General features: G+C 36.3%; 1 protein-coding gene across 1 annotated transcript; it reads right to left on the bottom strand.

Moving 5' to 3' along the window:
• Positions 1-2,405: 2,405 nt before the first annotated feature.
• Positions 2,406-42,433, bottom strand: LOC131426906 (ubiquitin-conjugating enzyme E2 R2). The gene is made up of 6 exons (XM_058589667.1): positions 42,066-42,433; positions 36,899-37,147; positions 29,964-30,050; positions 29,668-29,900; positions 29,491-29,605; positions 2,406-3,665 (listed from the first exon to the last, which is right to left on the bottom strand). The coding sequence occupies exons 2-6, from the start codon at positions 37,073-37,075 to the stop codon at positions 3,552-3,554; spliced, it is 726 nt and encodes a 241-aa protein (XP_058445650.1). The 5' UTR covers positions 37,076-37,147; positions 42,066-42,433; the 3' UTR covers positions 2,406-3,551.
• Between the last annotated feature and the right edge of the window lie 17,651 nt (positions 42,434-60,084).

Genomic DNA, 60,084 nt, shown 5'->3' with positions numbered 1-60,084 from the left:
TCCATCTGGAAAGTATTTCTACCACGAAAAAACTAAAACTTTTTCAACATTTAAAGAAAAAGTTTTTTGAGGGTGCAGTTTGTTCCATTGTTATCATGCGTTTACCCCGTTGTTTTGATGAATGTTGACCGGTGTTGAAGATCATCCTGCTTTTATGTTCAGATACCTATAACTTCGTAATTTTAAATGTACAGTCCATGTCCCCCATGTAACTTTTTTTTAAACATGCACGGATAAAAATCTACTGCCGGTACCACGATTAAGAAATTATGAAAATCACAAACCGTGTCTTTTCATCACATCATATCTATTATTAATGATATTATGAGCAAAATGATTTAAATCATGGAAATGTTTATGGGTTTTACTCATAAAATCATCAGTAATAGGCATGATCTCACGAGAAGTAGTGTTTCATGATTTTCATGATAACTTAATCATGGTACCGGCAATAGATTTTTATCCGTGTGAAATAAAATACAAACGGTTCATCCGATTTCAATTGTGATTAATTGTGGAATATAATTTCATTCAAAAGACTGCCTCGGCTGACCTTGCAGTACGCCATACGGTTGGTCCAGTTTTTTAGTACATTTTAGATTGTATGCAGCTTCATTTCAGCTATGGCTGCACGAATGTTGTCCTTCAAGGCTTGAATTGTCTCTGCCTTGTCCACATAACACTTATCTTTGACAGCCCCCCAAAGATAATAGCATAACGGCGTCAAATCACAGCTCCGAGGAGCCAAACGACATCCGAACTTCGACTGATAATTCGATCTTCGAAGACTGTGCGCAGATGATCGATCGTAGCGTTGGCTGTGTGGCCCGGTGCGCCGTCTTGTTGGAACCAAATGGTGTCCAAGTCTTCCTCTTCAAGTAACGGGAAGAACCAATCGCTGATCATGGCGCGGTAGCGCTCGCCATTGACTGTGGCGGCGGCTCCTGCCTCATTTTCGAAGAAAATGGCTCAATGATGCGCCAGACCAAAATCCGCACCAAACCGTCACTCTCTGAGGATGCATCGGCTTCTCCATGATAACGAGCGGGTTTTCCGTCCCCCAGATGCGACAATTTTGCTTATTAACATACCCGCCGAGATGAAAATGTGCCTCATCCGAGATGATTTTTTGGCAAAAAATCGGCGTCTCCTTCAAGCTGATCAACAGCCCAGTTGGCGAAGCGATAACGCATATTTTCACGCGTTCCTCAAGCGTATACACAACCATTTTCGTTCAGCGGAAGGATAAAACTAAGTTTCTGTCAAATCAGAAGTGACATTAAGGTTACCAATGTCGAAATAACCGCTAGTTAAAAAAAAAGTTAGATGGCGGACCCTGTATATTTTTCATGTCTTTCACGATCGGGGTATATTGTGTCCCACATATATCTCAATAGGAAACTTTTAAGGGGTTTGAAAAATGAAATATTTCATGTATTTTTCAGTGCATACAGTTAGTATTTGTTTGTAATTATGAGAAATAATGATGCCTGAAGATAGGGACGGGTAGCGTTTGAACACTTTTGAAAAATCACTTGTATTAGTAAAATTTGTAATTTCTTTGTAAAATTTTCAAACCAATCGGAACATAACTCTGAAAGTTTTGGGCTTTAATCCTTTTTTATCTCATACTGCGAAGAAGCAAGAGCTCGGCGAATTGGCGCAAGAGTTCTGCTTCGATTGACTTGAAAATTTGACAAATCATTCTTGAAATGTTTTATTATAACAAAATAAAAAGAAAAAATAAGATTTTTCAAAAGTGTTATGTTAGGCCATACTCGACCCCCCCCCCCCCTTGAAAAAAATGTTTCCTTTGATTTTATAGATAATAAACATTGAACGTATTTTGGTCGTCAAATGGTGAGATAACTAAGTCCTCACAAGTTCCTATCTCATGCCTCCCCGGTGTCGACTGAGTGCTATCGCCTTCTGCGTTAGTAGCAGAATGAGAGGGTGCGAAATGGCTTATAAGTTGAAGCCCATCCTAAAGTGCAATGCTTATCATAGTATATCACAACATATAATACTTTACATATTACTATATACTTTATATTTATATATTACATATAATTACTTTGTTGTATCATACCATATTAGTTCATATATTATCGACTTACATGATTTTATGTTATGTTATATTATGTTGTATGGTATTATACTGCATTGCATTATATCATATTATATATTATATTATATTTCATTCTGTTATAGCATTCTGCTGTATTAAGATGAAGGCAGTAACGTTTGAGCATATTTTAGAAGTTTTAAACGTATTGGATGGACCTAAATAAGTAACACTTCCCCATAAGTTATTTTCGATTTTTTACAATTAGAATCGATGCCGGACGTCTTTAGCATTCTTGTTTCAGAGGGAATGTTCGGATTTTTTGGTAACTACGAAACTGTTTCTATGTAAAAATAAAATAAATTCCTTGTATTTTCTGTTTTATGTAAAATCAATAGATCTACGCTACAATGTTCACATAAAATAATAATAAAAAAATGTGACGAAAAGTTAAAGTACCGCCTGAACATAATTTTCCTTTAATTGGCTTTACGCGATCTTATCTTAATACTACTCGCTATGAGAGAAGAGATTGAGATAGTTAGCAGGACTTATTGGTTGAAACTTTGTTGTAATGTAATGTCTGACACTGTTTTAAATATTTCCATGGATGAACTACTACTACTATATTGCTTCGAAACTTCGCTGCACTTACCATGAAGACGAACAAAAAATAGTAAGGAAAATGATTCGTGATATATTGCAGAGAGGAAATGTATATTACAAAACTCAGGTGTTTGTTAATAAAAACATAGCAAAACAATGATTCGAACAAGTACGTTTTTCGAAGTGTTAGTTTTCATAACAAGGATGGGTATTTATACCGCAATTGCGTGCTGCGGGCTTCACCTATCGTCAATTATTATTGTATAATTCGTCTTTTATTACTACTTTTACTATTGGTGTGTGTGTATGCATATATTCTTGTGAGCACTATTTCTTCATTTACATCGACTACTGAACAGTAATCAATCGCAAATTTTCTTGCAAAACCATAACCGTACTCAAACTAACATTACATATAATGGGCATGCTTATAAATGAATGGATCGTTGCATTCCTTTTATGTTGCCCAATCTCTATATTAGTTTATTTACAGCAAGCTAGTGTTTTTGGAACGCAACACTGAAGATAGAGAAACGCATTTAGGAAGAATAGAACGAATATTCAGAACGCTCGTCTGATTTTATCTTCATTTTCAATCTCTGTATCCACACAATATATGTATTCGGTTCTAAATTGTAGCACACAATGACGACTGCTTATCTGTTTGACGATGTACTCAATAAGCTGAATATGGATAGTCGTATCAAATGTAACCATGCCAATATGAAATTAAAACATATGCCATTTACCGGCTTCCAATGTAACGTCTTTAATTTTTTTTATTTCTATGTATAGCATTCTCTTGTTTGCATTCACCATTTTTTTTCAATTACAGATGTTTAGTAAATTAAACAGAACTAACACTACATCCGTTGGTCTGTTATGACTCACCATTTCCGCTATCGTCACCATCGGCGAACGATTCAACCGACACTTGATCATCATCCTCGGTGTCTAGGTCGTAATCGTCGTCATAGAAGTCTGTCATATCGAGCTGAAATAGTAAAAAAAACTTGGTTAAATATTGTAAGATTAAATGGAAATAGCTTCTATGATTGATAATTTAACAAGGGCAAACAAAATTATTCCTTTATAATTAAATATTTCAGATGAATGCTCTTTTAGGTTCTCTCTGTTTGAGTTATGGTAGCTTCTATCAACAACAGCAAGCAGCTTGCGTTCATTCAGTAGTAGTTTAATTATTTGACCCTCGAAACCGATACTTAAATACTAATTCTTAATCTAGACAGACATTACAATCGAATTTGTCATAAACTTTGATAAAAGATAGCGACATACATTTAATGGGTTGTTTTGTCCATATTGAGTGTGGTGGATTGGCAATCGAAAGAACTGCACACGTCGAATTCGTCCTAACGGAGCAAAAAACTGCAACTTTCAGCATAATGCTATTGTTAACTTTTCTACTTAAAATTGGGAGCCGCTGCAATACCTGTTTCCTTTTTTCCAGCAGCGTAGTTTGTGATACGAATAGAAAGAAGATACCTTTTTACGGTGACCCGTTCAATACTTCTTAAGGCCATCGTCCAAGTACGATGCGCGCGGGTGATTTTAGCAAATTTTCGATGGAAAATTTGAAAAATTTACCAAAACCAAAAACATACAGACCTTAGAAAAACTTTTATCTAACTGCAGGGTAAAAATGGCTGGAAAATTCAGATGTTTTTGGTTTTGGCAAATTTTTCAAATTTTCCATCGAAAATTTCCTAAAACCACACCCGCGCACGGTACTTGGACGATGGCCTTAATAATACTTTTTTAATTGTCAAGATCAGTTGAATAACGTAAACGAGCAAATGCTGTATCATTGCATTTACGAATGTTGATTTCTATGCTCTTGATATTGAAACCAGTCAATAAGTGTAGCAATATCTGATTAAAGTGTAATCCAGAATTTATTGTATACTGCGAAAAAACTCAAATATAGTTATTCCACAGATTTTTACAATTCTGGTTCCAGTATCGTATCATTTCTCAGCTTGATACGCTCAACTCTAGAGTATGCATCCTTTTTACCTTCGAGACATTCAACACCTTGAATCAATCACACGCAAATTCGTCCGTTTTGAACTTCGTCGTCTTTCGTGGACCTTCCGAGCTACGAAGATCGTTGCTAGCTGATTGACCTAGATTTGCTCTGTGTTCGACGTGACGTCTGTAAGGTAATTTTTGTCACTGATTTACTACAAGTTCGTATAGACTGTTCAGATCTACTACAATTGTTACACTTAGATAGTCATCGCCGTACTCTTCGTTTTCAACCACTTCTTAGAACACTCTCATCTAAAACTAACTACGGTTATTACGAACCTTTGACTAGTATGTGTCGCCTATTTAATAATTGCTCCAATGTTTTTGACCTTCATCATCCTCGTAATGTTCTAAAAAAGCTGTTTCTCAGTTATCTGTCTCGATAGGTTCTTGTAACTAGAATACTATATTTAGTATTAGTTTTCTCTCATCATTGTATAATTTCTAAGTTTTAGTTTTAAGTTATTATGTATTATGTATTATTTGGATCATTCTAATCTGTTGATGCAAATGATGAGGAGGTTTTATGCCTGTTGGAGAGAAAGTTTTAGCTCCACTGGGCTTCTCTCTGCTCAACAATTACAGAATGAATAATTTTTAAAATTCAAACGGATATAGAAGATGACAATCCCAAAAAGCTTTAAAGTTAGACTCAAAACTATTGTAATTTATTCGTCATATGGCCATACGAATTGGTTTGGGTTATACTGGTTCCTGAATACCGGCTCTGGAAGTACCTTAAATAATCGTAAACTCATTGTACCGTAAACCGATTGTCACACTTTTAGATTCAAATTCGATCCGATTTGCAGTTTCGCCATTACAGAGCAATGAGTGAATCAAATCTCAAATTGCCGCTTAGAACGACGGTCATTGAAATAATGTCATGAGAACTAAAACACCGAAGAATATTCATGCAAAAACACATGCGGATTGATAAAAAAGGTATCATCTCACTGCTAAGTGGATTAAGTACTTTTTTTCATAAATACGTTTATTTCATTAGGCATAAGTTTTTCTAAGATAGCTGGCTATTGGTTGAACTCATGGAAGAGGAAGGAGTCTAACATAAAAAAAATTAAATTTGAACCCCAATGGTCTTAATTTAAGTTTCATGTAACGAAGGTCATGACAAGCAAGAATGTCGCGAACTGGGACTTTGGATAGTCTATCTTGAGTACGCAAGGAATTCATTAGTTGAGATCTGACATCACGATACTCCACGCATGTCCAAACGACATAACGGCGGGTGGTGTCTCAGGATGAAGATGCAATAGTTACGTCATCCCGCTTTTGAACCTTGAATACTTGAGTGAATTATGTTGCCATCTCAACAAGCCTTGCCAAAAAGTACGGGTAAGTAATGTCAGAGACATAACTGGATGTCGTGAATACGAATAAAACTGACACGATTTCTTTACACTTTCGAATTCGAATTGATAGTTGATCGATTGTGTGAATCGCGAAAGTTTCCCCCTTTTCACTACTAAAATTTTAAACGATTTTTAACGTCGATTATCTCATTTCGGATTTGCACATTTCATTGAAAGAAACTATCAAGATGCTGTACAGGATTCATTTCTGCCTTTTAGAAGGACCAAATTGTGGAATTCTCTACGATATTTAGTACAGTTCGGAATATTTATCTCGAACGATTTTCGCACAGCAAAAAGTGCACGAAGCAAATCAAATTATTTTGGATTTTCACTAAACTGATGATTTCTACCTTCGATTTGCAAAAAAGTAATCTTAATAGTTCTTTAGATAACATTTAGAGCCATTAGAACGACTGATTTTATATAATGCTGTCCACTTTCGTTTCTTGTTTTCTTTCTCTTCAATGCAAACCATCAGCAGCTGATGCAATCGTTCTTGCTTGAATTGAAACTAGCTTTGCGAACAAACCGACACATCCGCCAAATGATGCGAAACTGGTTTAATGCGTCTTCTTGCCTTGACGATCGGAAAGCAAATGAGAACTACGACCTAAGCGTTTGAGGTTTTTAACCACGCTGTAGGTGCGCTTTCCGATGCCGCTGTTTGAATGCGTCTTCTCGCCCTGACGTCTGCCTTCATCCAACACACAAGAAGAAATGATCGATTTTCGACCACGGTTCCCCTTTTATAACGTTCAGTTGAAGATATGTGGTTCACTATCTCAAAATCGTCGTCCTTGCGCGAAAAATCCAAGCAAAAGTAAAGAATTTTCCGCGTTGTTTTGAAATTTTCAGAAAACTTAATTTTTGAGTTGCTTGTGGTTATCTCACACTGTTCAAAATATTATCCTAAATTCCTGATCATATTTTTGATGAAATAGTGAAAGAATTATGTTGCTGCCATTAATACAAGTCGAGATAATCACGATTAAGTTCTGCCCATTCTTCCATATGGCTAATTTTGAAAAGGCGCCCCTTAGTAAAGTAAGTCGTATTCACGACAAAAGCTATTTGCTTCGCAGAACCAAAAAACGACCCGTAATCGTCAGTGCTCAAGAAAGATAATAAATGTTAGATGTCGGATATCACACTACGCTTGGAAGCATGATGAACTAACACTATCAACAACTAGGAATTGTATGAGAGCAAATAAATAGAAATGAATTTACTAGTAACGACTTTAGCTCCACTGGAATTCATATAATACGAAGTAATCGCTTGGCGAAGACCGATTATTCGGCAAATATGGCAAACAATAGTCATCCTTTCTGTCTTAGCCTTCAATTTGTCAGTCTAATTGTGACACAGAGTTGTGAGCTCCGCATGGGCAAATCCCATAAACGTTCCGTTTGCGATTGCATTATTTAAGGAAATACACTTTCACTTGCGAGCTCTCGTTTTTTTTGGCCTTTTACGACATGGAACAGGAGACAGGATCAATTCTTGGTTGAAATATTTTCGCCGGATGCCACACGGCTTACCTGTTACCGGGACAGGTGGACCGTAGTGTTATTCTACAAAGTGAAAAATATGCCCAATCACTATGACAAACAAAATTCCATAGCAAAAAGACGTGCTAAGGAGCTTACAATTTTTTGCATTTTTTTTAACAGTAATGGACGACAAAACACACATGCTCGAGCACTTTAGAGTTTTCGGGTCTGGCTTTTTATACTGCAATGCGAATTTCCGATTAAAGCTGTCCGAGATCCCGGAGAAGTATTGGATTTGGCAGGCCATTTGTAGTTGTGGTCGGGAATCTTAAAGTTTCGTTTGTGTTGGCCACATAATTGTTCGAATATGACATAGTATGATATTAGAAAGATTGCAGTATTTTCGAATTCAAAACATTTTTAAAATTAGATCGATTTGAACTGCCCACAGCAACAGAATTCATTAAGAAAAATCAAATTTCTCTAGAATGCAGACCTAGATAGTCGATGATGAAATAAACTTATTTCAATTCTACCGATACTCCGTTTTCGGTTCCGGAAGTACAAGAAGTATTGATCGAAAACTTTAAACTGAAGCGCTCTCCGATTTCTCAAAAGTGGCTACACCACAATTTGTTATTCTACAAAGTGAAAAATATGCCCAATCACTATGACAAACAAAATTCCATAGCAAAAAGACGTGCTAAGGAGCTTACAATTTTTTGCATTTTTTTAACAGTAATGGACGACAAAACACACATGCTCGAGCACTTTAGAGTTTTCGGGTCTGGCTTTTTATACTGCAATGCGAATTTCCGATTAAAGCTGTCCGAGATCCCGGAGAAGTATTGGATTTGGCAGGCCATTTGTAGTTGTGGTCGGGAATCTTAAAGTTTCGTTTGTGTTGGCAACATAATTGTTCGAATATGACATAGTATGATATTAGAAAGATTGCAGTATTTTCGAATTCAAAACATTTTTAAAATTAGATCGATTTGAACTGCCCACAGCAACAGAATTCATTAAGGAAAATCAAATTTCTCTAGAATGCAGACCTAGATAGTCGATGATGAAATAAACTTATTTCAATTCTACCGATACTCCGTTTTCGGTTCCGGAAGTACAAGAAGTATTGATCGAAAACTTTAAACTGAAGCGCTCTCCGATTTCTCAAAAGTGGCTACACCACAATTTGCAAAAAATTAGAAGCAAAGGAAAGGTGTTACAATTCTTCGAAGAATGTTCATGCAAAAAAAACACATGAAGATTGATAAAAAAAAGGTATCATCTCTCTACTAGGTGAATTAACCACGTTTTTAATATTTTTTTCACCTTTCTAGGCATCAATTGTCAAACACAATTTTTTGCGTTCGCCGATATAGTTTCAAAGCTATGTTCATTAACCTTTATATTTCAATCTTCCAGGGTGGCAAGTGAATTAGCGATTTCAATTTCCCGGTTTTCCCGGTGCGCGAGATAAAAATTTCCGGTTTTTAGAACTGGCCCAAATAGCTTATGTTCAGTATTTCCTAAAATATTTCTCTCATTCAAGCTTTAAGTAGAGATCCCATGTCCAAGAGAACATCGAGAGTTGAGAAATTAAATATTTTCCGGGTATCTCCTTGGAACTACGTTTAAAAATCTCATCCATATTCCATCTTTATTTTGTCTGTTACTTTGCCAGTAACCTCGATGTAACAATAGGGTTGAAACAAGAAACATATCCGGCCAATGGTGATAAAAGTGATTAGTCTTGCATTTCACGAAGGAATGAAGCACCAAAATTATTGCAATTTTCTCGAAAAATCAACACATTTTGTTTAGACTTCATGTTATTTCCAATAATGGTCTTAAGCGCAGCTTTCCTATCAAATTCGATTATTGTTGGTGTTTTGTAGGTTGCTAGAAATACAATCAGGCATTTCAAAGCCAAATAATGAAAAATTAAATTTAAAATCTCACAATTAAAATATAAACAATTATTTTTCGAACTATTCAATCTTTTGCAAGTCTACCACAGAATCAGTCTTTTTAAGGTTATCTAGAGATAGGTAAAGCCGTTCATTTCAAGGAACCATTGAAAACTGAATAGTTGTACCGGAAGAATTAGTTTTATTAAACCGTCTATTCGTTTCTCTGAAACTTTGTATGTTTCTACGAAAATATTATGAGAGCTACGAATTGTATTTTATAGTGAACAGATTCAATAATAGTGAGTTCTTTTTGCATGTGTTCTACCAATAATCATTCTCTTTTGTATACATTTTCAAAGTTCGCGAACTGCCAGATTCCTCAAACCAGCAAACGTTCCGAAAGACGCAACTTATTTGTATATATATTCAAAAACATTCGATTACTTTCATTCCTATTTAGAAGAATAGAAAAGTATCATTCATCAATGAAGAACTCCAGTTCACTCACTCTTCGAGGAGAACTAGTTCTTTTGGACCGTTCGATGACCATTTTTAGTGTATTCCAATACAATTTAGGCTAGTATAGTCTAGGAAAAAGTATACGATTAAAAATTAAACGAACTAAGGAACAACACTCCTCCCGTAGAACCGATTCCTTCTAACAACACGACGATATTCTTTAAAAGTTGGATTTTAGCCAGATAGAACAAAATCCTTCTAGAATTTTTGAAATGTACGCTTGTCTCTTTTGAAAAACAACAGCAATCTATGCCTTAAGTGACTGAGATGATCTAAATTTGATTCTCCTATCAGACAATCTTCGACTGCTTCTTCGTCGATAACAATATCCTCGTCGTAGCTGATAACCTTAAAAAATTAAACATAGATTAACTGCACATATTAAACCATCTTCTAAGCCTTTCTAAGGATCTTACAAACTCTGAAAATTCAATTTCAGCTGTCCAAGAAGGAAATCAAGTACTGCTTGCAAACGGTTGATAAGGTGAAAGTCCTATTGAATCCTATTGAAATCAATACCAAAATTACAACACAAGTATTGTCACAATTTGACATTACTGAGACAAATTTTGCTGAAATTAGGAGAATCATTGATTGGCACTTAAAGACATGAGGGCTCCTAAGAATTCTTAATAAAGTTATTAAACATGTTATCTGTTGTTACTTTTACCATTATGTAAAGACTGTCCAAAAAAGTATGGAAGCACTTTGATTTCGCTGTAAATAATTTACAAGTGTTAGATATTCAAATTTTATTCGATATGCTGAATATTAGACTACAACAGAATATTATTCTCAACATTTTCGCTCAAGCTCAAAGTCAAGTATTGTAAACTTATGAAATAGTCTAATAATAGCTTTCAAATGCATCTAAGATTTCCAAAATTGGTTCGAGCTTCCCTGTGAACATTTAGCCGGTTACGTCACTCGACTATTATATCTCCGGACCACAAGTGACAGCCTTTTGATCTTCGAAGTTGATCAATGAGTAGCTTTTAAATGAACCTAATGTGTTGAACTTACTTTAAACAATAATAAAAATGTGTTTCATAATTATGTTATATAAATATATCCCGAAAAAAAAACAATAATATTCAGTGACTGTCGACAATTAAATTAATTTCACTGCCAACGGATTCTGTTACCTTATAGCCAAACCTAAAACCACCTGGCAAAAAGATAATTGGTAGCATCGTAAAATACAACTAATATATATGTAGGCTGTAAGTTAAATAAAACACCATATTGACATAGTCGTACAGTTCATAAAAAAAAAACTTGGAAAGAGCCCCTCTGGGCATCGGCATTTCCAAAGCGTTGCGTTGAGGTCGTAAAACTTGGCCAAGTTTTTTCATTACTCTCCATTAGTTCACCCGTACCAAACGCAAATCCACAGCTCATAAACAAACCGATTACCGGCAGTGACATATGATGCGTGAAAATGCAATTTGTACAACTTGTTTCATTCGCCCGGTTTTGTGGCATGACTCCTCTTCTGTTCGGGATAACAAATCGGGTCTTTTCCTCTTTCTTCGCCGTTGGTAAATTCATTTCAGTACGATTGTGTCTTCATGTTCACCAGCCAACAATCCGTCGCGGCTTGCCTTTGTAACATTTTTGCCGACAGAAAAACCCTCGGGAGTCATTAGTCCCTGTTTCTTGCAATAATCGGAACGGCGAACGGTCAGAGTGAAAATTTTTCTTCGTTAGCACACGATTCCATCAAAAGCGCTGTGTGGCAATCGCTCAGAAGCGTGTGTCACATCGTTACTAGAATTGCATTTAGGATTCGTTTCGTTCGTCAGACTCGGCCTCTAAACAACTCCAATTGTGGTACAGTGATGAGAAAATCCGAGAATGAATACGCTTGTGAGGCACTCAGGGGTCATTCATAAACTACGTAGACTCACGGGGAGGCGTTTCTAAATCAATTCATCTTGTAAAGTCTTGTATACCCCAGAGACAGAGCACGAATCTGCAAACATTCGTGAAATAGATCAACTAAAACAACTTCGCTATACGCGTAGATTTTTAACTTTCGATTGGTTTTATGCTTAGGTTGACGATGCGGCATACATCGCGAGTGAACATCTGCAAACCTGATTTAAAGTGATTTATTTATGATCAGTTCAACGTTTCATCAGTACCCAACAAGAAACACACTGGAAAACGACTGATGGAGAAGAATAACGAACTTGCGAAAATAATCGCTAGAGAAAGGACGTGCAATCTTTTTTTTTAATTTTCTGTGGATTTTCTTGGAGTTGAACTACTCTGGATGTGATAAAACACAGCTATGAAGACAAATTATGTAAATTAATGAACTAGTGGCACAGACTAACAGACAGGACACTCAAATTAGATTCTTCAATCATTTTAACTGTCATTTCGAATATTCCTTTATTTGGGACAGTACTCACATGTGTCATGATGGCGCCACGTTACCCTATCAAAAACATCCTGTCTGTCATCTAGACTGTGTTTATTTTTTTTATTTACCAACAGAGTTGCCATTTATACAGAATTACCTGTAATGTATTGATATGTATTTGCATTTGTATGCGAATTTCATGCAGGATACAGATTTAATACATATTGCCAAAACTATATACAAAATTGTGCCTACCTCTCATCCTTCAACGTAATACAAAATCGAACCTGTTTAGTGGCAATATTTACTTGCTTCTGATCTGCCGCCACTTAATTTCGGGTGAAAATTACCAACACAATAAAAAATAGTCTAGATGAACAATGTTGAGAAAAATAAATGGTTACCTTCCAACATCGCTAAAAAGTTTAATATATTATTAACGTAATATAATAATTTACTGTGACGATTCATTTCCAAATATTATGATGAAATCAGGCATCCCTGCAAGCAGCTGATCGGTGTTGACAAACGAGGGGGAACCAACTAGTAAATTAACTTTTACATAACACAAGGGGTGTACCGATAGTAAATAGTTCGCGCAGTATAATATAGGTGGAACTAGTGCATCACGAAAAATTATTTTTTATAAGAATTTACTCATACTGTCATGTCTGTTAGTCTGTGCTAGTGGTACTACGTTAAATTTCCATAGAGGGAGCTTCTCTAATTCATCGCTTCTTAATTTCGAGCCTGGTTTAGAAAAACTATGGGTTATGTAATTGTGAAACTTTATATTGTTAATATTCTTTAATAGCAACTGCTACAGTATTAATTTTATGTGAAAATATAGAGGCATTCCTTAGATATGATTGCTCAAAGTGCTATTTTCGCAGAGATAGATGGCGTGAATTGTACAGGATGGCAAGTGGGCGGTTGATTTCATTTTCTCGGTTTTCCCGGTTTGCGAGATAACAATTCTCGGTTTTTGGAATGGGTTCAAATCAACAGATTTTTTTAAATTTTCTTTAGTTCAAGCTTCAAACAGAAATCCCATGTCAAAAAACCTGTTTTAATCCACCTAGTAGTGTAATGATGATTTCTCGTATGACTCGTTTTCTCTTATATATTACAGCATAAATTCACCAAAATACTACAATTTAAAAAAGTTCAGAAAAGAGTTTGGAAGGTTTCTGTTGCATAATCCTACTACATTTCAATTTAGGTTAGTGAAAGTCTATTCAATCATATGTGAGAAAGTGAAGTGAGCTACATTTTATCACATTAGATTACTTTCGTCGGTACTTCTGGAAACGAAAGCTGAATATCATATTGGTTTATTGTTGGCACTATGCCACATTCGGTTCATTCAACCATAAACTAATATGACCTACAAAATTTTGTGATAATTTGAATTTTGGAAAAAATGTACCGCTAGTCGGTCTCAGATGAAATTCAGCAAATCATTTATGGGACTATCAATGGTTCATTTGGTTACAGACTATCATGATCAACAAACGAGAAAAATTTACTAGCCAATATTAAGATGTAGCTTATGAAAAAAGAAATTCTTGAAATTGAATTGTTTTCACTAAGCACCCTACCTCTGGAACCAGTGGTTTTATCCGAATAAAAATTGGAATATTCTTATGGCATCTTAAGACTATCTCCGAGAAAAGTGAGTGACATTATTTTCACATTTACGGTGCATATCGCCCTGTAATCCTGGAACCGGAAATCAGATCCAAATAAAATTCAGGAATTTTGTATGGAACCGCGAGACCTTTTATTTGAATCTAAGTTTGATGAAAATCTGATGAAAATGTGTGACAATATTTGTCACACACACATACACACATGCACACATTATTTTTTGGTTAAAAAAAGTCAATAAGGAACAACTCTTCTCCCGTAGAGCCGATTTTATCTATTAACATTTAGGATATTCTTTCAGAGTCGAATTTCGGCGACACAGCACAAAATTCTCCCAAAATTCCATAAATGGACGTGAAACCAACAATAATATATACCTAACTTTCTTCGTTTCTTGCTTAACTGAAATTTTTCCCGCATTTTTCACGACATCTTTAAAAGTTTTTTTTTAATTTAAAATCCTTAATAAAAACTTTTGATATATGTCAATCTCCTCTTTAGTTTTAGTGCACGCCAGTTATAATGAATGACTTAAGCTAGAAGTAATGACTTGATATTTTTTCATAAAATTAACACGGCAACAGTCTCTAATAAAGAATACGGTCCCATTTATCTGGTGAGAAAATTAAAGTTCGATTAAACAAAACAGAAATATTCGCAGGTGAATTATTTAGACTATCGTTTCTATATACTTCTTATCCTGAAGCAGAGATTTAATTTAAAAAAATGAACTGAGCACTCAACGCGCTTCTCGAAAATGGAAAAAAATCACATGTTTACTAAAGTCGACGTAGACTTTTAGCCATGCGCTAAATTTTTGTCTACGTGGTTTATGAACGGTCCCTTATGAAAGTGACGGGAAGCTGAAATCTGTGTCCAGTTTACTAAGTTTAGTCAGTTCCAACGACATTAAGCATTTTTATTGTCATGTTTTGGAAAAGGCTAGATTAATTCGTTTCTTACTTCATTGGTTTATATATTTTTTCTCGTGAATACGACTTACTTTACTATTGAGTGCTTTTCAAAAATTTACCCTCTGAGAGAGTGGTAAGTTTATGATCATGAATATCTCTTGTTGTATCTAACATATCAACATAATTTTTTGCTACATGTGTTTGGAAATATGATCATCAATTTATGATAATATTTTCAGTTGGAGGACATATTTACGAATAATTCAACATTAAAGTTTTCTTAAAGTTTTGGTATCAACGAGTACCAAAGAGGAAAAGTCATGTCGCGTTTCTCGTACCTGGGTTAATATATTTCGTTCATTCTAACCTGCGCAGTTAACTGAGCAGGAAGTAAAAAAAGTGCATCATTCCGATTGGTTCAGGTCCAGAGCTCAGTTCCAGTTTCAGTATCAAGAATTCAGTTCAGTTGAATTGTGGAACGTTCGCAGAGCCAGTTTTGCTTCAAACAAGAGCGATTGCGTCATCCTACTACTGGTCGTTTGCATTGGAGCAAAATACAACGAAAAGTGGACAACGACTGGGAATATTATGCAAAACCAGCCTTTCTAACGGCTCCAAATGTAATTGTAATTGTAATTTGTAATTTATCAGCCCACAACCTGGCAGACCGTGTCCGCCCATCTGCTTGAGTGAGGTTCACTTCAAGCTGGCTGTGAGCCTACTAAAGCCTGACCGTTGATATGCACTAGACCGTATAGCACACCGGCTTCCTCCACCAGCAGGCGCTGCTCTGAGTCCCACTGGTTTCAGATACATTAGGTTAGGGATAGTGGAGATAAATAGGGAAATATAGCATTTAGAAGTTTACTAACTACTACTAACTACTGTCTTTGTGGCTGAAAATAAAACGTACGGAACAATAATAATAATTACAATAATAACAATAATAATAATAATGGTAATAATAATAAAGTGACATTAAAAACAATAGTGCACTTACCCCTCTCTCCCCACCTTACCTCAGCTTAACAAAGGTCAAGTTATCACTCAGTTACCATCTTTTCGTCGTTCTCTGGAGACGCCCCAGGGTTCTTCTTCCTAAAATTTCCTTGCTCTTAGGCCTTCGATGACAGTTCCTTATTTCAACATTCTCGTTTCATTGCGCCCCCACCATGAAATGAAATAAGATAAAATAAAGTCAGGTGTTAGTAAGTCTGTTGGATCATATGATGCAAGGTAAGGATGCGCATTCAACACCAGATTGTCCAGGGAAGCCACAGTATGTACACAATGGCACGATTGCTTAAAATGTCTTCACACCTGCCCTGATCAGTTTCGCCGTCAATGCAACCTGTATAACATCAGTACCGATATCGAACCGGATCGGAAGGTTTGAAACTTCCCCAACGGTTCATAAGATGTCAATCCGCTCCTATTCCTGATCAGAGATGCCAGAACCGCAGATATGTCTGTAAATCTGCAAATTTTACAGACTTTTGAAATTGTCGCGACCTTTTTTCTAAGTTCGTTTAGTAATACATCATAGAGAAATTTCTGCAATATTTGCTAACAGCAGATTTGTTTTCAGATATACAGACTTTTGCAACGCTGTCTGAAGATATTTGAAATTTTTTTCTGGCATCTCTGATAATAATAAGTCCACTTTTTGAATTTAATTCACCTGTTCCGGACGAATGTGATATATTAATCACCCCCATTCTGCATCCCGATCGAGTCGGACCCCGTCAAACGAATGTAAAAACCTGAACTCGATCGAGCTACAGAACGCAAAACTTCACACCCGATCGAAACAATCCGACTCGAACAGAACACAGAGCCGGGGTGAATAAGCATCCCAATTGCATCAGTAATGCCTGAAACAACCCAATGGCCCATTGTCAATTTCAAGCAGTATCAGTCATGTCAACTCTGTGATAAATACAGATGATATAATAAATTCGTTTTACCGTTTTAAGCGAACGATCGATCTCGGTATGATCCGACTTGGTCAACACGAAGTGTAAATTGACTCCCACCCTCATCCGCCAAGCAGGGTACGCGCCCTGTAGTTTATCATCCTAAGCTCAGGGCAATAGGATAGTTACTATTAATAATATAAAATTTATAATTTTGTTAATAAAAGTTTACATGTTGCACACTTCCCACGTTAAGAATATTAGCAACAGTCACAAAGTGGGTTGATAATCGAGACATCTATAGTAAGATGTTAGTTCCTTATCAACAGTTGCACTCTGTCCCACCGCTTGCTAATACTCCGCACCTCCTCATTCTGCTAAAAACAGGAGTCACCAGTCATCATTTGACACCGTGTAGGCATGAGGTCGGGGCTTGTGACGACCAGAGCTAAGTCAATCAAACTGCCGATACAAACAGTAAGATATGATATTTGTCGCTCCTTCCAGGATGTCGTGCACCTTTGACCCCCTTTCTAACGGCTCCAAATGTTATCTAAAAAACTGTGAAGATTGCTTCTCTACACTCTGATTTGCAAAACAATTTAGTGTTAATCTAGAATAGTTAGATTGGCTTTGTGCGCTTTGCGCATTGCAAAACTCGCACCAAACGAATGCGTATAAAGTCAGTATTTGACTCTTCGCGTTCGAAAAAATACTCAATTTGGTTTTTCTGAATGCCGTATAGCATTTGGCCCTTATGAATTCCGTATAGCATTTTGATAGTTTCTTTCACTGAAATATGCAGATCCGAAATTAAATAATCGACATAAAAATTCTGTATGATGGTATTTTTTTACTCCCATTCCTTTCGCGTTATTTAACTGTGTGGTAGAAATGTTTTGTCCCAATAAGTTAATCTTTAGTATACTTAAATCCGCCGTAAAAATGCTGTAAGCGAAGCAGTAAATGTTGCGAAATTCATGCAATCAACTGATACGAACGATTATCATTTTTATTCGTATTCACGTCCTTCAGTTATTTTTGTGACTTTACTCAGCTTTTTACAATTTTCTCAAAAAATTTCTTTGAATATTTCAAAAATGATTATCGGGGTTCACTTGATAGTTTTAAATAAAAATTCTGGACGGTGAATTATTTTCTAGTCATAGTCATAGTCATCATACGTCATCATACGGAGAATTATTCATATATTGTAAGCTGTGCTAAAACGTTGCATAGGAAGCTGGATAGTAAGGAACGTGTTTTGTATTTGGAAGATTGTGCCTGGGACAATGTCATCATTACAGATTTCTCAGCAGCTTTAGACTAAATAAATTACCAAATAACAGTAACTAAGCTCGATAGATTGGGATTTATTTTAAAATTTTCTCCAATCGTTTCTAATCGGTCGCAAAATGTCCGTGAAAATCGGAAATTGTATAACTGCACCCTTTATTGCAAGCTCTAGAGCTTCTCAAGGCAACTATTTAAAAACATTCACATTTTTAATCATTTCAATGATTTCAACTTTATTTATCATAACCGTGAAGGGAATTTAATCTTCTATTCCAACAGACTTCACAGCCGATTCATAGCGAACAGAACCATAGCATCGAACTGATAGTAGGAATCCATTCATTAAGTTCATTATTTTCGTATAATTACTATAATCTATCGCTAACAGTTCTGAATCGAGAATTCTTCGTTAAAGTGTGAGGCGTGATTTTAGATAACACGCTGGATTTTTTAAATCATTATAATCAAGCTTTATCTAGCATGAGTCGTTTATTTAATGATTGATCGAATGTGTTCGATTTTCACTTATCACACAACACTTATCAACGATTTTTTCACAAAACTTTTGCGGATTATGAGTTAGTTGAAGTTAACCATAGTGTATAAATGTTTAGAGTTAAGGTACAATTGAATCATTTGTTTTTGGTAATTATTTATACTTGAAAAAATGATCAGGTTGTTTGCCTCTGGGAGATGGCTGGCCACTATTGTGGGCGTTTCTGCGGTACTCATTGCAAGAATGTCATTGTTCCAGGATGCACTTTTCACTGCAAATTCTAACACGATTAGAGCGACATTTTAAAAGTGAAAAAAATGCGTGCGCAAATCTCTAGTATAGGCGGGCCATGAAAAACTCAATTAATAGGTTCCTAGTAAGAGGACAGTTGGGTTATTTCAGATTCGTTCAGTTTCGGTCCGGTAAAGGACAGCTAAGATATTCTACTCTTTCAACGACATAAGAAGAAAACATGTTTGTGTTTCGTGAAGGTAATATCAATGTTTAATTATATGTCAATATATTCAATTCAACAAAGTGTTGTGTTTACTATACGGCCCAATGTTTGAAGATGGTGGCTGGAGAAATCGGAGTTAATCTTCAAATTAAAGTTTTCACTTCCCATGGAAAAGACGCAAACATGACGATTACCGACTGAATGAAGTATTTTTCACAGGTAAGGTGTGTTTCCTCAATAGTTTGGGCTCCAATTTCCAATTAGTTTCTAGCATTCCCGCTTCTCAAGTTCGATGTTACCTATTTAACAGTGATGGCTATGAAAAATGTAAAATTGTACAGAGTAATTTTGTCATTCACCACACAGTGCGTGAAATATTTCTGTAATTGTTAAATTACATCGACAAACTTTATACGAACCTCATCGACTACTCTATGTTTCAATTTTTTCAAAAAACTGAAAACGGTGGTACATGTTTGAAAATTTTCGATCTTGAAAAAGCACCATAGGGGGGAGTACATGAAATTTTCGAAATCGATATTTCTCATACAAATAGGCAACGCAAATGTCAAGCACTAGTTTGGAAAAATGATGCTGACTGTGTGACATAAACACTGAAGCATGCTTTTGTGAACTACTTGAATCAATCTGAATCAATTGGTGTCAAAATTAGTATTCGAAATTTATAATAAAAGTATGAAATATATTTGCATGAGACTGTTATGAAAGAAGAGAAAGGCATTATCACACCACTAGGTGGATTAAGAAGGGTTTTTTTTTACTTGGCTTGTTGAAGCAATGTTAATTTCACCCCACCTATTCATACCTTATTGGTTTTAACTAGGCATGGAATGTCTTGGTTTTCTTTGCATGTATGTTCGTCAGCTATAACTTATACAAGGTAGGCTGAGTAAAAAAACGATTTAGAAGTGGTTGACTGTGTTTAAGACTCTGAGAAACATCCTCCAAATGAATAAATAAGAAATAAATAAAATCCAAAAATTTTAACGCTTTTTTTTAATTTCGACATTACTCGATGTTGTGAATATTATCACGCATGTGGTATTTTCGAAAAAGGTCTACACTTTTTCGAGAAATTTAAAACTGTCTTAGATACTCAACTTAACCTAACATTACAAGTACAGTACCTTTGGGTTAACGGATTAGTACATTACTTATATTCTGAAGCTTTTTTAAAACTTGCTCTACACTTTCTATCGGTTCGACAATTATCAACAAATCGTTAGCGCAAACGGGTAGGGGTGAGATCAATTCGTCTATATCCCTCATGTAACGATTCGTCATTCATTGTAATGATTGTGCTGAGCGGAGCTGAGCTGAGCTGAAGTAGATCGCCCGTAGTTGCACTTCGTGATTGACCGAATGAGTGGAAATGTACAATGAATCAAGAAAATAAAGCTTGAGGAAGCAAATCATTTTCACCGTACATACCCACTTACTCCTATCTTTTCATTAAATGATCAAAAACAACGCCGGCTACGACCAAAGGCTAGGCTACTGAGGAAAAGGAAGGAATGTTAGTACGATACTCGTTGTTTCTAGAGACCACGGGTACCACTGTATCTCCACGAGCATCACGGGATAGGAGATGTGCTAGTAGGGAGGGAAGGGGATCCTGATTTTCGATACTCAGAAGAAATTTAATACGGCATCATAAGTAAGTAAAAAATAAAATAAATTTAAGGAACGATCTAACCAGTATCTTTTTCCTTCTATTCGCATTGCTGTTAACAACACGACATGAAACACGACTACTGACCAATATTAGATTTTTAGATTGAATAACACGATTGACTCGTAAATTTTTACACATTCCTTAGAAATCTGTTAACACCGACAATGATATGCTGACGGTGCTTCGATCGGTTAATATCGTTGAATTTTGGGGCGGTAAGTTCTCAGTTTTCGCCGCTTAAGCATTTTTAGTTTTGCGAATCAACATTATTCAATAAATACTCACTACTAGACACACACTTGCCACACCTGCACTATCACTCAAAATAACTGTTTCAACCAAACTTTTAACTATACGTATCAAACAACACATTAAAAATAGACTTTTTCGAGAACAGCACTTAGACACCGCATCGTACTCCCAGTGATCTGAATTTTTTCGGCATAAAATGGTCATTAAAATTAATTCTACGTAACTAGAAGGACCGCACGAAATACTATCATGCCATTATACCCCAAGTTCCATATTTTGTACTGGATAGCTTTCAAGTTTAACTATATAACATGAAACCGGAGTACTTGCAGAAGACCGGATGGAGTGTTGCTGATGTAAAAAAGTCTAACAAATCGTTTGCTTTTAGTATTAATGACATCAGGAAACTCGTTGTACCGTTTTACCCCATTTTTATAATATTCAGTAGAAATTTGATCTACAATCCAGAAGCAGATCCATTACGATCTATCAATCAAGAAAACTTCAGCGATCCAAGTACATACAATGGGAATGGCAGTACTAGCCCGTTTAACTCGTTTCCTCATTTATTTCATAGGTGGTATCTCTGGTTAAACTTTCTTTCATTTTGCAAAAGGAGGATGATTGTGATTGATTGGAATCGACTGATATTACGTAGAAAGCCCTAAAAAGTAGTTTACATATGAATTCGATGACCACACGAATTACGTTATACCGTTTTACACAAATTTATTCTAGAAGTCGTATATTTGGTTAAATTTTCTTTCGCATTCCGAAAGGAGGCTGATTGCGGTTGATTAAAATCGATTGATATTACATAGAAAGCCCAAAACAATAGATTACAAATAGATTCAATGACCGCATGAATTATGTTATACCGTTTTAAACCAATATTTAAAGGTCGCATTACATCTGCTTCTGGGTTGTAGATCAACATTCATCAAAAGACTCAGTTTCCACTGTGAAACGTTTTACTTGTTTAAACGGCGCAATTCAGAAAAAAACCTGAGTGTTTTTTCAATTTCATGTTTAAATATCTAAAGAACAAGAAAGGTCGTTATAAGTAAATTCATTTCTTATAATCTGCAGAATCATTTTCTAGTTTTTAAGTAAAATTTTTAAAATTTTTATCACTAAGTTTTGCAAGCAAATATTGGTAAATTTTTATAACTGTAACTTTTTCATTTTTCAATTCACACTAATCAAATTTGCACCGAATGTGAACTTTAAACTTCAAACGGTGTCGTATTCTTCATTTTCTTAAGTAACCAGAAGAAAAATAAATAAAATCTTTATACAAAGTGTACAACACTACGTTGTCATCCTTTTAAGGAAGGATATAGAAGACGAAAACATGAAAAAAATTACATAACATGGGACCGGAACTTAACAGTTACTGAAATATTCAATTTTAAAGTTTTTATAGTAAGGGTAATATTTTTTGACTCCCCTACAAACTTGGTTTTGGCAGCAAATGAAAGGTTATTAAAATATCTATCCATTTATGTAACGAGGTGAACAAAGAGCAACTAAAGGTGTATGAAAAACTGACGATCCTGTCTCTTAGAGCGACAAACAATAGAATGTGAGGCTTGTGTGCGATACGGTGGTAGTTAAGAACAAGTTATCAAATTAACACACGCCATAAAAATAATATAAATACATACTTGGAAACTTAAAACTTGTGTTTAGTTTTCATTATTCATTATTATTTTATTGACCGTCGTTTCAAATTAATTGTAATTAAAATTTTGGAGCTGCAAGACGAATCGAAGATAGAAATTGTATGAAACCTTGAAATGATTCCTTTCGATCTAAACAATCGATTAAGCATTCCATGAGATATAGAAGTGAGTTCCTTTTTCAAGTTTTTATAATTATTTATGTTGACTCCGTTCAACGATTTCTCTACAGAACCTTTCCGAAACTATAACGCTCAAATGAAACACAGGTGTTTGGTGATGAGAAGTTATAATTTTCCTATCGAGTATAGATTGAAAATATGTAAAGTTCAGTTTAGCTAATGGTATGTAACAATTAATTAATTCAAAACATTTAATTATATGAACATAGTATCTTTGCGAATATATATATATTACTCACGTTTAGTTTTCCTCGTAATTTCGCCTATTCTGTTACGATACGGATATCTTGACGAGATCAAGAGCAAGTTCTGTTTAATCAATCAGTGATCCTAATATTAAGAATAATTTGTAAGGAAAGTTTACGGCTATTTTGCATTATTTCTTACCAATTCGCGTTATTTAGTGATAAGAGCACTGCGATAAGGTAGTTTTAAGCACTAGCGATAAGTTAGTTTTAAGCACTAGCGATAAGATAGTCTTAGAGTTTTATTTGTTATAGGGATTTTTGTTAGCAATTCACTTTTACTATTATTTTTCTTATTAACACCGATGACAGCAGCGATGTCGCAACCAGCATAGGTGGCCTATCGTCGTTGGTGAGTTGGTGTGTGTAAGTCCCTGGATTTATAGAAACGGTGTCCACATTTCCAGGTAAGGCTGAGTTGATGAAGGTGCGCAAACTTGCGCTTTGTGCAAGTGACAATTTATGGTAATTCCAGAAACGGTATTCAGAGACCAGCATAACCGAAAATAGTTCGTATCAAAATTGTCAACATCGGCGGCCAAAGCTTCTTTTTGACCAGCGGCTGCGGCGAATCGGCGTAACGCCATTTCCTGAAAATATCGGCGGCAATGACAGCGCGAATCGGTGTAATCAATTATAAACATATTATTAATTTTAATATTGATTCACACAGGACACCTAACCTAATCTAACCATACCCAATTTTACACATTTCTGAAGATTTTTCATGTTTAATCGTAGTTCAAAAAAAGTAGTAGTAATCACTTTGAAGTCGATTTTCTTCTATTCCGAGTTTATTTTTATTGCTGATATCTATTTGTATTATTGAATGAACGAAAAAATGTTGCAAATCACTACTGCCGATATGAAACATTTTAGGAAGAACCCTCCTTTTCTTGATTCCATTTTCCATTTACAGGTGTCGCTAATTCAGTTTTGCGATAATGTACCAATAGCTCAAAACCTTTTAAATAAAGAAAAAAATAGACTTTGAATCAAATGAGCATTGGTTTCGGTTGACGTCGGTAGTACTGATTTTTAGTATGAGTAGGCGGATAATGCTTTAGTGATTAATTGAATCATTTTTTCGACTGATGTAATATAATCGGCAGCATGATTAATATGTGATAACCGGCGCGCTGATCATCTTTTCTTAAATTGGCGGCGTGTCAAAATTATCGGCGACGGCGGCGTGGTGCGACGGCGCACAGGTCTATTCGTATGTCCATGAAATAGTATGATGAATAAATTGTAATAGTTTTGAGCCCAACTTTGAAGATTGTTTGGTATCGTCATCTTCTATGACGGTTTGAATTTTAAAAACTCATCACCCTGTAATACAAAAGTAGGAAGTCGGAATCGGATAAAATTCACCAATTTTGTATGGGACCATAAGTTTTTTTGAAATTCGAAATTTTTGAAAATCAGTGTTGCCAAATCGTACACTCAGAAAAATCCACACATTAATCTTATGTGAAAATACACGTAGATGCTGTAAGTGTTTAAAACCTGACCACATTTCTACGTGTGTTTTTCTTTAAGTTTCTGATTAGCACCCCTATATAGAAAATAAAGATGTGTTCCACATCAAAAGATCACTATATATTTATTTCTATATAGGGGTGCTAATCAGAAACTTAAGGAAAAACACACGTAGAAATGTGGTCAGGTTTTAAACACTTACAGCTCAGTATATTTTGTATCAATTTTTAATATTATTTTATTATTAGATTGCAAATATTTCTAAGATTCAATTTGAATGTATCAAGCCACGTATGTTCAATTATAAACGATTGAAACTGTCATTAGTAGCGAGCAGTGTCCTATTTTGTTTGCTAAAAATCTCAGGCATATCGGATTTCTCTGCTTTAGACGACGGTTTTGAAGGAGTAAGCAATATACCAAAGGGAAAGCATCGCTCTGATTGGTCAATCGATGCGCGAAGCTGTTGGAAGCACGCGAATCTAAAAATAGAAGCGAAATTATAGCTAACGTTTCAGTCCTACGCGTAGCATGTTAGAAGTACGTTGTCGCTAGACAGCAAGACAAGTTTTGATGAAATTCCATGTTATGCTGTTTTGGCCTGAGAAATTTGCAACTACCCCAAGGTCAATTTTGAGTGCTTAAGATCAATTCCTAATTTGTATTTAATAAGATGAACTCGATTAATAATGAGAAAAAGTTTATCGCTTCAACCGATCGCAGAATTGTAGAGAATCTTAACGCTATAAAAAACATCTGCTTGCATACAAAACTTGAACACAAGCTTGGCGAAGAGAAGCTCAAATATCAAAATCGTATCGAAAGTATGTACAAAGAAATAATTGCAAACATTTGGGATATTGGTGTAATTTCGTTGGCTATAAAACAAACAATGTTCGGTGTTGGATCCTAATCAAGATCAATCTAAGCAGACTCTCGTGCAATTGCGGATTCAAAAGTGTGACGATTGACTAAACTGTTAGATTGTAGATCTTTAGAAATTTTGTTTGTCTTGTTCCACATCAATGATCCTTGTAGTTTTTAAAAACCATAGGATCATGATTGAATATGAAATGAATGTCAGAACTGTAGAAGAGATACGAAATAATAACTAAAATTTGCACAAATTATAAAATAAATGATAATTGTAAATAAAATATTAATAAATCCTAATTTAAATCACAACACGCTATTTGATTAATTATTTCATTACGACATTTATGATTGCCGCTTGAAGTAGCAAACATCGCGTTCCCCATATTACGGCTCATCACTTGTGGCATTTCTAGCAGCAAAGAACAACCAATGGCAGAGCGAGCGTTCTGATAACCTTCCTATAAAACGAGAAGGGCAACCTCAACCAGCTCATTCGATATTCGGACGCCGTGACGATCAGAAGCAGGTAGCAGCCACAAGGAAAACGAAGCGAGTTCTGGAAGAGAGAGCCCTCTTATTAAAGCAGCGCAATCTCAACCAGCTCATTCGTATTTCGGTCACCGTGACGACAGGTAGCAGCAAAACCAGCACTAACTTCTGAGGACGCCGTGACGATTAGCATCAACCAAGGACATCCACCGAGGGCCAAACGACGCACAGACACAACATGGCCAATCACGACAAGAATTATTTCTGTAGTTACATTTTTTATGTGTAACGTACTTACTTGAAATCATTTTGTCAACCATATGTTCATTTTGTGCTCGCGTCTGTTGAAAAACCTCGATCAAACAACATAGGCCAAATCCTTTTTGACTCTTATACGGTATTTATTACAGTGATTTTAGGGTGAATAATTAGTTTAGCTCATTAGTTTTATCGGCGGTTATGAAGTCTAGCTAATTTCTATTATACTTTCAGATCTAATGTTAGTACCAAGGAGGAGTATAATTTATAAGCAAATGTACCATTTATTGAGTTTACTAAATGGCTCTGCGAAACCAACCCTCAACAACTTATTTACACGACAAATTGGTATTACGCGAATCCAAAAATACGAAATTGAAACACAATTTGTTTTTTTTTTCTACAGTGGAGTTCAAAAAGCAAAACCCCTAGTTTGTGTTCCAGCACATCAGTCTCCCAAAAGTGCATGAACGAAAGCACATATAAAACCTCCTTCAACTCCTACTGGTTCCAGCTGAATGCATTTCTAAAAGGGAACAATGCTTCAGTTTATCTGCTCTTGAGAATGGATAAGATCATACATTTATAACAATGCGTTCTGTATTTTTAATATTTCTCACCAATGATTCAACAGAAATGTAAATGAACTTTGTATAAATTTCACAGAATTATTCTATAAAATCTAAAAATAAGTCACGTAGATATTACGCGATACAAATGTGGACTATGAGTTCATGAGTTTATTCTGTGTTCTGTATGTATAAGTATTACAAGAAAAGTTCTATGGATAAAAATCACATACATTTTCACGTAGCATTGAAGTGAGGATTTTTTTAGTGTAGTGCGTTCTACATAAAATTTTTTGATACCTTGTGGGATCGAAAACCGCATACCGGTAAAACTGACAAAAATTTATATGGTAGTCGACTCTCAAAATCTGTGAACCAAGTAAACCCGATAAATTTTTGTGAAATTTTTACACTAATCACCAGTATCTCCTGAACCGGAAGTCGGATCTGATTAAAAAGCAAGCAGTTTTTATGGGACCTTAAGGAGCAAGACTTTTTGCAAACCTATGAGTAATGTCAACAGTGTGTGCGTAAAAACAAATTCCGACGCTTCTTTTCCTGATTTTATTCAATAATTTTTCCATATGATTGCAAATCAGTTCATTCTGCTTAAAACTGCAATTCAAGAAAATCTTAGTCTAAAACTCTTCCGTTTTCCTATATACTGCTCGAGAAAAATTACTTCAGTTTCAGCTTACTTCTACAAACACATTTGATTAGCAACAAACACATTTGATTAGCAACAAACACATTCCTATATGGATTTCTTCTTGCCGAAATTATTGCGATATAAAGATTTACGAACCTTCTATAAGTAAACCCGCAAAATAGCAACCTTTAGTTTAACACGCGAAAGGCAATGGATATGGAATTTTGTCGTAAATCTATTTATTTTTCCGGAAAACTGCTTTTGTAACAGAAAATATTTAGTTTTGTTTATTTTGTGTAGCGCAATCTAATACAAATGCATTGAAGCAGTGCTGCTAACTTTTTTATTAGGGAATTAAAATCTACATTCATAAAATGTAAGCAAATTTCCCTCAGACGTTGGCGAAAAATTAATCAAAACTGATATTTCATCAAAAAAGTCAGGCTTAACATTGATTTGAGAATAAATTTTTGCTAAAAAAGATTGTTTGAAACTCAATCGTGCAAGCCACTTTGATAAACTGATTGCACTGAATATATGAATACACTGAAGTCTTTTTTTATGCGAATTTACGTACCGCATAACTCTGAAAATTCGCATAAAAAAAACCGCATGACTCTGAAAATTCCCATAAAAAAACCGCATAACTCTGAAACTTCGCATAAAAAAAGACCGCAGAAGGGCAAACCGCATAACTCTGAAAATTCGCATAAAAAAAACCGCATAACTCTGAAACTTCGCATAAAAAAAAACCGCATAACTCTGAAAATTCGCATAAAAAAGTCGCGTAAAAAAAAACCGCATAAAAAAGACCTCAGTGTACATAGATCTATGACATACATACCAAATAAAATGTACGTAATACACAAATAACCAACACAAGTTAACTTGGTTTACTCTTGATCCTTAAGACCTTTTATTTGAATGTTAGATGGACGAAATCGAAAGTCAGAAACCTTATATGGGAGCATAGGATTAAGTCACATATGTCTCAGTTTGTAGAAAACAGTTAAGCCATCTCCATGGAAAATAATGAAACTATTTTTTTCACACATATTTTCTTATCTCGACGAACTTCTTCGAATGGTAAAAGCTATTACCGTGCGGAATCTAAGTCTAAAACATATTCTGTTTTCAAGGTTATTGTGACAGATATTGTCAAAAAAATTGATGCTTTTGCGTCGTTTTGCTACGATGGCTGTTTACCTAAGATTGTAAATTGCTCTTTAAATACCGAAATCTCGAACACTTAAGCAAGCCTTATAGATAATTGCATACACTTCGGTAACTGAAATAATTCCGTCTGGGGTAAAACACATACAAATTAAGGCGAACAGTGTCCATTCTCTTGGTTCACGTAGTCGATACTTCTCGAATTTCCCAACAAAAACTAAAAGATTTGTGGTGCGTTGTGGTGCTCGTACAATTGTACATCAACAATTAGGTATCATGACGACTGATTGAACTGTTTAATAGAAAGTATCGGTCAATGAAAAAATGAGCCTGAAACCTCGTTACGAATAACCTTAAAACACGTCGTCGAGTTTCAAATGTATTTTTTGAAGCATAGTTAGACAGTTTGACAAAACTGGTGATATGAAGATTGAAACTGGATGAAATAAAGAATGATGATCCAACACCCTTGATTAAAATTTGTAGTTATAATATATGTGATAGACCGTTTTCACAAGTTTTAGTTCCCTTTACCAGATTCACATCCTATCAAGTTTAATTAGGCTACTTGGAAATTTGGATGTGATTATTTGGAACTTGTACGTTTGCCTGTACTGTAGTGTTTAATAGCATTACATGACACGACGTCTAGAACTTATCTACTATTGTTCCTGCGTGTTGTAAAGTGTCAATATGTAATGGAATGGTAAAACGATCTGCAGAGGTTTAATTTGAAGATAAACGACCCAGTAAGATTAAAATTGTGCGTTCATCACACAATCAATAAATGCGCTAATTGTTTTAGTAACTAACCTGAGGTTCCTGACCGCTCGGTTTCGTCTTAGATTTGATGCAGTACTCTTCCAGTGTAGTCGGTACAATGATTCCCTCCTTTTCTGCTTCAGCTTTAGCCGCCTGTGCTTGTTTTCTAAAACAATGAACAGGCCTAATAAATTTAACGTTTATCGACGATTCCAACAGAAACTCAACCTTATGATATTTGGGTACTCGTTATCTTTGCCCTGTGAGTCCCGCCATCTCCTGTACATGACTGATGCATCGACGTTGGCTGGGGAAAAGGTGTTTGGCTCGTTCAGCAGAGAGATCACTGACAGCAGGATGGTTCTAACGTTTTGCGTAGGATTCCATCGTTCACAGGGCAATTCACCGCTCTGTGGATCGTCTACCGGCGGGTGTAGAATCGAGATACACAAGTCACCGTTCTGGAAGATGCAAGTTTGATATTAGTGTAAGAGCACTTACCATAAGAAAAGTAGTCATGTTACCTCGTACACATTTGGGTGCCATACTTTTGTCAAAAATCGTATTGACGGTGGAGAATATGGATAATCGGGAGGAAATTTCATGTGCGCCTGAAAATTAACAATTACAATATATTAGTTTATAACATGAATAGTTGTTCTAGCTTCGACTAGACATATACAAAAAAAACAATAATAGTTTAAGAAATACCGTTTGAAATCTTAACATCTGTCATTGAAACCTTTTTTGAAGGTTTTGTTCCTACCTTGTCATTTTTATCATTTATCAAACCGTGATGCCTGAACCGGAAGTCGAACCGGATTAAATTTAAAAGTAACTGATGTAATCAAAGGCCTTCTATTTTATTGTAAGTTTGCTAAATTCGATTGGAATTATTGTGAGTTCAATTTCAAAGTACTCGACCACTTTACCGAACCAAGCACAACCGGAGAGAATGTGCTTTGGTCATTCACTATTAAAACTTTGAATTATGATTTTGTTTTTCTATTAATTCAAATCATTTTGTAAAAAATTGTGAAAATTTCGTACCTTTCTCGTGTCGGTACGTATATTAGGATTCAAAATTTTTAATGCTCATCGATCATTAATTCGGGTATTGGAGATAACAATCCAAAAAGTTTAATCGGCTGATGAGGTCATAAGACCTTTTGAATTTACTGACTAGTTTAACAAAAAATCGTTCCTTTTTAAAGTGTCACTTCTAAAAACACACCCTGGAATTGAATATTTTCACACTCATCATCCTGAAATCACGGAACCGACAGTCACATTAGGACAACAATCACAAGCAGTCTTTGAAACCATAAGATCTTTAATTTGAATCTTTGTTTTTGAAAATCGATTCGGCCGGTTCTGATCGCACATTATTTTCATTTCTTATACATATCACATTGTTATTCCACATTCGATTCCACTGATCTGAATAGAATTTGAAGGCAACCTCCGAAACAATAAGTCCTTTTATCGAAAATACTCAGTAGCAATAGTAACACATTATCATTTTGATTGGTGCAAAAAAAATTCGACAACTTCCATCGTACTGTTTTCAATTTTTTGAATTTTGCAGCGTTTTTTTTTTATCGTTATTTGCTTTCGAATCCTTTTGAATGTATTTCCACTGCAAATGTAACACTTTACGACTCCGTTTTTTTTAGTTAACACACATCGCACCTCTTTGATTTCAGTCTTAAGCAGTCAATACTATTGTCATTGATTTTTGACAGCATTTTTTATAGTTCTACGAAGACAAGGTAGAATAATAATACACACTAAAAATTAAAAATTTCATGAATTTGAAAGTATAAAATTTGAAATATGTCGCATCGGTAATTTTGTTTGTTGGCCGGCTGCTCGGCCATCCATGGAAGTTGACCATCAATGTTAACTTCCCTCTCTGAGCAGCCTAGATAGCCGTGTAGTGTCGGTAGCGGTTTCCCAACTGCTAAGAATAACGCTACGGTCCACCTGTACCGGTGGTATAAGTCCACCAAACAGGTAAGCCGTGTGGCATCCGGCGGAATTATTTTTTACCAAGAATTGATCCACTGGTTTCCTGTTCCATGTCGTAAAAGGCCACAAAAATAGGAACTCCTAAGTCAAGGTGTATTTCCGTGCCGATGGCTGAATGGCTGCAGGAGGTTAAACATTGCAGTCGTGAACGGAATATCTTGGGTTTTTCCCTTAATGGATACACGCAATGCTTAGCAATCAACTTCTTTGATCATCGCTTCGGCAGGCCAGAGATTAGAAAGCTGAGTGTCTGTGGGTGTCCTCAAGGTGGTGTACTATCCCCACTTTTATGGAACCTAGTCGCTGATAGTTTGTTAAGGAAACTTAATAACCTTGGATTTCCGACTTATGGTTTTGCCGACGATTATCATATATTGATGACCGGTATAAGCATTAACACTCTCTTTGATTTAATGCAGCAAGCCCTGCGATCTGTTGAACAATGGTGTTGTCAGGTTTGGATTATCTGTAAATCCGGGCAAAACATCAATGGTGCTTTTCACTCATCGTAGGATAATTACAGGAGCTCGTCCGTTGCAGTTCTTTGGTTCAGGGGTCACTGTGGTCGATCAAGTTAAATACGTCGGGGTTATTCTTGACTCAAAACTGAATTGGTCTGCTCACATTGATTTCAGGATTAAAAGAGCTTGCATGGCTTTCGGCCAATGCAGACGAGCTTTTGGAAAATCATGGGGACTCAAACCCAGATATATTCATTGGATCTACACAACTATCGTTAGACCAATTTTAGCATATGGATGTCTTGTATGGTGGCAGAAAGAGAAGTCGCGACAGTTCAGTCAAAGCTAAATCATCTCCAAAGGATGGTCCTAATGGCGATGACAGGAGCATTCACGACAACTCCTACTGCTGCTCTAGAGGCGCTACTGTGCATTAAACCACTACATGTGTTCCTAAAACAAGAAGCATTATCTTGTGCATACCGTCTTAGGGTTACAGGGCTTTGGAACAGTAACCCATTAGAATATGCTACCAGTCACACTCGCTTGTGGTCTCAAATGGTTCCGTGGGATGAGTATTTACTCGCTCCTAGTGACCTAACTCTCACATGCAGTTTTCCTTTTAAAACATTCAATGTGAGCTATCCTCTTCGTTAGGAATGATTGTCTGGTTGTCTGGAACGACAACTTGATGAACACATAGTTTGTTTTACGGACGGTTCTCTGTTGAATGGTCGTGCTGGTGCTGGTATCTACTGTCGTGAAATAGGCTGGAGCAGTCTCATTCACTTGGTAGATACTGTACTGTGTTCCAAGCAGAAATCTACGCAATTCTGTGTGGAGTACAATCGGCACTTCAGCAGAGGATCTGTGGTAAACGTATTTATTTTTGTTCCGACAGTCAGGCAGCCTTAAAAGCACTCAGTTCGAATGACTCACGGTCGAATCTAGTGATCGCATGTCGAACTCAAATTGAAGACCTCAGCATTTCAAATGCTGTTTACCTTTTTATGGGTACCCGGCCATTCTGGTATTACTGGAAATGAATGGGCTGATGAGTTGGCTAGAGCTGGTGCAACGAATGATTTCGTTGGTCCTGAACCAGCTTTACCACTTTCAACTAGTTGGATAAAGCACAAGATACGTTCTTGGGCTGCATCCAAACATGCCAGCTACTGGCGCAGCTTGTAAACTTGCGCTCAGACAAAAGCATTTCTACCAGATTTAGATCTGAAAATGTCAAAGTGTCTACTGCATTTCTCCAAGTATCATTGAAGTGTTCTGGTCAGAGCTCTGACTGGACATTGCAAACTCAATTATCACATGGCTACTATTCAACGTGCTGAGTATTATTCGTGTGATTTGTGTGAATGCGATTATGGTACTTCATATCATCTGATATGTAACTGTCCCGCATTGACGCAGCTACGTATCCGGGTTTTTGGTTCTCCATACATGGTTGAGTCTGTGTATGCGGAGCTAAAATTGAAGGATATTCTCTCGTTTCTCACCCAATGTGGTAAGGAGCTATAGTCAGAAGGGTTCATCGTTCTTCCTGGAGTGAATGTATCCCTTCTGTATTCACCTTAAATAGGGTTTGGCAGATTGTTTGGCATCCTCTGGGGGGTACCGAATTTACTTCTGCTCGTACATACTGCGAGTCGTTCTGCATTCTTCCGGGAGTGCAGAATGCTTTTGTAAGATCTCTAAATCCTCTCGGGGGTTGGAGGTTTTATTAACAGCAGACTGTTCGGGACCTCGTAGAGGTTCAGAATTTCCTTCTGCTTCCACTAAATGTGATCCTCAGCAGATTGTTCATCATCCCTTAGGGGTGCAGAATTTACTTCTGCTTTTATGTGTTTTTGTGTCGTCAATTTTTCCCATCCTCCTAGTCCAACCCTTACCATTTCCTTTCAATCCTTCCCTCTTATATATCGGGAAAATGATGCTAAAAACAAATTGATGGCAAGGCACAAATCTCCAAATATCAAGGGGAACGTGCCATTTGACCCAATTTGTTCTGATTCCTGAATACACACTAAAAAATTGAAAATTTCATGAATTTGAAAGTATAAAATTTGAAATATGTCGCATCGTTAATTTTGTTTGTTGTATTATTTTAAACTTAATTTTAGAATCAAAATTTGAACATTGGCAGAGCATCACATTTTTGATGCAAAATTTAAACACTTGAAAAAGATTCTACTGCTCAAGGGCAATACATTTGCTCCTACTAATTTTTATTCTATTCTGTAATTAGGTTTTTTATGAAATATTTAGATATGACATGTCACTTTAGCAAGTCTACACATACAAAAACATTCATTTTAAGCTCTATTGCTCACTAATGTTGTGCAATCAAATAAAAACAGAGTACTTTGAATTACAAAAAAGATCAGTTAGAACAATTTTTTTGCCTTTGAGATGTGTAATCATATTGTAGTGTGTGACAATTTTACATTAAGAATTTCAAGGTTTCCAAATGCCTACAGATTGTTTCAAGTATAACTTCTTTAATATCAAAAAGGCACTTATGGAATTAACATCAAATTTATGAAAAATGAAATGAAATTATTTTTTAAACTTTATATTTTATTTCTATTCTATGAGAACTTTTTCCAGTGTAAAGTTTCGAGAAGGCGCGTTTAATTTTCTATAATTTCTCCTTAAAAGCCAATTCCGTTCCAAAAAAAGTTGGAACCCTGAGGGGACCCGCCGAGCAAAAGAAAAAGATCATTCAGTTAGTTAAGGGCACATACATAAATCATATCTGAGCCACACACACAACCACCCACCCACCCACAACCACACCCACAACCACACACACACCGAGTCGTCGGGGCATCAGCGAACCGGACGCCATGCTCCAACCGGAATCGCAGAGCAGACCTCGGCACTCCTTCGGGTGTCCCGCGTGGCGTAAAAGGGGAAACTCTCCGTTGATGTAGGCTAGATCCATCGTCGGGGATCAGTCGAGTAGTGTGGCGCGACGTAGCGGCATTGGGTCGTCGAGGCGCCAAAGGTGGATCGAGATGGATAAAGAGAGAAACTCAGGAGCTCATTTTCTCCCAAACGAAAAAGTGCATGAGCACAGCCGAGATGGATAAAGAGAGCAGGAGCTCATTTTCTCCCAAACGAATAAGTGCATGAGCACAGCCTCCCCCGAAGTATTGAGCTTAACTTAGTTCCGGGGGGATCGAGGCAAGATGTCTAAGGTGTTTTAGTGGGTAAGGTTCAGCCAGTCCCACTCGCTGGTTCGCAATAGCGGTAGCTTGACAACTACCGAGCGCGTGAGCTGGGAAAGTACATAAGGTATTTCACCTTGTAAAAACACACACACACACACACACACACACACACACACACACACACACACACACACACACACACACACACACACACACACACACACACACACACAGACACAGGCACAGAATCAGACACAGACACAGACACACACACACACAAACACACACACACACAAACACACACACAAACACACACAAACACACACACACACACACACACACACACACACACACACACACACACACACACACACACACACACACACACACACACACACACACACACACACACACACACACACACACACACACACACACACACACACACACACACACACACACACACACACACACACACACACACACACACACACATACACACACACAAGCTCCGATCAAAAGTCGGTTCCTCCTCTCGAAAGTTTTATCCGAACAAAATATAATTTTGGTTTTCATCGCGAAATATTTTCTGCGAATCATTATAGAAGGGAATGATTCTAACCCCATTTGTTGGCTTCTTTTGACCTAATTAAAAAAAATCGTCATTCGTCATTCGTTAAGAAATTATAATAAAAAAAGGCATCATCCAACAGCGAGAGTTTCGTTCAATAAGCTAAAATCAAATAAACGGTATTCCACCTAAAATTAAGTCGATTAAACTAAACAGTTGGATGAATATACCTCTTTTTCAAGTAGCAATAACTTGCCAGTATATAGAAACCACTTAGAATCTCTTTATCCAGGATTAAGATTGAGGTTAAATATTCCACGATAAAAAACAATTAACCTTGAGACGATTGTGAATGAGCTGCCGAACGACATAATGCGTCAACCCCACTTTTATGCACGCCGTCATTTTGCATTTTGCATAAGTCAATGACATCTGCTTGCGTAGAGGCGACGTGATAAATAATGACGATATACCTTATTGAAATACTGATTATAAAATACTGACAATATTGAATAATTACAATAATATCGTCGCATGTACAGGGCATTCCGATATATCCTATGCCACTATCAAAACTCATGACGAAAACAAAAATAAAAAGCTTCAGCTTAGATTACGAAACAAAAATATGCAATTACGCACGGTGCGACAACATTGGCCCTGAACGAAACACAACATCAACAGAAATTTTGAGAAATAACTTACAGACGTACGCACACCGCGCAATACACAAACGGATCGCTATTTGGACACGGTAAGAGGAAGCGAAAACGATTGCAATAACGTCAAGGTTACTGTTGCCATAATTCGTTTCCAAAAGTTGGTAAATCTGTAGTAAGGCGGCCGTCAAGCGGACCGATATCTACGTAAGAATGAAATGTGATGAAAGCAAGTTTTGTTCCGAAAACCTCTATTGACTGTCAGGGTGAAACCAAACATGTCAAGTGATTGCTCTATGTTAACAATTCAATTAGGAACAAATTGTGCCAGAGGAATTAAACAAAACCTAATTTTCAGAGATTATTTTTAGGAACCGAGCACGAATGTTGGCTTTCGTTATAATATGCGAGTCAGATGTTTTGTAACAGGAAATTAAGAAAGTAGGAAGCGACGGATAAACAAACCGAGCAATTGTTGCACAGTTACCACCCTAGTCTAACTCAGATGCAAGAAGTGATGTTAATAGAAATGTTGTAAACACAACTCACCTTAAAATACCCGCCCTGATAGAGCGTATCTGGCGGTCCGAAAATTGCCACTTCCCACTCAAAGAGATTATCTTCGTTCAGCAGCTTTACGCGAAAACCTTCGACTGGTTCCTCCTGAAGGCTTTTGTACTCCAATGATAGAGCACGAACTGCGGAACTGGACGGCTGCGAAGACATATCTATTCGTGCTAAACTCACTTCCTGCTATTCAGCTGGGATGTTTTCGATGATTCACTGCAGAATATTTTTCTGTAACACGAATAACAAAGAACACACACGTGATTTACTAGGGATTTGTTTTCATACATCTACTATGACGATTTTGGCCTATTTCACCAAATACAGCACAAAGAAAAATGATCATTGTCTCAATTCTTAATTCATTACATTTAAATACGAAGTGGAAAAACAACCTACAAATAAATGCTAAACGAGACAGCACCAACACGCTGCGTACTTAAAGTGGTGTAGAAGGTGAACAAAAGTACGGTGCTCGAATATACGGTTAATATGAAAAAACTCATTTGATATTGTTGAGTACGTTGTTAAGTTAAAATAATTTCTAATATCTGTTCTACTCATTCTGATACCTATTGTAATTCTTCTCGTTTTTTTTGCTGTGAAACACATCTATCTTTTCTTTTTCTATATATGGGTGAAAATTTAAAATTCTAGGAAAAATACATGAATTTTGGTCAGGTTTTGAGCACTTACAGCTTTGTTTCAATCACTAATATTATATCACTTACTGATTGGAAATATTTCTACGCATCGATTTAAATTAATAAAGCTTGCAATTGTATATGGTTGATTTTGAGCAGTGTTTTATCTAATACCATGTTCACATTAGCGCTTATATCACTTGATATACCGAGATGATATGCATATCACGTGGAAGTGTTCACATATGATCGAAATGATATCGTTTGACAATCAAGTTGCTATATTGAATGTTCCCATTAGGAGTAAGATCAATAATATTGCTTTTCTCTCCTACAATTCAATCAATAATTGAAGTCTTGCATTTAATGGTCTCCGAACACTAGTATTCGTTGAAAAATTCGAAATTATAATGATTGTTTATTATCGCTCTCGAAGTGACGTTCATAAATGAGTGCGTTCAATGCCATTATCCGTGTGCTAGTTGCGATTTTTGACAACTCGACATGATATCGTACATGATATCCCGGATATCATGCCAAAATGGTGATACGCGTTGACATCAAATTGTATGGGATATCATGTGATATCGCACATGATATCATCGGATATCAAGTATATCCGTATATCACTTGATATCAGCGCTAATGTGAACATACTATAAGACTAGCTACACACAAATTGGATTAACGATCTCAGCTGTACAAATCTCGGTAGGTGATCCCAAGTAACAATTTTTGTTATGCTAGCTTATTTGTGACTAGTTTGCAACCAGATATTTGAGTTATTGTTACTAACATCTAACCACTTGCGTGACTCCAAAAGCGCAGTTTTTACTAGTTTCTTTGTCGGTTAAAAATAAGTTGTCGTCACGTTGTAATGCCATACTGAAATAACTCCAATTTCCATAACTTGAATATAACTTATTTTCAAGTAAACTAGTTGAAATTTTGATGCCATCGAAATTATAAACATTGAATGAATCCATAATGTTTTCCTATCAACAATAAAAAGACAGTATAGTACTTGAAATTAAAAATGTAATACAAGGTACAAATTTCACAACGATTATAAAACTGTCGAGCGGAATTCAATTTTACTTAACTGTTTTTTATGCGCCGTCAATCAAAATCTGTTTATAAAGATATAAAAAATAAACAACAAAATAACCCTTTGTTCAAAATGCTCAAAATTGTTCCAAGTAGAGTGATTTCTCATCATTTTGAATTCATATATCATGAGAATTATAATATTATCATAATCGGTGTTTAATCCCTATATTATTTTCTTCGTGTTTATGACAGTGCATAGAACAAAAATGACTATTCTGCCTTTCACTATTTTCGGCAAAAAGTAGTTTTGAAAAAAGTAATATCCTGGTTTTATTTACGTTTCATACACTTCTTGAGACTCCATATTGTGTTCGCCATATTCAAGCCAATAAAAGTTTTTTTGGTTACATTTTCGTTATCATAACGTTGCGAAAACATACCGATAACTATCTGAATCAATGCAGAAATTGTATGTTATAATCTTATAATATCTATGTTATTGCTACATCAATTAACCGTAACGATTTGCATATACGCTTACGTATTTGTAATGGTTTCGCAACCTTTTTTCAACTAGTAGCTAAAACCATAGCTGTGATTAAAGATATGTTAAAATCAAGTAACGATAACTTACAAATGATAGCTAGTTCAATGTTTATGTTATAAAGAAACGACGCGGTCACCTTGTTTTAACCAGCATAACAAAAAAAAACATGTTTGTGCTCTCGTTTCAACATAGTTGGGCTAAGTGGTATCAGAACTAGTTACAGGTTGCTAATATTTGACTCCAAAATAAACTTATTTTCAACTAGTAGCTAGAAGCATAGTTGTTATCAAAGATATGTTTGGATTAAGTAACGAAAGCTTATAAATTATAATTAATTCAATATGACAAAAAGATGTGGTGATTTGAAACCTAAATAACTATTACGTAACTAGTTGTGTTATGAAGAAACATTGCTGTCACCTTGTTTTAACCAGTATAACATAAAAAACATATTCGTGCTCTTGTTGCAACATAGTTTGGACTTAGTCGCATCAGAACTAGTTGCGGATTGCTACTCGGGATTTTTTAATAAAAATGACATTTCATTACATCGGTACCGTCCGGTACTGCTGTCAACAAATGTTTATTTGAACATGAATATCAGTAAAAAGAAAATGTTCGGTTGTTCGGCTGTTCATAACTCGTCAAACTGGCTTTCCCTAACGGAGATGATGGTTTTGAAGAAACAGTTCGGCAGCATCGCATTGATGGGTTCTTCAAAGCCAAACGAATGTAAACGAAATTGCTAATGCTCCAATTTCAGTGTCACATGGAACATATCAGAAGAAGATTGCTACTAGAATGCAACATGAAGCGTTACGAAACAATTTGATGTACGGACAGATATGCTTACAACAAATTAGCTCTCACGCGCTTATTGACGTTTCATGACATAACTAATTAATTTGAATTAGACTCGATTTATAAGAAAAACTTTCTTACTTTTAACGAAATCGCACAGGTACATCAGCGCGATTACGAATTCGTAAGAGAAATTTAACGCTATAAAAACTGAATGCAAATTTTGAAAAGAGAAATCAAATATCGCAATACGTTACACTTGCAAGCGTTATAAATTTAATGGCATAGCACCAATGCACCAATAGTTATCTCATCAGTAGAGTAGCGATATTATTTTGCCAACTATTCAAATTTCAATCAACCAATAGTCATAAAATCGGATATAATATCTTTGCTTCGACTTTGAGAAGCAATACTAATAAAAAATAATTCGAAATTGATCAACACTGCTGTCAAAGCGACGCGAAAACTCGTTGAAAATGCACTCATTTTCATCCCACCCTTGAGGTCAATCTATCTAGCAGAGACAGCAGATCTGACTCTAACTAATGGTTTTCGTATATGGGACGACTACTGGAGCCATTACCCTACATTTGAGCTATTGATATAATTCCGTCGGATGCAAATATAAAGTATGGCAAAGACATCATATTAACAAGATATCCAGCTCTCACATTTCCCGAACAAATCATTGGCATTCTTTTTTGCGAGCATGGCGCCCTCAGGCGAGTCCGCATCGAATCTCGTACATAGAAGTAGGGGAGAGAGATGCCAAATTCGTGTGCGCCAAAACAGCAGCACTGCGCTCCCACACAATTGACATATGTTGAACGTGATGACGTGCGATGGCGTTGCTGAGCTGAAGATAAAGATCGCTCAAAGCTGAGAGGGTCTGTCTAAGATTTGGTTCACGCGTTTTTCGAATTTATTCGCGCAAACTAAAAGCCTTATATTGCGAATAATGATATAACAAATGGGGCTCTCGTAAAATTGCACATTATTAATGAAGTAGTGTAACGACTGATTGAATTATTTGATAGAAAATATTGAACATCAGAATGACCTAATAGTTCAACATAAACTGTTATGCACTGACGAATCGAAGACGAAATATCTGATATATAACCATAGAAATGATTAAAGAACTCAGTTATGAATGTCCTATCTGTTCGTTTGTGATACGAAGGAAGGACTAAACAAATCACCCCCACGAAATTCTGACCAAGCAGAGCATTGCATTCAAGACTGTCCTTTTTCCCGATTTCGTGAAAGACGTACGATTACCTGGGTTGACTTGTAATTTCGTACTTGAAAAAAAACTCCATCCATGAGCCTCTCACACTTATATCGAATGTGTCCCTCTTCAATCAGAGTATTGCACATTTTAAGCATTCCAGGTGGGTGGCGGATGTAATGTTTTACCACCGTTCCAAATGATCTGGTAAGCACACAATATTATGTAAGCCGTTATTAACTGTTAGATCCAACTTGTACATAAATGTATTTGTTCGCCTTTATTTGTCAATGTTATTTATTATTCAAATGATTCAGTGGCGTTTCGTGATAAAATTTACTGGTTTATGATTAACTATTTATTTTAACTTTCTTATATTATGGATTGACGTACAATGTATTTTTCTCCAAATATCGCATCATTACAGACATTAGTCTCAAGTTTTATTCAGTAGGAAAAAATGGAACGGAGATGATAAAATAATCGCTAGCGATAGCTTCGCTTCAGTAGATATTCAACATTATTGTATACATGGTATTATAGTTCAACGATGATTTATGTATTGTAGTTAGTTCGACTACAATCAAAGTTGGCGATATCGCGCGTATTTTCAACAGCGACATTTTTATGTTGTCTTCAGACAGACAGCTAAGACCATGGTCCATGTCACCATAAACGATTTGTCTTGAATATGATATGAAGAATGAAGGAGGATGGATTGTGTAACTTAATCGGCGATCATTGCTTTATTTTTAAACTAAATGCAAACCACAAGTCAAAAGAGTTTGCAAAGGTTATTGAAAAATTCACTTTTTCCCAAAATATTCAATATATATACACCGTCATTGATAAAAACAATGGCGGACATCTTACCTGCTAGCTCCAACTATTGAGTGCGTGAAGATACGATTTATTGTTTAGGGTTAATTAATCAACGAAATCCTTCAATAAAGATGCTTTTTCACTCATATGAAAGCACCAAGTATTTGAAAATTTTGGCACAAAATCAAATTTTATTCCTCACAATATTTTTTTATTTTTGCACATTTAACAATGAATATTATCACAATCTAACGATATTCTTCAATTTTCACACACGCATAATTTAGAAAGATTTATAATATATCTAGTTTTCACAAATTGCTTTAATTGTATGAAGGTTTCCACGAAGGTTTTACGAATGGCTGCGCTGTTACGAAAACTTTGCTGCGACGAAACACACTTTTATTTTGACAACAAAAGAAAAAAAAAATCGACTCACTCTGCAGTCAACGTAGCCATATAGCAGGTATAAACCTAATTTGACATACTGTAACGTTCTGTCAACGATGTACTCTAAAAAGCCTTTTCGACAGAGATGCCAGATTTACACATAGCTTTAAGAATTGTTCGCAATATGTCATGGCAGATTTATTTTACAACCGAATATTTAAGCTTCTCGACTATCGTTGCGATAAGCTGCATCCAAACAGTTTGAAATATAAATACTTTTTATAATGCTCATGCTTTGAATGTGCTAAGAATACGTGAACGGGACCATCGCGATAAATGCACCATGTGGAATGCTTCATCAATTCAACTATTAAGAACCGGGATCCGTTAACTACACTGAGCTAAAATCTATTATATGATTTTCTAATGATTTTTCACTATTAACATTTCCATTGATAGCTACAAAGTGTATTCAACATCATGTCAAATATATAAAATAATCTTATGAAACATAAAACTCTTCGTGACGTTATTTTTACAAAATTTTCATATAACGAATGAAATTTCCAGTCTGAGTCAAATTTATTGGCGCGCCCTTATAACCATTACTAGATATCCACACAACATACAAGGAAACAATTTATGAAGCGCATATTCTATTAGTTTCGAATTAATATAGATAGGTTTATCTATACCATATGACTAGTGTAGTGAGTGGAGTAAATATAGTAATAATAATAATTATTATTATTAATATTATAATTATTATTTTTTTTTCAGTACCATTATTATTATTATTATTATTATTATTATTACTATATTCACTCCACTCACTACAACTAGTTTAATAAAATTTATATATAACTTTTGATGGAGGTCATCCCAGTTCTATATAGCAGTTATATATAGATCAATTTTTTGCTATTTGTGTGAGTGATACATATAAGATTCAAAATAATTAAAATACTGGGATAATGGTGCTTAAGGGAATCAAAACCAATAAATATTTAAAGAGTTTTATAATGAAAATTTATTTTAATATTTCAACTACACTTACTTCTTTGGAACTGGCTGATTTCATGGGATATTTACTGTTACCAGACCAATCAGATGCGCAAAGAATCGGAAACAACTTCTTTTATTGAGGAATTGAGCTATACTAGTCTTTATGATATTCGAAATGGAGAAGTAGGATCACGAAACTATAAATAAATAATTTAAATCGTCTTATTAGACAGAAAGAATGATGAGACGTATCGGGTAATTATTTCATAATCCGTTAAGGCATATCCTTGAACGAAATTGAATGAGCTGTCGTGTCAGTGATTTAGAATAACAGAACTTCCTGAAAAACTGTCTGGAGCAGTTGATGAATATCGAGGACACAACTACAACTTCTTCAGCTTCAACTTGTATATGGTATTTTTATCAATATCATAAAGATTATGACGATATAAAATCTATTTAACATCATTTAGATTTTATGTAGAGTTCCATTAAAGGTCATAAATTGTCATATGTCTTTTGTGAAATACCATCTGTGTACGATTCATAAGACACATCTAATGAATATAAATTATGTAACGAGTTAGGTTTCATGGGATTTTCATATACATTATATGGGATATTCTCATAACTTTCATTATGGTAACGTCTATTTAGATTTAACATACACTTTAAATAAAGATTATAAGTTTCTATATAACTTCTATAAATTATATTCTGCATATGATTCATATGACAAATCTGATGATTATAAATAAGATTTTCATTTCAGTGTAGAGTATGACTGCACTCCAGAGATGCCAGGTCTGCAGATTTGTCTGTAAATCTGCAGATTTGGGGTATAGTGCTGCAGACATTTTTTGTTGTGCAGACTTTTGCAGACTTTTGAAATTCTCGCAGACTTTTACAGACTTTTGAAATTCTCGCAGACTTTTGTCTACATTTACAGACTTTTGAAATTTCCGCGACCTTTTTTTTTGCTCGCCAAGTCAGTTTTGCGTATCATTCTTTATAGAGAAATTGCTGCCAGCAAGACATACTTGCTGACTGCAGATTTTTTTTCAGATTTACAGACCCTGTCTGCAGACATTTGAAATTTTTACCTGGCATCTCTGCTGCACTCCTGCTAGCGAATCCTTTTTACTAAACGGAATGACTGCACGCAGAAAAATGGAGCTTGTTCAAAACAGTTATTGATTTTTACACTTGAAGTTTTTTCTACAAGCTAGAAAATTATTGTTTTGAACTTATTACTGCCTTTATCAACAACAATGAAATATTCAATATAAACGAGAAAAGTTTACTTTATCTTGTTTAGAGCAGTGATCCCTAAACTGTTACCTAAAGCCCATCAGCGTGCGACAACCCATGGTAAAGTCTAAGATGTTTCGTTGCACTGCCGCAGTGACAGGTAGAATTTGGGAACCGCTGGTATAAAGGAACAACTGAATCTGTTGTTTGAATGAACCGCATCAATTGCATTTCTTATAAAATCGGTACAATTTTTGTACACGTAGATAAAAGTTTTTTCACATTTTATTAATGAAATTTCAACTGTTTTCGTTAAAGGATTTCTATCATAGGACAACAATTCACACATTAGTATAAATCAATGGGAAATTATTCAGAAACTACACAAATTTAAAGATGTGGAATATTTCTATCGTGCCTGAAATGATGGAGCACTGCTGCAATCTAAAACAAACCTCTTCTTAATCCACCTAGTGGTGTGATAATATCTTTCTCTTGTGATTCAAACAGTCTCATTATAACATATATGTTAGTATACTTTTTTCATCGAGGCCAGGTATCTCCAAACAAGTTTTAAAAAATCTTAAATTTGTTTTCCGTAAATTGCTAGAAAATACTCTTAAAAATGGTATATGATTAGACCCAAGGGTACACTCGACCGACAAGTTGGTAGCACTTTTCTTGAAACCAAGTTTTTTTTCAAATGGGTGTCACTCGTATTCAAACATTGTTGAACGTATCAACATGAACCAAACGGCATTGTACTCGTTAGATGCCTTTCTATGGTCGGAACTACAACCAGAAATATTAATTGTTTGAAAAGGTTATTAACCATTAAAAGTGCAGAAAATGGGCGAAAATCTAAAAATCGCCACCATTTCGTTTTTTTTTCATTCTATCCACCGCCATCGTTGGTTTAATGAGAAAAAATGTCTTAACTCCATCTCCGGGATAGATCGCTTAAACGAGCAAAAAAAGGCCCAGATTGGTTCGTCGTCCCCTAAAAACGTTGCGTCCGGGGCGAGTGTCTCAAAGTAAATCTGTCACATGCTTGTGTGCCCTTCCCTACAGTGCTAGCATTCCGCACCGAGGCGTGGCACCCATAAAGTTGGACGTCGTATGGATTAGTGACGACACTTATTTTGATTGAAAATCGATTTTATACAATAAAAAATAATGTATATGAGGAATTCCAATCAACGCTTTGCTTGATTATATGTAGAGACACTGAACATAGTTTGTAACTAAATTATTGACCGAAATTGCGGATTAAAACACTCTTAGAACTGTCGATTTGTATATGTATTCTCTCCGTTGTGTTCTTACTTTGATGAATTTTCCGCACTTGTTTGAAGCGAAAGCCGCACTGCGAACTGAGCGAACAATGAACATTATAGATCAAAAGTTCAAAAGAGCGGTTCTAACAGCTACAAAAATACCAACGTATAGCATTTTAAGGTTCATACTTCATTTCAGATTATCATTTTTCATTATTCGAGCCGAATAAATGTATTTTTTCTGTTACTCGCACGCAAACGATTAGCAGCTGAATGATGTAATCGCGGGATTCATTTCAGACTTTCAGAAGGTGGAATTTTCTACGATTTTTGTATACCTTATGTTTGCTTTATTTGCATTCGTTTGGTGCGAATTTCACACAGCAAAAAGTGCACAACCTATTGAATTATTTTAAATTTGCACTAAACTTATGATATTAATCTTTGATTCACAAAGAAAGTAACCTTAATAGTTCTTTAGATATTATTTAGAGCCATTAGAACGGCTGATTTTGTATAATGTTCTCCATTGTTGGCCATTTTTCGTGTCCTTTTCCTCCAAAGCAAACGACCAGAAGCTGGATGCAATCACTTTTATTTGAAGCGAAACTCACACTGCGAATGTTCAACAGCAGATATGCTCACAGAAGAACTAGTTGTTTTTTCTGCGTTTAGGCTGGATGAACGGAACCTCATATTCGCCATTGACTGATACACCAGTTGAATAATGCCGGGTATAGTTCCGCTTGTCTCGGCGTAAATGGCAGCCTGCTCACCCGACGTGTCTTCCTTCAAGGATTATCATAGACTGAAGCTAGCAAACGTGCAACAGGGTCTATTTATACGGTATACGGTTGATTTTGATGTTTCGTGTTTGGACCTATTTTTTCACTATTTAAACAATGTTTTCGTAAAAAAACATGATATTAACAACAATCTTACATCTTTTGTCGTGAATACGACTTACTTTACTATGGGGCGCCTTTTCAAAATTAGCCATATGGAAGAATGGGCAGAACTTAATCGCGAATATCTCGACTTGTATTAATGGTAGCAACATAATTCTTTCACCATTTCATCAAAAATATGATCAGGAATTCAGGATAATATTTTGAACAGTGTGCGATAACCACAAACAAGTCAAAAATTAAGTTTTCTTAAAATTTGAAAACAACGCGGAAAACTCTTTACTTTCGCTTGGATTTTTCGCGCAAGGACGACGATTTTGAGGTAGTCAGGCACATATCTTCAACTGAATGCGTATAAAAGGGGAACCGTGGTCGAAAATCGATCATTCGTCATCTAACACTCGATGTGGATTGACGAATAACCTACTACGACTAATTTCGATTTTGTTATATTTCTTATTCGCAGTTGTCTACCTACCCAAGCTATGGGTAAAAACCGCCATAGATCCGAGAAGGATCCAAAGGATGCTAAGCGTCTGAAGCCAAGTGATGTACAGGTAAACGACCGTTTGCTGAGTAAAAACCAATATGCTGATCTACCAGTAGATGTCGAAGAGGAACTGCAGAAGAAGGAAAAAATGCCCCCTTTCTACCTGAAGGGATTCCCACCAACTCTACGCTCGGATTTCAACACACTGATCAGCAAAGGACTACAGGCAACAATCCGTTTATGTACTGAAGGCTACAAAATAACTGTTCCGGCTTTGAACCACTACAAAGGAGTGGAATGCTATCTGAAGCAGACAAAAGCGGAATACTTCACACACGATATTGCCGCCAACAAACCTATGAAGGTTGTACTTCGAGGACTACCCGACATGATGGAAGCCGAACTAAAGCAGGCACTGTCGGAGGCTGGACTAAAGCCTTTGATGGTATTTAAAATGAAGCGACATAATACGGACAAAAAGTTTAGAGATCAACTGTACCTGATTCATCTGGAGAAGGGCTCCATCACCATGAGTCAACTGAAAACGATTAAATCGTTATTTCACATAATCATCGAATGGCAAAAGTATAAACCGGTACATCGGGATGTCACACAGTGCACGAACTGTTTGAACTACGGCCATGGAGCGAGGAATTGCCACATGAAAAGTCGCTGCGGGAAATGTGCCGAACCACACAATACCAACGATTGCCTACTAGATGATATCGCTGTAAAATGTGTGAACTGTGATGGCGACCATCCATCTACTAGCAAATCGTGTCCCAAACGTGCTGAGTTCACAAAAATTCGACAACAGGCGTCCCGCAAACAATCAACGCGCAAGAATGTTCCACAGAAGGATGAAGTTAATTTCCCACGGCTCCCACCGAAGAGGGATATTCCGAATTTGCCGCCACTTCCTCGCAGCAATCCAAAAGATTCAGCCGCTGGATCACAAAAAGAATCTTCCTCAAAAATCCCTCCTGGATGGGGCAATAATCAACCACAAGCAAAGGATGACTCTGGTGATTTATTTTCTGCTGAACAACTGATCGTCATTTTTGAAACAATGACAACAAAACTACGAAACTGCAGAACGCGGTTAGATCAAATCAACGCCTTAGGCAAATTCATCATCGAATATGCAATATAATGAGTTGGTTATAGTAAATTGGAATGCTTGCTCACTCAGGAGCAAAACTGCTGAATTGTCCGACTTTCTTCAAGAGAAGAATGCCGATATTGCTATTTTAACTGAAACTCATCTTAAACCTGAAATTTCTATTTTTATTTCCAATTACAGGATTCACAGGCTCGACAGGACAACTACCAGAGGAGGGGGAGTTGCCATTGCCGTTAAACGATCCATTCAGCACAGGCTTCTGTCAGCCTTTAAATTGCAACTCATAGAAGCCATCGGAATTGAGATTACAACGACGATGGGACCCATGATCATCATTGCAGCGTACTGCCCCAAACAAACCAATCTTCGAGATGGTACGTGTGCATCATTGAAGCGAGATCTGGCTATGCTCACTCGACGACAGAACAAATTCATCATTGCTGGGGACCTGAACGCACGGCATGAGCTGTGGGGAAACAGAAGACAGAATCGAAACGGATTCGTACTTGCCGAAGATTACGAAGCTGGACAATACAACATCTTCGCTCCGGATCAACCAACGCGACTTTCCAGATCGGGAGTTCATTCCATTTTGGATATATTCATCAGCAACATCGCCATAGACAGCTCTCCGGTTGTCTTCTACGAGCTCTCTTCTGACCACTTTCCAGTAATATTGACGTTGGGATCTTCACCAGAAACAGTGCCTATTCAACCACGGAGGAACTATTATCGCACCGATTGGGTCCAATTTCAACAAATCGCCGACCAACTTATTAATATCAATGTTCCACTAGATTCCCCGATGGAAATCGATGCGGCCCTATCTTCCTTCCAGCATTCAATCACAGTCGCTCGTGATAGGACGGTTCCAGTACAACATATGCCGAGTTCCTCTCTTCAAATCGACAGTGTCACCAAGAAACTCATCCGACTTCGGAATATCTACCGAAGGCAGTATCAACGAACTGGCATCCTAGAGAGGAAGACTACTTATAACAACTTAACTAGGATAATCCAGGAAAGGATATCTGAGCTTCGCAACAGGAACTTCCAGCAAAAGCTTCGAGAAATTCTCCCACATTCAAAGCCCTTCTGGTCCTTAACGAAGGTGCTTAAGAAAAAACCGAAGCCTATTCCTCCTCTGATGTCACCCCAGGACGCAGCTGAAGGAATACCTTTAATCACACCAGTAGAGAAGGCAAATGCGCTAGGCCAGCAGTTTGTGTGTTCTCACAATTTAGGACTCAACATTGTTAGTCCATATGAAAGAGCCGTTGCTGATAGCGTAGCTGAGGTTGACCAATCAGACAGCTTGGTTCCTGAGGAAAGTAGAGTCACTGCGAATGAGCTGATGGCTTTTGTGAAAAAATCCAAAAATATGAAGGCCCCCGGTTTCGACAACACATTCAACATTGAGCTGAAACATTTGAGTATTCGCTCATTTGTCTTCTTAGCTAAACTTTTTAACAGGTGCTGGGAGCTTGGTTACTTCCCTTCAATGTGGAAGTTAGCTAAAGTTATCCCAGTTTTGAAACCGGGGAAAGATCCTTCCTTTTCCAAGAGCTATCGACCCATCAGCTTACTCTCTGCCCTATCCAAGCTGTTTGAAAAGTCAATACAAAGGCGAATTCTTGCTTTTGCAGATGAACAGGATATATTTCTGGAAGAACAGTTTGGGTTCCGGAAAGGAAGATCCACCATCCACCAACTCACAAGGGTTAACAACGTCATCCAGCAAAACAAATCAGTGTCCAAAACGACTGCCATGGCAATATTGGATATTGAAAAGGCATTCGATAATGTGTGGCACGATGGCCTGGTGTTTAAACTGCATAGGTATAATTTTCCCATGTATCTTATTAAAATTATCAAAAATTATCTTGCAGATAGAGCATTCCAGGTTTATCTGAATAATGCACTTTCAGAAAGATTTACTATTCCTGCTGGTGTACCCCAGGGAAGTATCCTAGGTCCCATTTTATACAACATTTTCACATCAGACATCCCACCTCTTCCAGGTGGTGGTGTTCTGTCACAATTTGCTGATGATACTGCCATTCTTTACAAAGGTCGTGTCATTAATGCTCTGAAGAATAAACTACAGACAGGTCTGGACGCACTAACTGAATATTTTACAAGCTGGAAAATTGTGAACAATGCAGCAAAAACTCAGGTCATCTTGTTTCCACATTCAAGATCTCCAAAACTTGTTCCATCAGACGAATGCAGAATACGATTCGGTGATGAGGTCATTCAGTGGTCCGATGAAGTTATCTATCTAGGACTCACCTTTGACAGACATCTGATATTCAGGTCACATGTTGACAAAATCGTTCAAAAATGCAGCATACTCATTAGGTCTCTGTATCCGCTGATTTGTAGAACATCTAAACTATGCCTGAAGAATCAGATGGCTGTCTATAAACAAATCATCTACCCCACAATTGAATACGCAGTCCCTGTTTGGCTGGGTTGTGCACGAACACACAAACTTAGGCTTCAACGCATTCAAAGTAAGATCTTAAAGATGATTCTAAATCTACCCCCTTGGACAAGGACTAGTGAAGTACATGAGATTGCCTCACTGGATATACTAGAACAAAAATTCGAACAATACTGCACGAAATTTGAAGAGAGGTGCTCAATCTCTGAAATACAAATAATTCAAAATTTGTACGTATTAGGTTAGGGATAGTTATAAGTAGGTAGACATTTTATAAATAATTAAAATAAATATTATGATTAAACATTAGTATGTAAAACAAGAGTAACTAAAACACCTAATAATAATAACGAATCGTATGAACAACAAAGATGAAAGGCCAAAGGGTCAAAACACTTGTACTGTAAAATGTTGATGTAATACACAAAAATAAGATTAATAAACAGATAGTTATGCAAAAAAAAAAAAAATGCGAAAATCGATCATTTCTTTTCGTGCGTTCGATGGAAGCAGACGTCGTGGGAGTGGAATCATCAACCAGCAGCAGCAGCGGGAGTTAAACTTTCATTCAGCAGCGAGAGATAATGCACCTTCTGCGTGGTTAAAAGCCTCAAACGCTCAGGTCGCATCTCTCATTCGCTTGCTGGCCATCGAGGCGAGAGGACCTTAACCAGCAGCAGCAGCGAGAGTTAACCAGCAGCGACGGAGAATGCACCTTCTGCGTGGTTAAAAGCCTCAAACGCTCAGGTCGCATCTCTCATTCGCTTGCTGGCCATCGAGGCGAGAGGACCTTAACCAGCAGCAGCAGCGAGAGTTAACCAGCAGCGACGGAGAATGCACCTTCTGCGTGGTTAAAAGCCTCAAACGCTCAGGTCGCATCTCTCATTCGCTTGCTGGCCATCGAGGCGAGAGGACCTTAACCAGCAGCAGCAGCGAGAGTTAACCAGCAGCGACGGAGAATGCACCTTCTGCGTGGTTAAAAGCCTCAAACGCTCAGGTCGCATCTCTCATTCGCTTGCTGGCCATCGAGGCGAGAACCAGCAGCGACTGAAACTGGATTCTGAGTCTGTTATTGGATCTAAATTTAGGTCTTGAACTCAGGGTCCAGTTCTCTATTCCAGACTTCTATTCGGTTCTTCTTAAAACCATAATAATACTCCTAAAGAATTATGCGGAATTTACTTTACTGTACCTCTATCCAACCCATTTTTGTCGTGAATACGGGTTACTTTACTAAGGGGTGCCTTTTCAAAATTTACCCTCTGAGAGAGTGATAAGTTTTTGATCGTGAATATCTATTGTTGTATCTAATGAATCAACATAATTCTTGCGACATGCCGACATGGAAATATGATCACAATTTTATGATAAAATTTTCAGTTTTGTGACATAGTCTCAAATAATTCAAAATTAAACTTTTCTGAAATGTTTGGTATAAACGAGTATCAAAAAGGATAATTCATAAGGCGCGTTTGCCTTTCTCGTATTTTTAAAGCTCATAGCTCAGTGATCTGTGAAAGGATTTATATAATCTAACTACCAATAGAATCGAAATTTTTCAATTTAAACGTGTATAGCAAAAGCATTGAAGTATTTCAATAGTACACTATTGAAAAACCTGTCTCATTTGCTCCATGTCAACACCATGTCAGAACGCGTTCTAAGGAAGAGAACAAAATATCTGCTGCTGTACAACAAATTGTCCGGGAAAAATGTTCCGAAAAGTGGTGAATATCGCAGTGAGTTCCTCAATTTGGTCCTTGTGAATGCTAGAAACGAATCCCTACAGCATATTGATAGTTTCTTTCAATAAATTATGCAAATCCGAAATGAAATAATCGACAATAAAATTCTGTATGCTGCTATTTTTATAGCCGTTAGGACCGCCCATTAGTGATAAAGCTACAAACGAAATCACATAAAAGGAAATCTCTTAACAAAAATTCAATCAGTTTGGATTCAATCGCCACTGCGAGCAGATGTGTTTTGTGTCGTCTGCACGCTTTCGACAAGAGCGATTACGTCACAGCTGCCAGTCATTAGCATTGGGAAAAAAACAACGGTGGAGAGCATTGCACAATATCAGCCGTTCTAATGGCTCTAAAATTTTTCTAAAGAACTATTAGGATTTGTTGTTCGCAAATCGTAGGGAAATATCCTCAGTTTACTGCAAATCAAGAACAGTTTGCTTAGATTTGTGCACTTTTCGCTGTGTGAAATTCACAGTAATCGAGATCTAGTGAAGCTTTCTTTGTTTTTGCGAAAAATGTGAAAAAGGGGAATGCGTGCATAATTCATACAATTGATATTCGGAAGTGTTAAGGAACATGTCAGTTGTTTTCGTATTCACGACATCCAGTTATGTCTCTGACATTACCCACCCGCCTTTTTCCATTCGTTTCATGAAAGAATGAGAGAAAATACTCAAACAGGGAAAATGTTATTAAGAAAACAAATCTGGAGTGATTTCGTTACACATTGTTAAAATCGGTTCATCTCTGAAAACGAGAGCAACGTGTTGGGGCCTAGAGATTGTTTGGCAACAACGTATTATGACGTGAGTACGTCTCACTTTAATGTGGGGTGCCATTTCAAAAATATTGCAGTACAAGAATGGTAGAACTCAATCGTGAATATCTCTTGTTTTAGTTCACACCATAATATAAGTGTTGCTACATGTGATCGGAAATATGGTCAGCAATTTATGATAAAATTTTCAGTAGTATGAAATAACCACAAATAACTAAAAACTAATTATTTCTTCAATATTTGTTTTCAATCAGTATCACAGCGGAAAACTCATGACTAGAGTTTGCTTTTCTCGTACTCGTACAACGGTTTCGATATAGTGAGCAACATTACATTTTTGCGTTATCTACTGGGTAAAAATTTGATTCGATTCGTTCTTTCTGCCCTGCGTAGTTGATTGAGCATGACATATGGTCCAGTGCACCATAAGCACGCCATATCAATTAATTTAATTCCAGGATCAGAATTCGATTTCTTATATATTCAGGAAGGTTCAGTTCCAGGATCAGATTTCATTTTCAGATCCAGGCTCAATACTTCGTTCCAGATGGAAAACTCAATTCTAGAATCAGTGCAACATTCAGTTCCAGGGTCCGAGTTCAAAATTCTATTTACAGTGATTGCATTACCTTTCTTTATGAGAAAGGCAACATGGCCTACGGATACAACTGAGAAATGAAATCTGTAAAAAGTCACCACAGAGACTGCACTCGACCCCGTAGCTTTCTTCTAACCAAGGAAACCAGATTGCCAATATAACTATAGGGGAAAGTGTTTTAAAGCGCCCCTGCTGGCCAAAACGCCCCCCTTCCTTTTTTAAGTATTCAAGACTTTTCTAAACAAAAGTTTTATCTCTAATATTATCTTTTCATAAGATCTTTCTGGTATGCAAGTTTGGCAGTTGTGGTTTGCTGGAAAATATGAAAAAACTGAAAATATCATTAAATAGCTTTTCGATGTAAGGTTTTGCTTCGACTCAACAAGCATTTTAATAGTGTAAAACGTCTAATGGTCGGTTGCAACTTGGTAGTTAACTTTCAGCAGTGCTAATGTCTCTATTTACAGTATAAATATCTAGAGAAACAAAGCCATTTCTTTGATATACGAATTTTCTCATAACAATCACTCTATGGACATTATGCCTCACCTTCGATTAAACAGTATGCTTCGAGTTAAAATATTGTTTTAAAGATTTATAACGGTTATTAAAACAAAAAGTAGCGTTAGGAGGATAAAAAATGTTGGTTTTCAATTGTAATTAATTGATTATGCAATTGATTTCTGATTCAAAGAATATCTTCTTTATCTGCTTTTCTTCCATACCGACATTTCAAGGGGCATATTGCATCATTGTTGTGGGGCATACCACTGATTTGTTGTGAGGCATATTATACGGTTGCTGGGGCATTATGCCAACGGCAAGCGAAAAAAACTGAGAATGTGGTCGTTTTGGAAAATGTGTTTGTATCAATCAATTCTCATCACTTCCTCCGAAATCATTGATAATTATGTTCCTCAGACGTATTGCAAAGAAATACATACATTCTCGAAGGAAATATATTAGTACATTTAGAAATATCTCAATGTTCTCTTAAGGGGGGCATATTATAACACTTTACCCTACTTGTACTGCGGCTTGTGAAAAAGATGACTTGGTAACTAAGCTCAGCTTATTAGCGGCCCTTACACGATCATTAAAAGTGTCATTACTAAGTAATGACACTTCTGCTCAAACGCTCGTCATTACTGCATTACTGTACATCATTACTTTTTAGCATTACACGTTCATTATTAATGATGAGTATTTGTAACTACTCCAGCAATAGCAATAGCAATATTTTTATTTTCGTTTAGCTGAAAATAAATTTGATTTGCCATTGAAACGTTAAGGGTAATGAAATATTAACAATTTAAATCTACCCTTTGTCATTTTTTCGCGTATAGCTTTAAAGATAATAAGAAGAAGAAATACTGTTGGTAATGATGGAAAATCCGGAATTCCATCATTACTCGTGTCATTACTGAAATCGTAGACCTTACACGATCATTAAAAGTGCCATTACTTTTTAGTAATGACACTTTTAATGATCGTGTAAGGGCCGCTATTTAAGTGAGCAGAGAGTGAGGAAGGCGGTCCCAAACAACAACAACATATCATGTCAATTGTATGGGTGCGCAGCTCTGCTATTTTGGTGCACACGAATTTGACATTTCTCTCCCCTACTTCTATGTATGAGATTCGATGCTAGCAAAAAAGGATGTTGCCAATGATTTGTTCGGGAAATGTGAGAGCTGGATATCTTGTTAATATGATGTCTTTGCTCAAACTTAACCTCCGGAGTACATATCTGCTTCTGTTCCTATCAGTTGGCCGTCGTTTCACACAAGCCCGAGTGTACTCTGCATCGAGCAGAGGCTGGGCACTCCCTCTCATCCTTTATCGGTTTGGGTGTTGAGTCAGGACGGATCGGTGGTCTTAGACGGTTTGCCGTTTGCCAAAGAGGCAGAGTTTTGACCCGGTTCACTAGTGATCACCACGCGGAGAGAGGGGAGAGAGAGGCGATATACTTAATTGGGTATCATGCACATCGAGTTTAACCGAGATCACACGGCCATACTAGCGACACTAGTCGATTCCCGCCGAATGATTAACACTGTTTCACAAGAGCGTTCTCCTGTTTTTCTTTTTTGCTCCGGTCTTCACTTTGGTCCAACGAACCATTGCGGGAGTTGATCCTGATCTTCTCTGTAGGGTTTTTTGCACGTTATTTCTTAGTCCGGTAGCGCATATTACGGAAAACTTCTTCCGGGACCTCTAATAATCATTGATCTGGCCATCACGGACCATTTTGCCAACCCAAAACATTTTACCGTATGTTTATTCACCACGCGGTTTTATAACCTTTTCCCGGCACCCGTTCTCTCGGTCGATAGACTATAACGATCTGGCGAGATAAGAGAGCGAGTAATCGATTAATAATCCAGATAATCGAGTAATATTCAATCGATTAGCTTAAAACTAATATTCGATTATTGAGCTAATCGAATAATTAAAAAATTCTCATAGTAATAATCGAATGAATAATCGAGTAATCGATTAATAACCCAGATAGTCGAATAAATTACAATCGATTAGTTTCAAAATTATACTCGATTATTAAATAATCGAGTAATTTGAAATTCCGACATCCCTATCTGATACGCATTGAGATCGGTGTTGCCAGTCGAGTGCGTTCTGGAGTTTGGTAGCAACTCGGGGTTTGCAACGACGGTTATTTCTCTATTAATTTTCTCTTATCGCTCTTATAAACAATTCATAAACTACAAATATATACAGCAAAGTTTATGGTAAATGGGCACATGTCACAGTATGTGACTGCCAAGAATAAGTGTGATGTTCCCTAGAACCTCCCGACACAGATAATGTTTAATTCACCAAGAGGTTCTTAATTTGGCAGGCGATTTGTTCCTTATGAACCCCCCAATCACTACCAAACCACGCACAATAGGCGTTTCACTACTTTAGGCGGTTTTAGTAGGAAAATCTTCTGAAACAACATAAAGTAGTGAAGAATATAGAAGAAATTAATAAACCATTGGCCAATATGCAAAAAACTGAGGTCATGTCGAACCTTGAGACTGAGGTTAAGACAAAAGTTCGCGCATTCCGATATAAAGGCGAAATAAATTAAATGAATGATACCAAGACTCTATTCCTGTTAGGTTCCCGAAAATTTGGTGATAATCGGATATAAACTGTAATTTTGAGAATGAATTCTGTGTGTGTGGATTTCAAATGGTACAACCTTTACTGAGATGCGCGTTAAGATGTGTTGGGTAGACTGCTTTAAAGGATCCGTTCCTTGTCCGGAGGGCACGAACAACATGGGGAAATGGGGCAAGTTATAGGAAAATAAACACCTCTTACTTTCGGAACAAATAACAGCAATTAGAGTAGAAGACGAGATATGAATTATAAAATCAAAGTTTGTTGTAATAGAAATTCAGTCTCTAGAAACGCATGGGATAAGCTTTCAGTCGAACACTCTACTGAAAAAAATGACGAAACGATGAGTGAGCAGACTGGAACATGGCTTGTCACATAAAAATAATCCTCATACTCAGCTGAGAAACTTTCGTGAAGACATCAAACAACTAAAATCAACCGTTATAGCATAATAAAAGAAAGCACAATCATATTACCACAGACTAACAGACATGACAGTATGAGTAAATTCTTATAAAAATAATTTTTCGTGATGCACTAGTTCCACCTATATTGTACTGCGCGAACTATTTACTATCGGTACACCCCTTGTGTTACGCAAAAGTCTTTTTACTAGTTGGTTTCCCCTCGTTTGTCAACACCGATCAGCTGATTGCAGGGATGCCTGATTTCATCAAAATTTTTGAAAATGAATCGTCACAATAAGTTTTTGGATCACGTTTATATTTAACTTTTCCGCGATGTTGGAAGGTAACCATTTATTTGACTCAACGTTGTTCATCTAGACTATTTTTTATTGTGTTGGTAGTTTTCACCCGAAATGAAGTGGCGGCAGACCAGAAGCAAGTAAATATTGTAACAAAACGGGTTCGATTTTGTATTGCGTTGGAGGATGAGAAGTAGGCATAATTCTGTATATAGTTTTGGCAATATGTATTAAATTTGTATCCTGCATGAAATTCGCATGGACGTATACAAATCAATACATTACAGGTAATTCTGCATGCATGACAACTCTGTTGGTAAATGAAAAAATAAACACAGTATAGATGACAGACAGGATGTTTTTGATAGGGTAACGTGGCGCCATCATGACACATGTGAGTACTGTCCCAAATAAAGGAATATTCGAAATGACCGTTAAAATGATTGAAGAATCTAATTTGAGTGTCCTGTCTGTTAGTCTGTGATATTACCATCACTAGCAGCAGTGGTGCTAGATAAGGAGTGAGCCATTGTTCGGACCTTGTGCCGGTTTTCCTTTAATAACTTTTTCTACAAACGTCGGATTGTTTTGCGGTTTTTTTAAAGTTTTCCTCCTCGATAAATTTTCTACAAAAATAACACATGCACAAAACAGTTTCTCCGATCGAGCTAAAATTTTGCATGATACTTATGGGACCCAAAAGGAACACGACAAGATTTTTTTTGTAAAATGTGAGATTTTTTTCAAGAATTTTTAAAATTAGCTTGTTTTATATTACTTGATGAAAAACTATAGCAACCTGGATCTAAAATTGTAATTAAAACTTGGGTGGTATCGCCACTCGTACTACACCGAATTCTATTTTTACACGGGGGATATGTACCGTGCCAAATAAATTCGTGTTATTTAAAAGGATTGTGAAAAATGATCCGTGTCATTTCTAGAAATAACACGGAACTTTTTAAGGCGGTTTTATTTCTCATTGTCGTACGAAACAAATATTATGTATATTAATTATAACTTTTCTATATCCCTAACCATGTTTTCTTGCAAAACCGCGGAAAAGTGTAAAATAACTGTGTTAACGAAACGCATGTAAAAACAGGATTGGGTGTATAGTCTAATATATTTCATGCGGATATTACTCACCGCATGGAAAAACATGACTTTGGAGATCCGCTGAGAATAACTTCATGATTCTGAAAACTTTACAAACTCATGATTGAACCCTATAAAAATCTCCCTTTTGAAAAAACATACAATTGTTATATGTTTACTATGTGTTAATATATGTCTCTTTTAAATCCCAACAGCAAAAACACACAATAAAATCTTTTTTAATCCACTCATAAATAAAGAATTTTGTTTTTTCATCATTTTGGTTATATTTTGTACTCATAATAATATAAAAAAATCTTTTATTTTTTATAGATTTTCAGATAACTCAAATTATTTTAATTTAAAATTATGTGAAATTTGGCTTTTTTGTTTCAACAGACTCCGCAGTCGATTTTTAGAGTGCAGAATCATTGCATGACTTTTACTACGATCTTACTGACGCTAAGAATCCTTCCAGGTCGAACATACGGAATGACTGGCTTGTAAGACCAACGCCCCATGTATTGAACCGCCAACCCGGGACAGTCACAACATATTTTTCCTTCTTATACACAAAAAATGCCATTGGTAATAGTTTGACAGTTAGCTAGTTAGTTATTCATGCGTAACGTGCGGAATGTATTTCATTCTATATTCATAACTCGAATTTTCAACCAGGATATAACTGAACTTTCTGAATCAAGTGATAATTGATAGATGATAGTAAGATAGATGAATGTAAAGGCTGAACTCAGACATTGGAATACCAAAACTACTCAAATTGTTTGATTTTGAGCAGTGTTTATTTATTAATTAGAAATTAATTTTATTGTAATAGTAATAACCTGAACGGCTAGACCTTTAATGTAAAAATGCCAAAGAACATGTATGTTTTGAATTTTTGTTGTTACAACTACATTCTAAAAGCCAGCGGTAACCGAAGAATAAAGTCCTTTATAAATTATAAATACAACAAAAATAGTTGCAAGAGTTTTGTCCGAAATTTAACTCTTTGCCTTTTTCAAATAGCTTTCGCATGTTTTTGCCTTTTTCAAAAAGTGAAAACCGGCCTTTAAACCAAAGCCGAGATTCACAAATGTCTGTGTGATCAATATTATCG

Source organism: Malaya genurostris, chromosome 2 (genome assembly GCF_030247185.1).
Source record: "Malaya genurostris strain Urasoe2022 chromosome 2, Malgen_1.1, whole genome shotgun sequence".
NCBI classification, from domain to species: Eukaryota; Metazoa; Arthropoda; class Insecta; order Diptera; family Culicidae; genus Malaya; species Malaya genurostris.
The sequence above is the reverse complement of the archived record's forward strand: the minus strand, read 5'-3'. Positions and strand labels throughout refer to the sequence as shown.

Coding starts and splice junctions, on each gene's coding strand:
- LOC131426906 (XM_058589667.1), bottom strand. CDS start 37,075: ATGTCTTCGCAGCCGTCCAGTTCCGCAGTTCGTGCTCTATCATTGGAG. Junction 29,901..29,963: donor GGCACCCAAATGTGTACGAG/GTAACATGACTA, acceptor TGCATCTTCCAG/AACGGTGACTTGTGTATCTC. Junction 3,666..29,490: donor CGAGCGGTCAGGAACCTCAG/GTTAGTTACTAA, acceptor TTACTATTTCAG/CTCGATATGACAGACTTCTA.